The following is a 72,089-nucleotide window of genomic DNA, read 5'->3' as shown; positions in this document are numbered from 1 at the left end:
CTAGGTTTCACAACTCCGCTGGCCCCTCTCCAGCCCACACTGCTCTGTGCATGATGACAAGCCTAAGCTTCAGGCCTGGCCCACCCTCCAGCCTCCAGCATGCCTAATGTGCCATGGTCACATTCTTCCTTTGTCAGGCATGAGGGCCCTTTGCGTGACTTAACCCTGGCCTTGCTGTGCCTGAATCACGGCAGACTCCACTGAGGAGTGGGAGAAGGGAGTGTCAGCAAGTGCCCATCTACTCTCGGATGCAGAATTTATCTTTAGTCTCAGGCTTTGGTCCCACATCTCACTCACAAACTTTCCCAGGCTCCTCCTCAGTGGGTCCTCCTGCTCCCACCCTTGCTCTGTCCCTGAGCAAAGCCATACGCGTGATGATACACTCCTCTGTGAATACCTGACATTAGAAGTCAATTTCTGAAAAAAACCTCACCTTGCATGGTTGTACACTAGCCCCTATATGAGCTACCACATGCAGTAATATTGTGGCTCTACTGGTTTTACCACCCCACTATGACATGCTCTTGAAACCTGATAAAAAGCTTTTGATGGTAGGCTATAGCTGGCTTCAAGGAGGCAATCCAACAAGCAGTGGAGATTTTGCATATAAAGCTATTAAAACACAAGGTAACATGAAGGGTCAACTTCCTTCCGTGCTGCTATAGCAAGCAGTGAGAAGATAAAGACAGAACTCATTTCTGTAATGAGCTAATTACACTTAATCCAAAAGAGTGTGGGATGCCTACTCAGAGAGGTTGTATTCAACACTGCTGGATCTAGGAATGCTGGACACTGTAGTTTGCATTCCTTACAACACCTGAGCATCTGTTTTAAACCATTTCCTGACAATCTCATTTCCCCCTCAAAATTTCAGAAGATGTACGCACAGTTTTGTCTCCCCTCACTACCCTCAGAAAGTGAAGCACAGCTATTTTTACTAGTGTTACAAAACACCTTCCATTTAGACCAAACTTGTATAAACAATGGAAGACTTACACTGCTTTTATACATTATGCTGAGCATTGTTATTTCCCTTTTTGAGAAAACACCCTCTATGAATATATAGTTAGAATTCATCCCACAAACTGATGAACTGATTGCAATTACAGAATTACTAGAAAACTAACAAATTATAAATAATTCTTTCAAAAGGTAAATATACCTGGTTTTTTACTAATGATGTACTAGCAGCTTCCTATAAAGAATAGCTATCATTTTGAAAAGACCAGATCCTCAAAATGCCAAGAAAATATATACCAGTTCAATGTCCTTACTTGTACCAAGTGGAAGGTTTCAGGAATGTAATGGGAGAGATTGTGCTAACTGTTGCAAATAATTAAGCAATCAGAATTTGCTTTTGCATAGGGTTCTTCATCTATAAAGTGCAAAGAACTTCTCAGAAGCAGGCTATGAGTTTTCCCTGCTTCTTAAACAGAGATGAGAAAGGCTCAAAACAAATCCAGTCTCAGCAACAGAGATAGACACTGAACCCAGCAGCATGCTGACTCCCAGCACCCTGCTGTAAGCATTACAAAGTTTCCCTCAGATAAAGAGGCAGAAATGTGCTAACTCCTGCCCTCTGTAACACCAGTGGAGTCCTAGCATTATAATTAAAGTAACGATACAACCTAGTCAGTCAACCGTCTCGTGTCCGCCCAGGTAATTATATTTCAACTGTTAAAGGGCAGTCACATGAATGCTTGGTTGGTGCAGCACATACGTTTGCCATCTTAAGGTGATTAATGTAATTCCCAGCCCAGGAGAGGCAAGATGATGAGTTCAGTGCAAGCCCTGGTATTTAAAAGCAACTGACCAAGAGAAATAATTGAGGACATACCCACACCACTCTTCATTTGTGACAGATAGATAAAGGAGTTTAGAGAAGAACCTGTATAACTTCCACTACAGATAGTGCTTAGATTTGACTGAATGGACTGAGGCTGTTTTATTCCCAAGGCCTCCATAGGACATTAACATTGTACCTAAATAATTTAGCTGGACAGTGAATCAAGAACAAATGCTTTTCAGGACTTACATGAAGGACCAGGAGAGGAAGTGACATGTGCTGGCTGGGGATTTTATATGCAGCTTAGCACCTGACTTAGCATGTGATGTTGAGCAAGCTGAACAGTGTTTCTGGTCTCCGTTTCCCTGTTTTTAAAAGGAACAGGGTACCTAGTTCCTAGATATGAGCTCCTCCTACTGAGGCTGTAAGGCTCAGTGTTTGTAGAATAGCTTGGGATCTTTGGAAGAAAGATGTACAAAATCATTATTGATCCCAAATGTTTTGTATGCTCTGTTGCACTCAATAAAACAATCAAATATAGAACATGTTTCTGCAAAGCCAGCATGTAGAAAATTCTCTATTGTCTTTTTCTACTTTATCAAGCAGCCCATGGAAATCTTTAGAGTCCCTAGTCAATACTATTTAAAATACCAAGTCTGATTTTACACTCCACATTCTTTGTAATTTCTTTCTCTCAAACAGGTAGTATACTTGTGGGAAGAATGCCTTCCCTTCATAATTACAACACACAAAGCTTCAGACACGCACATTTCAGGCGAAGGCCTAAAATTTTGAAGGCTCTCATTATCCAACACAAAGAGGCTTTCCTGGGGACTACTGCTTTTGCATGAAAGGATGTGTATTTTGTTTCCTTTCAATGTTACAGTGAAAGATAATGTCATGACCACCTCATAGACTTACTGGTAATCCATTTCATGAACAATCAAAGCCCCTATTGTATGAGTGTAGCTTTATTATAATACAAGAACCCATACAGAGTAGCGTAGGAGCAAACTGGTTCCAACTTGTCCCTTCCAATCATTCAGCTTCCACTGAATGTCTCTTGGAGTCATAGGGCCAGCACGTGCATCCTGACAGCCCTGGAAATTATTCTAAATCAGTTAATCGTATTCCAACCCAACACTTCTTCTGATTACAAAGTTAATATCTTGACACGGACATTCTAGAATTAACCCTGTGACCTGCTTAATTGGTACAAGAAGAGCAGCAAAGTGCAGTGCAAGCACCAGGCTGAGAGTGACATCATGTAGTGATGCTTGAGGCTCCACTACTAGAAGCAATGTTGGAAAATTGAGGTAATTGTAGGTTTTTCATTTCTCCTTTTGGTCTGCAAAAGTTTGCTTTCCATAGTTGACTTTCACATGCTACTTATTATGTGTATTTCTCAATAGGAAGATATCAGTGATGAGGCACAATGATGCAGCTTGGTCAGATACTTGGCTAATTCTCTACTGTTTGAATGCAGAAGGGAATTTCTAAGAAAGGAGCGTAGAACTCCTAGGACAGGGCAGGTACTCAGAGCTGCCCAACAACTACTTTTGGTCAGTGACTGAATGATTTACATCCATCCCAGTAAAAGATGACATGAAAGCACTAAGGGTCAGGGAAAAAAGAATTATTTCTTAGATAAAGAGGGGCTTTAAAATTTCCTTCTGAAAACAAACAAATAACCCCAACCCCCGTTTTAACAAAAGGGTTGTACACTCGGCAGGTTTAGCTAGCTTGCCACAGGCTCGAATGAGCAACATTTCTGGCACAGCAAAGGGGGCAGGAACACGCAACTAAGGAGCAGCAAAAGGAAGCGGGACTGTGCTACTGACCCCATGTACCCATTAGATTGCCTTAGTTGTAATGTGAATCTACTCTCTGACTGATATCCAGGCTATCTATAGAAACATGTGAGACAGGAATCAACTGAATGAGTCCCATTCTCCAAGTATAAGACTTGACAGGTCTGAATGTGGGTTTTAAATGCCTGAACAAGGAAGGAAAGAGATTCTGGTGATGAAAACTTTTTGCGGAACAAAAAAAATTCCAACCTGAATCCACACTTTGTGGATTAAGGACGTCTTTTTATCTTTGGAAATTATTTTACAGTTAACTGAATAACAACTCTGAAAATAAAGCCTCTTTTTGTTCTCTCTCCTTGGATTTGCAATGGGAAGGATTTAAACAGCTATATTTGATCCATTAGGTTGAGGAACTCACAGTACTGTACATTGTTTTAGTGTACTAAATTTAGTTGACTTCTGTCTCTTTCAATTACCCTTCTAAAAAGGACAGATGAAAAATAATGTCTCTCTTTATATAATTTGTTTTGCTGTTGATTAATTCTTGTCTTCTAGGGCTTGCTTATGTTTTGTAGGGTAGGGAGGACAGAACAGTTTAAGGGGGGGAAAAGCCTTAATAAAAAGCTCTTTTTCTGAGTTTGATCTTGTAGAGCCTTCCCTTTCATATTTATATCTCATTAATAAAATGTCAGCCATTGTTGATAAGGGACACAAAAGTCAGACGGAGAATGGAAGTGAATCTTAACTTTGGTAAAATAAGCCAACTGTAAGAAATCCTGAATGTAAAAATAAATTTCTATGCATGCTATGTGGCAGGGGGGTTGGAACTAGATGATCTTTAAGGTCCTTTCCAACCCAAACCATTCTATGATTCTATGATTCTATGATCATTAATGTGAAGCAAAACTAAATACAAGTTTTACATAATTAATCCACTGACTTGTCCGTTTTTGCCACAGCAAAAAGCTGTAGAGGAATAACATGCCCTACTTCTTAAAAGAACTATGCTCTGCATCATAGGTACTCTGAGACATTTCAGAAATAGTTCAGTTCCATTTGGTATCACTTATATGTATGTTCTCTGTAAGCTATGTACAACTCTTAACACCCCTCAACCTTTCAAAAGGAGGTATAAAGTAGTCATGAATTCTGGGGCAGGTCTTGAACTCAGCTGCTTCTTTGCAAAGGATACAACAGTGAGAGGCGCAGGGTTTCTGACTGTGATGTCCTCCAGCCATCAAATGGTAATCAAATACTTTGATGAGGAGGAAGCAAAAAGGTGAATGTATTTAGTGATCCGTGTAAAATTCCAAATAGTAATTGCTGAACTTGACTTCTCTCAAAAACCTTGTTCTGAAAACAGAAAGAAGCAGCAATGATTTGCCCTGAGTTTCTGCAGAGTCTGAATGATCAAAGATATATCAAAGTTTTATTCCCCCACCTTGTTTCGGTGCTCAGACTGAGCTGATACTCCACAAAGACCAAAAAAAAAAAAATAACCCAGGCTTCCGGAGGGAAAGGAAGGGCTCCACTCAGAAATTCACTAATTCTTTTCAACATTTCTGTTGGAAACATTAGAAAAGTCTACCTTACTACATTTGATTGTGCATCATTAATTATCAGGATTAATCTACCACTAAAATCTAATGCAGAAAATTTGGCAGTGATCATGTGTGTTTCATTGATTCCTCCAGAGAAACATGAAGCAAGAAATCTAGATCCTGTAATAAGACCTGGAAAAACTTATGACAGGATTGAAAAAATTTCTAGTGCATCCTACAACAGTGCTGGTGACAGTAAATTGGGTAGTAGACTAGTATCAAAGGCAGAGGTGATGATTATCAAGCCTACACAGAATTGTTGGGAGTTTTGACTTCCGAGAGACAGGTGTCTGTGGAGCAGATATCCTGAAATCTCTTTCTCATCCACCCACCAGATTTTCCCTACCCTTTCTCTTGATAAGTACCTTTGTCAGACATTGGGATGTCACCAGGAACGGATCACATCTGCACCATAGCTGGTACAAACATAACTGGCAATGCCTGTTAATTCTGCTATAAGGTATCCCACAGCATCCTCGCAGCTAAACTGGGGAAGTGTGGTCTGGATGATCGGGTAGTGAGGTGGATTGTAAACTGGCTGAAGGAAAGAAGCCAGAGAGTAGTGGTCAGCGGGACAGAGTCCAGTTGGAGGTCTGTGTCTAGCGGAGTCCCGCAAGGGTCGGTTCTGACCAGTTCTATTCATATATTCATTAATGACTTGGATGAGGGATTAGAGTGCGCTGTCCAGCAAGTTCGCTGATGACACAAAACTGGGAGGAGTGGCTGACACACAGGAAGGCTGCGCAGCCATTCAAGAGACCTGGACAGCTGGAGAGTTGGGCGGGGAGAAATTTAATGAAATATAACAAGGGCAAGTGTAGAGTCCTGCATCTGGGCAAGAACAACCCCATGTACCTGTACAAGTTGGGGAGAGAGCTGTTGGAGAGCAGCGTAGGGGAAAGGGACCTGGGGGTCCTAGTGGACAACAGGATGACCATGAGCCAGCAGTGTGCCCTTGTGGTCAAGAAGGCCAATGGCATCCTGGGGTGTATTAGAAGGGGTGTGGTTAGCAGGTCGAGAGAGGTTCTCCTCCCCCTCTACTCTGCCCTGGTGAGGCCGCATCTGGAGTATTGTGTCCAGTTCTGGGCCCCCTCAGTTCAAGAAGGACAGGGAACTGCTAGAGAGAGTCCAGCGCAGAGCCACGAAGATGATTAAGGGAGTGGAACATCTCCCTTATGAGGAGAGGCTGAGGGAGCTGGGTCTCTTTAGCTTAGAGAAGAGGAGACTGAGGGGTGACCTCATTAATGTTTATAAATATGTAAAGGGCAAGTGTCAAGAGGATGGAGCCAGGCTCTTCTCAGTGACATCCCTTGACAGGACAAGGGGCAATGGTGCAAGCTGGAGCACAGGAGGTTCCACTTAAATTTGAGGAAAAACTTCTTTACTGTAAGGGTGACTGAACACTTGGAACAGGCTGCCCAGAGAGGTTGTGGAGTCTCCTTCTCTGGAGACATTCAAAACCCGCCTGGACGCGTTCCTGTGTGATATGGTCTAGGCAATCCTGCCCCGGCAGGGGGATTGGACTAGATGATCTTTCGAGGTCCCTTCCAATCCCTAACATTCTGTGATTCTGTGATTCTGTGATTCTGTATGTAGGTACACAAGTCTGATAGTCTTTGTGGGCCTGATGGCTTAAATAACTTGCCAGCAGATCATATGCTGAAACATGTCACCACTTGTGATACAATGGCAGGTGTGTTCTTGCCCATAACTGGAATGCACCTATTAGGGCAGAGTTTGAAATTTACCTGTTCAGACAAAGATATCTTCTTTAGGTTGTGACAAAGACAACAAAAGAATGGAAACATCTTAGTAGACATTCATTATGAACAATCTATTTAATGAATTTCATTTCTTAGTTAAAAGCTCCACTTTATGAACAAGCAGTCATTCTTAAGACACAAAATTATGCAAGTCCCTTTTCCACCAGAGATTCAGATTCCTGTTTGGCTGGTGTTCTACTAGACTGATCATCTGTTGGGCACATAATATCCCCTGGCACTTCTCTAAAGAAGTCTTGCAGTTCGAAATAAAACTTGCAATTTTAAGATGCTGGACACTCTTCATTGCTTGCTGCTGACCTACAAGGGCTATCCATGCATTCAGGCAGGTTTCCACAGTAAAGAAGCTCCCAGTGGAAAGCGATATGATACACAAAAATCTTTGTCCGTCTTCCAGTCTAGATACTTGAGAACTCATGAGATAATTAGGGGCTTATAATTTATGCTGTCTCTCCCTTGGGGACAATTAATATATTAAGAAACTCAAACACTCCCAAGAAACCATACCAAGACAATACATATACACAGAAAACTATCATGCCTACCAAGTAAAGGAATACTCTGGTGGTTGAACATCATACATCTGGATAAAATTGCTTTCTAGAAGAAAAAACTACTTTGACAAAATTTTTTCATTCCCAGTTTGATGGTCTTTCAGAAAAACTAATAGGATTGTGGAAGGCAACACCATAATGTGGAAACACAGTGAACTGTAGGCTTCTCTGATGAGTCTCCAGATGTGTCTGTCAGGGAGAAGTAGAGGGAAAATGGATGGAAGGGGAAAAACAGTGTCCATAGATCCTGTAAAGATCTGAGAGATACTATGGTGGAAGAGAGGAATAAAAGGAGAGAATTTAGGGGAGCAAACCCTTCCCCACTATTTGTGTCCCCTTGTGAAGGCTTCCAGCTGTGAAACCCAGCTGGCCTGCAGTGATCTAGTGGGTCCCCCAGTATCCATGCAGGACTCACAGTTCTGGACCCACGGCTTTGAACATTGCAAGCATTGCTCTGGTTAGAATAGTGCATCAAATAGCAATTAAAAGTGTCTGCACTTAAAGGGGGAAGAAATCAGATTGAATAGGACTGAAAGAGACAGATGAAGGAAAGACCCAAGGTAGATGCTCTGCCTTGCTTTTTCCAGGCAGATATGATGAAGAGGAAGGAGCAAGGCAACCACTGCCGTAGGAAAGGCCCACACCTTGAATCTTCAACCCTAGGCAAGAAGCAGAGAGCCTGTCCAGAACAGCAAACCCATTTCCTCAGCTATAAGCACAACAGTCTGTTGTGCCCTGGCCTGCTCCAATGCCTGCCAATGCCTCAGGTCTGCTCTGGCTCCCCTCATTTTCAGTGCTATTCAGGGCAACGTAAATTTCAATAAGGCTAATAATTAGCCTAATGAGGCTAAATAATTAGTCTAATAAAGCTAAATTGTTGGAATAACCCAAAAATTCCCTTGGAAGGCAGAAGGAAGAAGCATAGTGATGTGAAGTAAGAAAAGTAACTAATAAAAGAAAATTAATTTTACCATAGGAACTCAACATCTAACATTCTAGTACGCCAGGTGCTATGCAGATGGGTAAGAAGACAACCACCTTTTGAAAGAGCTTAAAACAAAGCCAACATGCAAAAACTGTGAAGAACACAGCAAAAACACAAACATATTTTAATACGTTTATTTCTCACTCCTGCGGCTCCTTATTACCTCAGTCACAGTACCCTTAGTTAATCAAGAAATGTCAAGTTCAACCATAAGTTCTGTGGGTTAGCTTAACAGCTATTGTGTTGCAGCGTGCAGTTTCACTTATGAATTACTCATTCCCTGTTAGGGCCTCTCTTGCAATTTTGCCTCTACCACTACTCTTAAAGGATAATTCAGCAGTGTGCTAAACAGCCAAAAATATCATTGTCCTTCTTGCAGGCAAGGGGTACATTTTTAGAGGAACATAAACTTGATTTTTAGAGATACTTGATACCTGCAGCTTACTGGCTTCAAATGATATTTTGGGCACTACCACCTCAGAAAAGTCAGGCTTTCAATACAAACAACTGGAATTCACCCCCAAAACAGAACAGTTTCCATGCAAAGAAAAAAAGTATTCTCATCAAATTTAGAGAAAACCTTATGCTGCACTTATACCAGAAATGGATGATGAATTTCAAAATTGTTTTTAGGAGGGCTTTGACTTGTGGAAGGGAAACAAGCAATCAGTGAGAGAACTCATTGCCACACATGGAACCAGCTAATGTCTGAAGATAATGGAGGCAAAAAATGTTGCCAGTCTCTAATGTGGTATATAAAGTGACACCTGATCTGGGTAAGAGGTGAGTTTTAAATTTCACCTTCTTCCACGTTTGACAACACAGATTTAAAAAAACCCAAAGCCTATAAATTACTGATGATCAGCTCTGTCAGTGACAGAAGGAACTAGTTGTTAGACCATGTCCGGATATTTTCAGCACCGTACTGTCTTCTAAATATGGTGCTGTTTACTGTATACCTTCCGCTATGGCTATCGCCGAGCATTATTAGAAGTGAGTCAGGGATTGCACATTTCCTAGTGCAGATCCTCCCTCACCATTCCAAACGAAACAGCTCCATAATGAGAGATTAGTGAGAATGTAAGAATAAAGGCACTTTTCTTTTCCATAGATATATCTGTTTTCAGAAAGGAATTCAGTTTATCAGTAAAACGATTTTTGCTCAGGTTTAGCAGCAGATAGACAAAATTAGCTGGAGGGTTACTTACTTTCAAGTAGATCCAGTGTTCCACTCCTCTCCTGGCAGAAAGGAAAAGGAAAATACCTTTAGGTTTTCAAGGCACAGATCGCGTATTTCGTGTGGTATGAAGTAATTTCTTTTAACATTCAGCTGTGCAATTCACCCATTCCCAGAACTGCATGTTATAGTTTGCATTCTGAACAAAGCTAAGTACCTTCCCTTCCAGGGCTCTTTTGTCTTCTAAATGCATCCTCCTTGGTTGTATTTCATGTTATTGTGTTCTCACTGCCTCTGTATAAATGAACATATTAATCCTTAATTTTCTAGGTTTTTTGCTCTGTTTGCCAAGGAAGCATTTTTCTTCTCTCAGAAGCTGCAGATGCAGACTACCAGTGTGCCAGCTTCTTCCTGTCTGGAGCGGTCTGGCAAAAGGAATTAGTTCAGGAAAGTTCATAAAAATGTATATTTTCTTTTCACTTATACTGTACTTCACACCTGTCTCGTGTTCTCATCACTTTTCTTTTGAGTACACTTATGAAAAAGCTGTCGCAGTAGTTGAGGTCTGCAGGGTTGGAAAGCTGACCTTCCAAGACAAGGGGTAGAAATACGTGAGGCAATCTTTCTCCCATCAAATGGCAGTTCCTCCACAACTCATTTACTCTTTGTGGTAAACGCAGAAAATGCAAAAACCTCAATTTTGGCTTGTTGCAGCATTCACAATGGTGAAGAAAAAGCTGTCAGGATTCACTCGGCAGCAGCTTAGGCCGTTGTGGAACTTGACGTCCATTTGAAAATACTTCAGTGATTTGTATGCAGTAGACCTAAATGCAAGGGCATTAAAAACTGGCATGGAAGCCTACATGGGCAGGATACACTCCAGTCTGAAAGAAAACAGGTTTTGATTGGGATAAGATGAAACACAGACCACTAGAAAGAAGAGCAGTACTGCTGGTGACTTCAAGTTTAAAAATACAGCGTGTCAGTGTAGAGAAAACTAGTCTGTAGCATCCAAATTGTTCCATTTTTCTGAGTTACCTGGCTTACTTTGCATGCAGGCAAAGCTCAGTTCACAGAAACAGTATATTCCCTTTTTAGATATCCCTTGAGAAGAAAATAAAAAAAAATAAAACCAAAACTGTTGCTATAGACATAACATCCACAGAGATAAAGAAGTCCTAAAATGAAGCAAAGAATTCATGGAATCACCTTTCTAAATCTTCAGCTGCTCAATCTTGAAAATATCAGGGAAGAAAACTGAAATGCATGTGAGTTAGCATGTAGTTGAATAAAGCTATCCACAAGATCCCAACTAGGACTCTACGAATTTCGAAAGAAGTTGATCCCAGAACACCTGCTTTCTCCCTGCCTCTGAGAAAGGACATCATGAAAATCAATCCGTGGACAGATAAAATAGATTCCTTCTCCCTTTGAGTGCTGCGTCATTGCAAAAAGCCCAGCGCCCCAAAAGCATGGGAGGTGAAGATATTGGCACTTACTGCCAATAGAGCTTTTCCAGTCAGTTTGATGTTGCAGTGCAGCTACAAACAATGGGATCCGACTCATGTTCAATGAGCACCAGCTCTACACCTTAACAATGGAACTGGTGCACTATGGAAACTCTAATTTAGATGTCCCACTATGTATGCTGATAAAATCATATATATACTGGTTATTCAGACATAATCTGGGGTTGGCCTCACACCTTCTACAATGAAGCTACTGATACTTATCTATGATCACCCATATAGTACACTGCAAACCATCCTTTAAACAACTCACCAGCAACTGGTAGACTCTCTATTAGAACTGTAGCAGTATTAATATCTGATGTCTTCACAACAGTAAAGATTTTTTTTTTAAAAGCAGTAAAGTCTGAGAAAGCCATTATTTGTCACAGGATGATCCAAAGGCTGTTAATCTCCTGTCTACACCTTAAGAAAGAAAAGAGAAGAAAAAACTAATTTAAACAAGTGCTGCTAGGGATAAAAAATTCAGACTGATGCTACGCTAAATTACTGGGGAGGCTGAGGTATCCAGCCATGGTCCTCAGTAAAAAAAGAAAATTATAGGGTCTATCAATTAGAGAAGCAGAGCTCTGAGCCTATGTGCTGGCATGCTTACAGTTTTTTTAATGTCTGGCAGGATGTTTTACAAACTAAACTCAGCAAGATGACAATTCCACCAGAAGGTGCTTCAGATGGTTTTGCTAATAATTTTGATCAGCTGAAATGGAGAAAAACATCACTCGGTTTATTTGTCTTTTCCAGAACCTGTCAAATCTGAGCAGAACCATTAATTGCCCCCTCCTCATCTCCCCCCCATCTCTCCCACCTTCTTTCAGAAAAGACACATTTCAGTTTTATTTTTTTTCTACAAGTATTCTGCATAATCAGCCTGTGTTCCCAAAACAAACTTTGGTCATTCTTTGTGCACTTCCTTTGCTAGAAGGAAGTGCCATTTCTTGCGAATACTCATTGGAGGCTGGTACTACTACTGCTGCAAACACGTAAGTGCTAACCACCATATATTGGCTTTTGTTTTAATAGCCTTTTAACCAACTTTGTTAATGGACTGAATACAATTTAGATATGGAACTTGGCTAAAATGTAGCTTCAATTGGCTATTAAAATTTAAGAGCCAACTAAGATAGCTAATTACAAAAAAGCTCCACTGATAATGCTAAGCAGAATTAGTAATAGCAAATGACAGTCTGTCTAGTCTTATTCCCAAAGGGAAAGAAACTCTTAACTGAGAAGTCAACCAGACAACGTGCAGAAAACCTAATTGCATTACTGGTATTATGGCATCCCAAATCTGGCAGCTCACTGGGACAAAACAGTGAGTAAAGTCTGTCAAAACTACTCAGGAAAGCAACTATAACCCCCCCTCTTAATGCTAGCTGCAACAGATATCGGGAATTATGTTATTATTCTATATTAACTTATTGGGAAATATTCCTGTTAAAATTATCAAATCAGCACCATCTGAAAAATATCTTATACCCATCCTGAATTTGATTCTCTCTCCAGATATTTTAGATTAGGGCAAAAAATACAAACAATCTGTCTGCAAAACGTTCGAGCACTAAAAGCAGCGTTTTGTGCTTCATTATCAATATCCTCATTACACCATCAGCTGAAGTGTCGACTAGTTCTCCTGTTAAGATTTATCATGTATGGTGGCCACTTTGAAACATAGGTAGCAGAGTCTTTAACATTCCCGACTCAAGTGTCTCCCTGCTGTGCCTGTAAATGTCAGTCCAGTTTTTTCACGGCTGTGCGCACAGATTAGAAACAGCAGGAGAGCTTGGGAGTATGACTACAATACCAGTAAGGACACTTGTCTTCATGGCACTGCTCAAGTGATTCTTGGAATGCAGGACCCTGCTGTTTTCTAATATTTACACACACTGGGAGTCATCAAGAGCAGTAAATGCAGTCTAAAGGCAGCTTGCTTCTTTTGTGTGAGGGGCTTTACTTTCAAATGGAGATGCCAACAAAAACCGACTACACCCTCCACCTCCTATAACGTGGTGTATTTCCCCATCGCTGCTTTGCAAAACAGCAAACACACACGTGTGCAAGCACATACTGTAGGTGATACATACCGCAGTACTGCAGGCATTATCACAGCCTTCCACTTGGCTCATCCTGACCGTCCCACACTTTTAAACGTCACTGCAGTTCACAGTGAGACAGAGACATCTTGCCTGTGAATAATGTGGTTTCGTACAGTCTCTTGTGAGCAGAGGCAAGCTCTGAAACAACATTCACCTAGAATGCAAAGCACCCTTTTTCTTCACAGAACATTTGCCAGCACAAATGTTTTCCAGGACATTTTTGGGGTGGGAAGAGGTAGGGTTGGCTTATGAAATCTGCACCTCAAAACATTCTTTTCAAATATATGGAAATATCTCTGTCTGGCTTTGGTATTGTCAAAAGAAAACGCACTCCTTGAAAAATTGAAAAGTCAAGAAAGGAAGTTTATCAGTAAATAATTTGCTAAAAAAATTAAAATGTTAAAAAACTGAAATGCAAAAGAATCATATTAAATATGCAAGACAAGCAAGAGAACACAATACGCTTTCCTGACAGTAGTTCTTCAGAGTCAGTGTACACACTTTTTGAACAAAATTATTAAATGAAGTCATTAAAATGATAGTCTGATTTGAGGAGTTTTAAATATGAGAGAGGCTTTAGCAGTCCTATTTTTACATCTGAAACAAGGAGAATGCTATGCTTAAAGCTGTCAGCCACGCTTTGCTAGTACCCAGGAAAATGAGTCTGTATAGCAGTCAGAACAGAAATAAGAAGGCATTAGATCTTTTAAATATGTTATTCCAGTTTTATTTCAAAACAACGGATTCCCTTGTTTTCAAAACATAACCTCAACATTCATTCAACATTTTATGTTACAACATATTTGTTTCCATGAGTAGCTACTCTGACATTACACAATCAAGCAAGCAGAGCACTGGACATCCACACAAATACACCACCCATTGGCTCATAAGTTTTGGTTTGCCAAACTTCATAAAGCAGTCTCCCTGATAAGAATAATGTTCATGCCCGAGTTATATGTGTTTTTGCAGTATCTAACTGAGAAGTAGTAGTATTTCACACTGAATTAAACACTGCATTTTTTTGACTTACAACTTCTGAAGACTGAAAGCCAAGCAAGGAAATACTTTTAGGAAAGGTTTTGGAAGATCCCGTGCTTCTCAACTATTAAAAAAAATTAAACCATTATTTTGTTATGAGAAGCACATGTGAGTCAAGCTTTCACTGGAACTAGTTTACAAAGTTATTCTCCATAATTATAACTTTTCCAGCCTTTTCACTAATATAAAAAGAAAACCTGAGGGGTGGGGGGGGTTGAGAATGGGCACTGGTTTTTGGTTGGTTCTTTTCTTTGCCCTGGGCCCTATGTCTGAAATTCTGGTCTCTTTCTTTCCAGAGAAACTCTGAAGAATTGGAAAAGTGATATAAACACAAATACTATGCAAAAAAAATAACTAAAATTCACTACCTCCAAAGAATTGTTTAAACACATTTTGTAACAAACTAGAATGGAAGGATGTGATTTTTGTCTTATGTTATCTTTTTTTAATTCAAACACTTGAAATATTTAAAAGATGTCTCTACTACTTCAGATTTCATCTCAGTGTACATCTAAGTGACCTCCAATAAGACTTTACTCAAAATTAGAAGAAATCAGATGCAACACTGCTGTTCCTTATAAAGTACCCATAACAAAAACTAAATAAGGCTTTATTTCTACATTATAAAGCAGAAAAAAAAGCACTTTCTTTTAGTCTGCCTTAAAGACATGAATTTGTGTATATAAAGAATAAAAATGCATCCTCACTTCAAAGTTGGCAAAATTTTGCATTAGTATTAAAGTATGCATAATTATGCAAATATTTTATAAAACATTTCTTCTTCAAAAACAGGTACAAACAGCAGTCCATGTTTTTACAGGATTCATCACTTAAAAATGAAAGAAAAAGATTCCAGTGCTACAGTAACTGAAAAAAACCCCAGAGACGAGCCAAAGAGCAACTTAATTTGTTGTTCCATGTATTATTTACTTCTGGACTCTCTTTCTGGTTGCTGTGCCTTTCTTGGGTTTGGGTGAGGTCATCTTCCGGGTTCTGGTAGCTACTGCATCTGCAATTCAAACAAAAAAAAAGACAAGACATTCTATAAAACAAAATAACAGAAGTGGATCACAAGAAAATACTTGTAGTCTTTAAGAGGACAGATCAACTCAAATCATAAATTTAGCTTTGACTGGGGGGATGGGGGATATATGACATGGACTCAGAATAATTTAACACAGTTTCTGGGCACTGATTTTCTCCTGAAAAACACATGGTACAATTCAACTTCTCAAAACAGCAGTATTACATACAATTGAGCCAATTTAATAGCTCACTTCCACCAAAAGATGAAGAATCAGATCCTTTTCAAATCCTAAACCCCTCCAGCCTCCCCATGCACCAACTTTCAGTTCTATGATCCCTCCCAGCATTAAGCCATTTTTGGTGCTCTTTGGACCTTGTGCTAAGCTGATACAGCTCCATAACTTTGCAAAGAATTTTTTTTCGGTCTAGTATTCTCATAGTTTAGTGAGTTGCAGCAGCTTAGAGAGTTCTGAATGGAGCTTATACAAAGGGAGGTGGAAAGCACACAGGTAAAAAAGGAGATTTTTGTTTGGCAGTGTTGAGCTGTTAAATCAGCTCAGCTATCAGTGCAACTTTACCTACAGATTTCAAGATATTATTTGACAATATTTTATTAACAAACGTAACGAACAGTGCCATCTAAATAAGATTCCTAACAAACCGGGCAGGCAGGTTGTTCAGAGACCACACTTAAATGCAATAATAAAAAACTCCCTGTACTTTGATTCTTTCTTACCCACTAGCAGGGAAAAGGAAAAAAAACACCACCACAGCTCATTTGCGTGAATCACATTCAACTGTAGTCACTTTGAGAAAAAAAATATTACATATAATAAAAATTACTTTCACAAATGCAGTAACAATGAAATGATTTTAATCTCCTAGTCATGGTATTATTTTTTAATCCTGACTTCCTCCTTGAAGTCTAGGCCTAACTATTTAAGTTCTTGCTTGTAAAACTATATATAACTCTACAGTTCCTGTCAACTTCTTAATCTGCATTACTGACAAAGAAGAAAAGGTAAAACTGAGTTTCATGGAAGTCCTTAAGAAAGAAGCCACTTTCATAAGACATCAGCCTTTGAGCAGTATGAGTCACTGATTGTTCAAGCTCAATGAGTAAATTTGGGGGAAAGTAAGGAGGCAGAGAACAATGCAAAATAAACCAAAATAATCTTGAGTCTACCCAAAACCAAAACCACACCAAGAAAAGCAATGAACCATTGCAAACAGTTTTGCTTTCATGTTTGTTTAATTTTACATAACTTAATTTGCTCTTAAAATGTTGATTTGAAATTAATAGCAAAATTAACTTTGAAGAATTTTTCCATTCTTGAAAATGAAATGGAGAATGAAAAATTATTCTTGTTCCTTTTTCGTACAAAAGCATTTGCTGCATTCAACATAAAACTACAAACATTTTTGTTCAGACAATACATCTTTGATTAATAAATCACTTCAAAAAAACCAACAGACAGCTCTGGTGATGGTCTCTTATTGAGCAGAGCAACTTTATCAATGAAAGATCTGTTCTGGCAAAACACCACCACCTCCCCAGCCGCTATGTAAAAATCAGATCTATTCTCATACCCTTATAAGAACTGGTAGCTAAAAGCTATACAAGCAGGTACAATAAACTAAAGTAGTAACTTAACTATGTAAATAATTCCTTCTCCCAGCTAAATTCTGGTTTATCTTTAAGCATTAATTTTGTGACTTTGAAAAGTATAAACATTTCAGCTACTATAATTGTGAATTCTAGCAACAGACATGTCTTCTGAGTTTCAAATTTAGTCTTAGTGGTATGTAGGCCAAGTTATCCTATGAACTGTACCGGTTTTCCTCTCTCCACCCCTCCTGAGATTTTTCCCTGGAATCTTTGTATTGCAACAGAAAGCAGAGAATGACCAAAGTTTTCTCTTCAAGAAAAACCAATAACCCGATCTTTTTCCCCTTCATTAATCTTCACCAGTTTTGACTGAGGCAACTGATTTTTCTTCCCATCGAATCATAGACTGTGTAATCAAATGCTGCAAAGACAGGTCAAACTCATGTTCTATTATCAGAAAGACTGTCAATATGAAAATTATGACCTTAGGTAGGAAAATACTACAGATGTTTGTTTATAGAGAAAAAAGAAATGAGTTATCAGATTTTCATGTTTGTCTTTCAGGAATGTAGTATTTCATGGTCGTCACAGACAATACAAGCAATTGAAGCTTACTAATTCCCAATTCCGTAAGAGCTTACCCATTTCTAGTTGCCCATGCTGGAACACCAAACAGGAGAAGAAAGCTACTCTGTCTCTGATTTTTCCCTTATCTTTATTGCATTAATGAGTTATTTCCAGGCTTTTCTAAACAAACCGTGATCATGGCAAATCTCTAAGTGAATCATAACAAAAAGGAAAAAACTCCTTGTCCTGGTTCTTTTATTCATAATTTCAAACTTAAGCAGCAGAAATATTCTCTTAAATTGATTAAGTTAACTATGTTAAGCTCAGAATGACTGCTCTCAACCCATGTTTAGCTTCAAAGTTTACAGCTATTTCAGAACTGAAGGTCTTCCGCACCAAAAAGCTCCTGTGTATTTTCAAAATTAGTTAGCCTGGTAACATACATTGCCCCCTCCCCACAACCTTTTCTTGTGAGAGAAATGTCAATTTTGTTTATGAAAACAGGAGAAGTCCTGTGTGGGCAGCACCAAATGAGGACACAAACAAAGTTATTACAAGCAAAGAAGAGGGTTTTTATAAAGCAGATTAAACTGAATTAGGTTGAAACAGCAATTTAAATGAGGAAGAATTATACAGGCAAAAATAAACCAGATGGTGTCACTGCACAGCTTGTTTTGAGACTGGAACAAAGTTCAGCAGAGGCATAGAGAGTCCCACAGGCTCTAGCGGAATTATTAGACAAGTTGACTGGGATATCTGATCCTCTCTGTGTAAATGGTATTATAAGGCAACTTTACAAAAGAAACCCAGCAGTACTGTGTATAGTCTTTGGCTCTATCCTTCAAGAAAATTCTGAGAAAAAATGGAAAAAAAAAAATCAGGAGTGGTGATCATTGTTTCTAGTTCTCTAACAAAAAAAAAAAAAAAAAAGGAACTGAATTTAACTAGTTTATTTGAAGAAAAGAAAAAAATGGATGAGAGATGTGATGGTGCAGCCTCTTGTACTCATCAAATGCGCAAAAGGTTACTGCATAAAATGAGAGCCATTTTCATGTCCACAGTGGATAGGACAACTGATAAGCTTAAGGAAAATTCATATTAGGTACTAAAAATATCAAAAGAAAATACTCCACCTTATTAAACCCTTTTTAGTATTAACTATCCTTAAGTATTACAAGTGGTGTTGACTAGGGATGTTTTAGAATCTTAATCATAGAGGTTTTAAGAGAAAACATTGATATGTATCAAGATTAACACAGATTTAGATAGATAAGCCTTTCCTTAGGCTGGTGTATAGAGCAGATCACCTCTTGATGTCTCTTCTCATCTTGTTTTCCGATTCTACATACACCATTTTAGAAACACACATAAGTCTTATGAGTAAGAGAAATAAAACTGTACTTGAGTCAAAAAATGAAACTTTCTATAAAATGACAGGTTCCTTGGTAAAAATAAGTAGACACCAGAGTCCCAAGTTTCCCACTTAATTGCCTGCTTTGATGGAAATGAGGATAGTGAGAGATTCTGAGCATGAAAACACAGCTACCGAGTAGATGAAATCAGGTATGATTCAGGTGTTAATGATGACTTTTAGGTTACATCATAGGCTAGGATATTTGAAAAGAGAACCACATATAGACTTTAGACTCTAGGCAAACATCAGGTAAGTGAAAAACATCTAGCAGCAGGCATGCTGGAGGTTAGCAACTGCACCACTTGCCTACGCTGAATTTACACCTGACAAAGACTGAGTACATGCCAGTCTCTGTAAAACGGCTGAAGAGTTTCAGCAATTCTAGTCTACTACAAGTGTAGTTTAAGAGCTTGCATAATCATCATTAAACAACACAGCTAACATCTTTTGCCCTCAAAAGAAGCACATGCATTCAAATACATTGATCAGACACTGCAAGGTTTCCTTTCTTAAAAAAAAAATTCTAATGTGTGTGCACACATGTGCATAATCTCACACACACACACTTTGCTATATGTTTATCTCTTTATGAAACAAAGGTCAATAAATCTGGAGTGCTGGTCCATGTGGTGGAGAGTTCTCAAGTGGTTTCTGGAAGAGATGTTCTCAGACTAGCTTCCACATAGATGGAGCTTAATCATAATTTTTGTATAGACACCCAGTGTGCCACAGCAGGACAGTCTTATGACATTTCTTTAATACTGGCAACTTCATGTCACATATACTGAATTGCCACAGTTGAGCTGAGGAGTGATCAAGTAGGAATGAGAGGGCCACTGACCTAACACAACTCTCCCTAGCCAACTAAATATGATCTTGCATATGCCACTATATCAGATCTCAGTGCAATAAATTAAACCAAGAATATGGTTTTTTTTACTAATTTAAGCAACTAATTGTGGACTTGTAATTTCCAAAGGAAACAAATTTAGGACTGTCAGTTCTTCAAAATTCTTCCACTGACCATAGTATCACTTTTGTCTTGCAAAATGTGCTTCAGTCATAGTTCAGCTGTCTTTGATCATATCAAATAACCAAGTCATTTTGCTCGATGGCTGCCTAGGAGACCTTTTTCCTTCAACTGCTCCTTAAAAGGGTCCTACATTCATCAAACCAAAAAGGGAAAACAAGAGAATGGAACCCATAAAATCTCTATTTACATATGGAAGGAATAAGAAAAAAAAAAAAGCATTAGAAGCTGAGACTACACTCAGCATCCATCTGCAAACATTAAATGGGAACTGAAGCCAGACTGTGTAGCATTTAATGAGAGTTAAGCATCACACTAGTCTACTGGTCTCAAATTAGTTTGGGTAGTTTGAATATGGTGCCAAGGAAGATCTGCTTTTCTGTTAAGATGAATTAAGGAAGAGTCTGTAGTCCCCTGACAAGCCCTTTCCCAACTCGGCCAGGGAACCCTGCATAGCTGATAAAACCTTGTAGTGTAACACTTCTCAAGAATTCTTCAGTAATTGGAGGGCTGTTGAAGCAACTGCAAGGGTGAAAAATAGTAGTTTTGGCTAATTGGCTCATTCTCTTTTTCTCAGCAGTTCTTTTCTCTACAAAAAAATCAGAAATGAGATTCAGACAAAAGAACAGAGAGACCAGAAGAATGCAAATATGGACTTGAATTCCATGAAATATATGATTGTGGGGTGGCGATAAGAGAAAGTAAGTTTGTAGAGTTATGGGTGGGGTTTGGCTTTAGGTACTCTGTTCTTCCAAGTCCCGTTTCCTGCAATAAATGAAGCTGATACATTTCCATATGATAATACAGAAAAACATCAGGACACAAGAATGTATTAATTGATGACTCTATGCCTGCGAATTTCTTAAAGATAACATTGAATCTATGAGTGTTCTTTTAAAAATTTTATATTAAAATTGTTCCAGATAAAACTGAAACTGATTTACTTCTATTTGTAAAAATTGCTTTACTGAAGACACTCCAAAACACAATTGTACACACACACATACAAATCAGTAGTCCCATGCAGCATGTTTTTAAAAATAGCCCTCCTCTCCACCACACAGCGATTTGCAGGTGGAACAAAGCTTAATTCAAATATATTACTTGCAATCTTGAAAAAGTTTAGTTCCTTGTAAAAATCTGAGTCACTGCAGTACAATTTTTCTTTCTTTCCTGTAGAAAAATTTCACTCGCAAATTTTATATCTGAGTTTGAGTTGCAACACTTGTTCAGCATACTGCAATACATCATGAGAGTGGTGAGACACTGGAACAGGTTGCCCAGAGAAGCTGTGGCTGCCCCCTCCCTGGCAGTGTTCAAGGCCAGGTTGGATGGGGCTTTGAGCAACCTGGTCTTATGGAAGGTGTCCCTGCGCATGCCAGGGGGGTTGGAACTAGATGATGCAATACACCCCTGCAGAAGCATTGGTGTATATGTACAGTGTATGCCAAAATTTGCTATTCTGCTTTAACAGTATCATCACTTATAAGCCTGTATATTTTACTATCATACATGAAGGCAGCTAATACTGAAAACAGAGCTGTAACAGAGTGTGGAAAAAAAACTTCATTTAAATAGAAATTATCTATTCTGATAGCATTTTTCCTGGTGGAGAGACATTGACTAACATAATACTTCAACATCATCCATATTACCTTAAAAAGGATACCTCTCAAAATTCAAGCTTTTAGGAAAGCATATGGGTTCCAGTTATCACAGGAAAAAAAAAAAGAGGAAACTGATAACATGCTAATTTAAAAAAAGAACAATTTAAGAATTCCACAAAATTTTGTGCATCTTGTTTTGAAAGTACAACACAAGTTGTTTCTCGAGGGCTTTCTCAAATTCTTTTTCTAAAAAGAAGAGTCTAACACTCTTGCTTGACAGCTCCAGAAACACTGATGGCTGACATGATTGAAGGAGATGGCCTTTCCTGAAGGCCATCTGAAGTGGCCACTCTTACGCTAAGAACAACCAGGGGGAGCAGACAGAAGCAGCAAGAATTTCAAGATGCCCATCCTTTCTCAGTGCCATTCTTTCTTCCTCCTCCACCAAGCCTGGGGGCTTCTCAGCCTCAGCAGTAGCAGATTTCATTACTACCAGAGCCCCTGTAGCCACTGAGCACCCTGGTGTACTCAAACTGCTGCACAGCTGATCAGGATCTGTTTGGGCCGACTGATCTTTTGGACTGGATTAGACAAACTGCATAGTCAGATGCAGTTAATGCTGATTAGCTGAACAGCAAGAGGCTGCATGGCCCTTCTTGCCACTGTTTTAAGTCCATATATTCATGAGTTGTTTGAACACCTGAAGAGTAACCCCAGTCTGGCCACATTTATCACTCTTTAGACATTAATAAAATAGCATTTCAAGAACTTCTAAAATTTTCCTGTATGACTAAACTTCAATTTCTACATTTAAGATGTATCAAGAAATTATCCATTTTACTGGACAGTAAACTTTAAGATTTTTTTTTTAGTCACCGGACTAATCCCATAACAGAGAAACAAGACCATGGTAACATAAAACTAGTCAGATTTGGAAACACAGTTTTAAGTATTTCTATAATAATCAGCTATTTTCAACTTATCAAAAGCATCATAATCATAAGATTATGAAACAGTTGCCCTTTCCTTCACCACAGATTTATGAATCATGTAATAAGTGGCAAAGTTTTTAATTCCAAATTTGGAGAGAACAAAATGAGTAAGCACATGTATCACTTTTCACCTGAAAATCATTTGATATACTCCCCCCACCTTGGTACGCATTAAATTGGGTAGTATAAAAAGGTGAAATTAGAACCATTTCACTTGTAACTATTGAATTGGCAAGAGGAGGTTTCAATTTAAGCATATGTCCATCACTCATTTTAACCACTGGATGCTAGAAATTATATATAGCCTCCCTCTTTTAGTCTGAAGAAAATTAGCATTTACAAAAAGCTGATGCTACCACTTGGATTGCAATTCCTCAAGTTCTTTTTCATCTCTGTCTGTAAGAATGTCAATCTACAATCCCAGAAAAATAGTAGTATAATATATAATATTAAATGAAAGTATATTCTGCTCATGTGTGTCAAATCACAACCAGAAAATAGTCAGCTGTATTAAATATTTTGTTATGTCTTAAATAAAATCTAAAATGATAAAACTATGAATAAATGTCAGCATCATATCAAATAATTGTATTTCCTCCAAAGAAAGTATAATCTAATTCAAATTTTTTTCAACCACTGACAGACTAGAAAATTAATAATAAATTGAAGTCAACAATTAAAAAGGCATTCAAGTAAGAGAAATAGTCACTGATTTTAATGATCAGAATTCTATAATGTGAACAGCTGAAAATGAACAGAGCAGTGTCACCTTCTGGAATAACATTAGCTTAATTACTTATACTTTGTAAGATACTGTTTGAGTAAATATTCTAGGGTAAATCCATAACTTACCAATAATATTACTGTCTTTGAAATGTTACATTTTCCTATCCTGCCACACTCCTTCATCAAACCTTTGTTAAACAAGTGGATTTGTTTTGGAGTAGACTCTAGTGCTACTGCTTTATTACTTTTTGACTACTTGACCACGGTCAACATCTGGTCTTTTTAAGTAAAAAGTCTGAAGCAAAAATTCTTTAGGAAAAATATATTTGTAATTACCTGAATTCAGTTCACATTTACATGAAGGAGTTAGAAGGTTAGATCCAGAAAACAGTTTGACTGGACACTCACCATAAGCTTACCCCATACAGATCTACTGAAGATTTCTTATCTTGGACTTAAAATAATCCTACTTTATCTGTCCATGACTTTTTCCAGACAACACTGCAACTATGGCAAATTATCTGAAATGTAGCTTCAGCATTTTCTGTCCTTATAGCTGATCCTTTCCTCAACTTTAAATACACCCACTTTTGGAAGCTGCTGCTGCTAGCCCCTGGCTTTAACGTACTGTGATGAAGAAGTCCTGAGGAGTCACCATAATCTGACAGTGAGCTGGACAAGACGGGAGGACAAAAATGAGAATGGAGGAGCGAATGAATGATGGCGAAAGAACAGGGTGCAACCACCAATTTTTATCACCTAGAATTTCTACCAGTTTTAGGCAGCATATAATTGGAAAGTATACCTTTCTTACACAGAAAGTTTAAATATTTCAATTTTATTGGAGTTGATCTAAAAAGAAATTATGAAAGATAAAAAGCACTTGAACTGCTAAAAGTAAACTGTTGTATTGGGTATATGTGGCCATGCGGCAGGGCTTTGGTAAGCTGGGGTTGGCTACAGGGGTGACTTCTGTGGGAAGAGGCCAGGTGTTGTCCTCTGCCCAACGCAGCCCATTCCAGCTGGCTCCAAAACAAACCCACCACAGGCCAAAGCTGAACCCAACTTGTTTGTGGCACCTCTGTGAAAACATTTAAGAAAGGGCGAAAAACACTGGACAGAGGTGGTGCTCCACAGCACCTGAGCAGATATTCCCTGTAGCTCATGGGAGAGTTCACACTGGAGCACATTTTTTCCGTGAAGGACTGCAGCCCATAAGAGAGAGCCCACACTAGAGTAGGGGAAAAATGTGAGGAAGAAGGAGCAGCAGAGAGAAAATGCTATGTACTGGCCATAACACACTTCCATACCCCTTGCACCAGTCAGAGTGGGGTAGAGGAGTCTAGAATTGAAGCTAAGTTGAGCTTGGGAGAAGGGGAAGGAAAGGTGGTGTTTTAATGTTTGTCTTTGTCGCTAACCAAATTTATTTTAATTGGCAATAAATTAAAGTAATTTTCCCCAAGTTTAGTCTGTTTTGCCCACAACAGCAAATGGTAAGCAATCTCCCCATCTTTGTATCAGCCCATGAGTTTTCTCATACTATTTTCTCCTTCTGTTCCACTGAGGAGGGGAGTGAGTGGTTGGGTGGGAGTCTGGCCCTTAGCCAGGGTTAACCTACCACAGCAGTACACATGACGGTGAGAACGATCTTTCAACTTACTAGAAGAAGGAGGTTTCTTTTTTTCTGGACTTCCTGTATCTTCCATTTCTGCTTCAGTGCTCTCACTGGATGCAGCTGCTGCCTTTCTTTTTTTCTGGGAGAAAAGAAAAGAAAAAAAAAAAGGGGGTCCAACTGAACTCAAGAGCAGAAAAGACCAAAAACAAAGTAGAAAATATCTTATCCTGACAAGATATTCCCCAATTTTAAGCATTATTTCTTCACATATTATAAAAAGTCTCCAGTTGTAAAGAAAATTTATTCATATATTAATGCAAGAATACTAGTACTAGGCGATAGACAATTTAAAAGTTCAGTTCTCCTATCTGCAGATCACATTAGGAGTTGAAATTTTGATGTATGAAAACACAAGTTTTTATGATCAAAACCTGTTTTTTTAATTTACATCGAATAACTGTTACAAAAGGAGCAATCTGAAAAATCTTAAAGAACACAGAAAAACATTTTACTTAAAGTTGATGTTAATTGCTTTTTTAAAAGCAATTACACCTCATTAAATTCAAGTTTATCTGGATCCTTGCTTCTTAAGGCTTTCTTTGCACAGCTTAAAAGTAGTTAACACCCACTGACAGTACATTATTATTTTTTTCTAATAGCAACTATGGGTTCTGTTCCAAAGAGAAGTACTTGGGAAATCTGAACTCTATTCAATGTATATTATCTTAAAACCTCTAAATGGATAGAACTGTTATTATCTGTGTATTACAATCAATCTTACTGTTGCAAAGTATTCTTAAGGTGGTTATGGAAAGATTATTTTTTTAAAGCCACGTGATTTTTGCAAAGGATGAGTTGACTTGTATCTGTATCAGACATAGACTATAGTTGATGAACACTGGAAGAGTTTACCTTTTCTTTTTCTAATTTTTTTTTTTAACTGTGTGAGACTAGAGCTTTACTAACACAGCTTTAAAAGTGGCCACAACTTCACACAGCTCATGAGAGAAGGGGAGAGTGCATTACATCTTTCCTTTCCAAAGTGTTGCTTCATGATTACCATCTAAACCCTGCTGGGCTGAACAGATTGGTTCGATAATTACATACAATAACTGCAGTGGGCAGGTAACCCTCAGCTGGCACAGGGCAGCTCCCCTGTGAGAACTTCCATATGCAAACTGCACTGATGGAGTGCATTAGGTACATCTTTCCTGCCGGTGCACAGGCCTGATTACCGCCAGCCAAGACTCCAAGGTTAGCATGTCAGCAGATTTGTGATGCATTACGCAGGAATAAACACAGACACTTTTGTTCATTCTGACCAAAATTAAGGAGGACTATTTCAGTGCTGTACTGCTTTTATATGAGAGATAATGCATTCCTCCCAATTGTACTAGAAAACATTTTAAACGCTCATCAGAAAAACAGATATCCAATACATGCTACACAAAAGCAAAATACATTTATCTTGTTTCCAAGCTTATTTAATAAAAAGTGGTTTCTTAATCTTGATGCAGGTGAATTACATAGCAGTAGAAATCAGGCAGCATTCATCTGACAAAAGCAACACCTGCACATCTGAAGCTGAACATCAGAAGGAACCACAAATCACTAAGTTCCATATTTTTCCAGTTTAGTTTACTCCCAATATTTCCCAGCAACTCTTCAGCACTAAACAAAAGTAAGATGTGGTCCTTGCCCTAAGTAATTTAGTCAAGAGCTCCAGATACTTCCTTCAATACATGGTACTGTTAGCTTCTTGTTTTGCTATAACTATTATAAAATACCACACACACAAACCAACATGCATTTACTATACAGGAAAAAAAAAAAAACAAACTAAACACAAACCAAAAAAAACACACCAAAAAAACCCTCCAGCAGAACCGTGGACTGTGTTTCATTTACTCATACATCTGGGGAAACTTGAGTCATGATATAGAAAATAAAATGTAAACTTTTAATATAGCAGGCATCTGAGTTTTAGCCAGAAACCAATACTGGAGAATGACTGAGATTCCAGAACGACCATGCTTATATGCAACATATAATGCACATCATGGCTCAATTAGCTATATGAGCTGAAAGCACAGGAGAATCCTACATTCTAAGCATTTATTTACACAGAAGCTAGAAATACTGTCTCCTAGCTATGAAATAGCATAACTTCAGAACGCCACACTGTTTTAAGAAAGTATTATGGTAGATTGCCCCAAAGGAACCGAAGAGTAGGTGTCTCAAGACCTGTTGTGATTAAAAGATCAATACAGCCAAGATGCCATAAATACTCTATATTAGAGGTCACCATCTTCTCAAGGGTGGATGCCAGACTGCATTTTTCTTTTCCAAATTATACATTCAGCATGCCAAAAGAAATTCAGCATGTGCTAGAAGACACTGGCTTTCAGAGGCAAGATGCTAGTGATCAATGGTAAATTATCTTTATGGAAAGCAGTTTCTAAAAGAATTTGGAATTTGGAGCTTATCTTTAAAACACTCAGTCAAGTTGAGCTTCCTGTCACAGCTGAAAATACATAAAATTTTAGTTAGCATTCTACGTTCTTCGTTTCTTCCACTCTGTATCTAAGTGTCCAGCTATTCTCAACCAGCACAAATAGTCTTCTTGTTCTCTTGCCTCTCAATGTCCGAGACCCCCTGAAAGAAAAACCTAGTAGCGTGAGTTCCCAAACATATATTCAGGGAAGGCAGACATCCTGCTGAAGACCCTCTTTCCATTCATTCTTGAAGAAAAGTGCAAAATACGCCCTTGGAAGGAGGACTGACACAATCTATTCTTCAACCCTAGCCTATACAACAGCTGTTACAAGGCCTAGAAAATCCAACATAGAAGGAAGAGTCATCTGTCCTGGTATTTGGTCAAGAGCAAGAAGGCTACATCAACCTGATTTCAAGCAAACAATCTTATTCTCTTTGGACACTCTAGCAGTAGCTGGCATGAAGTAGCTAGCAGGAAGTCCACTTCAAAATCAAGCAGACATCTGAAAACACTTATTCAAATGGGCCAGTAACGCTCATTGTTTTATATAAGTGTTTGAACATATGCTGACCTTGCATATGGTTCCTCAAAGTTAAAAAGAAAACAACAAACCCACAACACGCACCCCAATGTAAAAACTAACTCCTAATTGATGTTATTAGGTAAGAACCTATGGAAAAGTATTATCCCACCTTTTGGGAATGATCTTGACTGATACTGACTAAAGAAATAAGATTTTTGAAGTTTTATTCCATTGGAAATATGCACCAGCCATCTCTGCTGGACAAGGACATTAAAGGTCACAGATGTTGGCTCTGCGGCAGGCTAACTTATTCAGCAAAGAAACCAGTCAACCATTAAAAACAGATTTTATTTTTTTTTACCCCCCCAAAACACAGGTCTCAAGCCATGTCAAACCACAGGGGGAACAGAAGAATTTATGCTAATAAACTCTCCTTTTGGACAGATCTTTACACTCAGTTCAGCAGATAATATTAGTATAAAGACCATGGCTGTACGATTTTAAGCAAAGTACTATTTACTGGGTAAAAAGACGTAAGAAAAGCTGGACATATATCCCCAGAAGACTTTTAAAATCCTACAACTTTTTTCTTTTGTGCTTTTTTACCCATCTTTAACACACTGCTGATCATGTCAGTAAGCAGGCAGAATTCTGGTACTATTATGCTGTATTACAATTCTCAGTTCCCTGGTTCATGCTAAAGGAACCAATAAACTGCCCACTTGTTATTAGCAAATGAAAACAAACAAGTAATAAATGCAGTTTGAAGTACAGGATAATATTTATTATTACATTGAGTTGGACTCAGTGATCTTAAAGGTCTTTACCAACCTAGATGATTCTACGATTCTATGATTATTTGACCATTTTTTATTGCTATTATAAACCGTTTTAATATATGATTTCCCTAAGACTTAAAAAGTTCTTACGCTGTATTCAAACGGGAGTCCAAACTAGAGTTTAAGGCTTCTTAAATGCAAAGAATAAAATACCTCTAGCCTACCACTATAGTTAAGACTCATAAATAATATATTAGATCACAGTGAATTCAACATGTGAATTCCAGAATCAAATACTTGGCATAAAGATGTATACTTAAAACTAACCTTTGAACTAGTCACGGAAAAGAAACTAATCTGAAACAAAAAATATGTATTTTACCTTAAATGTATTTTGACCCACCTGGAGTTTTACCAGTTTAAGGAAAATAAGTAAATTAACTGAATGTTCATCTGTTCAAATGTCATTACAACTATATATACAAGTTCTGTTATCCAAGATATTATCTATTGTAAAAATACACCTACAAACATCATTCTGTATTAAGTTTTAATAACAATTACTGAAGTTAAATTAGAGAAATAATGCGTAAGAGTAGGATTTAAATCAAAGAAACATTTCACTATTTGCTTATTTCCTACTGGATGCAGTTATGACACCTACTTCCAATGCCACTTTAACTCTTACTTAGCTCAAAAAAATGCATTAAAATCTGACATAAATCTTAAGAGTAAAAACCTTTTGCACAGGATTCATTTGCAAGTCTCCATTCTCTGACAAGCCAAAGTCAAGTACTCCATCATCTTTTTGCCCAACGGCCTTGAGACCTTGCAGAAGTATTTCTCGGAAATGCTGATACACAGGTTTCTCTTCATAGCCCAGTAGCTTCACCTTTTCCATATATTTGGCTATTTCATCTAAAGAAATGGTATCTCCGATTAATTTCTATTTGAAAACATTTTAATCATTCACTTTTAGCACAAGAGAGTCAGAAATTATGCATGCACTACTTATGCCATTTTTTGAAATGGTTATTTATAAACTCATAATTATGACTTTTCTACACCATGTTTTAGAAAAAAATTATACCAAGGTTCCTTACCCAGTGATGACAGCATCACTGTTTTTAACACGTTCCTTGCAATGAAGAAAAGTCAGTCGTAAAAAATGTAATAGGCCAATCTGCACCAATGAATGCTTGTTTACACGATATTTCTTATGTCAATATTTAAAAATGTTGAAAAGGAAACTCAACGTTATCTCAGAACTTCATCAGTTCAAGACTGAAACATGTATTAAAAAACACATGAGACATTTGACCACTGAAAAACCAGACAAGTCACACTTGACAGAGTAAACTTTCTTCTGATCACCAGGAATAGCCAGAAATAACTAAATATTTAAGTTTAAGATCCCAAGAAAGTGTATTTCTAATAAGAGTCAGGTTTAAAAAAAAAAATCTACTCAACAAATCGCCAATGCCAAATAGAAACAATCTAGACTTCAAGTTTGTATTACTTTATATTTTGCATCTCTAAAATTCAGTTGTGAAAAATCAATTTACACATTTCACAGTTGCAAATACTCATCAACAATCTAATTCATGCTGCTTTGTTGTTGCTGATAAAAAGCAGGAAGAAAAATAGGTACAAACTTCAGTAAACAAGGAGGACTTAAAAAAGCAACAGATTATAGTACAATGCCTGAGACACACCTCTCAGGAAAAAAGATGCTGACAATCTGACAACTCCTCACCTTTTGCAGCACCTGAATTGATCTGGTTTTATTTGAATACAGAGTAGCACTGCCTTCTCTTGTACGCACTCGACGTGCCCCTTGTAAATACGAATTTCAGAGCTTCTACCCACTGTCTAAAGTTGTGTACAGTTTGGTGACAGCACCCAAACAGATTGATGGATTTTATTTTTTTTTTTTAAAGAAAAAGGACATTAAAACAAATTATTAGAGAATGCTTACCACATGGTACAAACCAAAGTATTTTAATTTAAAATAGCTCCTCCTACCTGGTTTATTTTTCCCAGGAAAGCATTTGTCCATCAAAACTGAAATATTTTCTCTACATCTGAAAAACAAAATTATTCAAAACTATTGTTTCTTTCAAAGTTTGAATCTTGCCCTGATCTGATAAACTTCCTAAGTGCCTAGCTTGGGCCACTGTCAGAGACAGGAAACACTACCAGATAAACCTTTGGTATGACTTAGTACAGCCATTTTTAGGAAAGCAGTACCTTTGAGAACCTGACGAATGCCAAACAGGCTATCTGAAATATGGTTTTCCTTCAACAGTTTTTGATTCTTATAAAAGCAAGCAAGTAGAAGACTGAAGGAAAAGAACTGGTCCATTTTAAACCCTCACATACCAATGCTCTCATCTGTTCCTGCTAGACGACTCTTTCTCTAGCTGATATTATTCAGAGCAGAACCCCTGCCAAAATAACAACTAGGGGGAAGAGGGGGTGGGGCTTCACTAACACTGATGGAGGCAAAAGTGTTAAAAGTAGACATAACGAAGCCAGATAACAAATACTTGTTCATGATACAGAAACAGCTGTGCTGGGACAGCTTTCATCATATTAACTACCTGACAAGAGAGGGTTGAGCGAGGGTGGGAGGAAGACAAAGCAATGTAACAGTGAGGGAGAGGGACAAAAAAAAAAAATTCAAAAATCCCACACTAGGAGCCCTCTAACTGGAATGATGCTCAAAGACATTTAAGATCTGTCTTTAGCTGTCATCTCTGCCACTGACTTCACAGCATGGTGTCATAAAGGCTACTCATACTCCATGCTTCTCTTCCTGTAAAACAGCGTTAATGGTTACCTGTATACTGATAAGAGTGCTTTTTGGCTTAACCATGGAGTATTCTAAAGCAACAGTACTGTGGTGGATAAATAAGCATTTCATATATGCAAAAGACAACAGTAGAACGTTACAAGTAAAGTGTAATTAATTAAGCCAGGGACACATGAGGAACAATGAAGGGAAACTGGGGGGGGTATACAAAACAATAGCCTACTCACCAAAAGGGAACATACTAAAAGTACAAAGCATTTCTACACTAAGATCTTTTCATTCCTGTTTTCAATTTCAAAAGAGAAAGTACATAAGTAGTTTCTCACCTGATTTTTGAGTCTCTGACAAAATTTGGATCTTTCAAATTATCCTCCCATGGTAGATGACCACTAAGCCAATGAATCATACAGTAACCCAAGATCTCCAGATCACCACGTCTCGACGGTGCTAAATATATATGCACACATGAAAAAACAGAATCACAAGAACAGATAATAAAGCACACACAGTTTAACAACAGTTAAAATTTGTAAATATGTTAAGACATTAGAAATCCAATGCTAACAACTAGGACTACTGTATCTGTTACTTATTTCTTTATTTTAGCATGAAAGCAAGGAAGGAAAAAATACGGTTCCTACATCTGGAAGGATAACTTCATTTTCAAGCCCTTTATCAATCTCCTTCTTCTACTCAAAGACATGACATGCTGCAGTTATCCCAATTTGGGAAGCTTTTTAAGTACTCAGATTGTAGAAAAAACAGAGCAAGTTAGAGAAGTGATTGACTTTCTGTTCAAAACAATTTTTACTTCCCTTCTTTTGTAAAAAGGTAGTAGTGCTGAAACCCCAGCTCCTGAAAAAAAAATTCCACAATGCTGAAATATTTTACATGACCTGAAAACTGAACAGACAACAATAATAGATCAGATCCCTAAGCCTTGCCAAAAAAAAAAAAAAACCCACAAAAAAACACCCCGAAGAAAAAACACGAAAAAACAATCCACATGTATATTTTATATTTCCCACAGACTACACTAGAAGTATAAATGGTTCAGTTTCAAGCAGAGATGCAACAGTTCATCCTGAAGTAAATAATAATTTTCAACAACTTATATCTTTGCAGGACACACTTTTATGCTAATAAAACAAAATTTAAGGATGAAGAAAATAAAATGGTGTTCACTATAAATCCTCAATGTCCTTTTCATGTTCAACCTTTTCTCACTCCTGGCCTTTTGATGTTGAGGGACTATAGGCATAATTATGAAATAATTAAAAATCTTCTAAATATCAAGCTATAAATAAGGTAAAGAATATTGTGCATCTTTGCCAAATATGAAGGAACAACGTTCATATTGATAACAAAAACTATTTATCTCCTGAAAACAGTGCCTGTTTTTCTATCAAGATCTCATAGCACTATTCCATTTCTACTTAGTTAATAACAAGCAATACACTAAACATCTTAGCAATCTATAAATTAAGAAATTCTATTTAAGAAAGTTACATTAAAAATACAGTAAATTAGTATCAAAGTAAAAGTTAGTAACTGGAAAAAAAAAAGAAAAATGACAGCATACTCCATAGAGAAGAAAAAAATATATTTATAGATTCAGAAACCTGGCTGTTTACAAAACTCAATGCAGCAAATAAAGTCTTTTGTATTTATAAAAAGGATGCACAAATGCCTATTGATGAGAAAAAAGTTTTTCGTCCTTACCCACACCCTTGTGTGCATCGATACTGGTATATTCAATAGTTCCATCATGACACTTTTTAGGATCTTCTTTATATACTTTGTGAACTCCTTCAGGGCAGTATCGGTAGGCAAGTCCATAATCCACCAAGTACACCTAGTAATTTCCACAAAGAATTCTAAGATTCAAGAACTATAAATACAAAAAATAAATGTAAGTCCCAACCACTCCCATAACTTCTTAAAAAGTATTTTAAATGGTGAGATTTTTTACTTTAAATGATCCTTTCTCAGTGCTTTATTGAGATTACTATATATGATTTGAAAACGTGTCAGACAGATAGGTTTTGTTATTTGCCATATAGCAGTCTGATGTGGAAGTAATTCCTTGCTGATGTAGAGGACAAGTACAGTAAAATAGTCAGTTATTACCAGTAAGATTAAATGCACAAAAAAAACCCAAAAACATAATGTTCACAGAGTTATAAATATACTTACTGTCCTACCCTCTTTAAAGTCAGATATCCATTTGAACACTACTACACACTATTACTTCTCACTAACATCACAGTTACTTTAAGAGAACTGAGATTAATTTTACTTATTTCATGAGCTGAAAAATTTGGGCAAGACGACATACATAATTCTGAAACTCTAATATGCATTGTTTGAATAGTAAAGAGAGTTAAAAATGCAGAAAAATGAAAGACTTCCGTAAATCAAGCGGAACAATCAACACTTTAAAGACCAATTTTTCCAAGTAATAGAACACTTATCTGATGGATTTCTTGAACAAAGGAATGAGGTAACAATGCAGACAGGCAAACATAATTTACCAGTGTGCTATATAATTTTAAGCTTCCACCTGCAAATACCTATTTGTGAGTTAATTTTTTTTTAATCTTGAGAATTTCTCTGAATATTATTTAGGCCAAATAGTCAATTTGATAACTGTCCAGCCAAATGCATAAAAAAATCGTAGAATATTAACTAGATATAAATGTCAAGCAGAAATAATGTTACCATATACATTCTTAAAAATGAGCTTCTGCTAGATTTCACAGGTTCAAAGCACTTCCATGTGTTGTCAAATAGAAGGTTTAACATTGAGGAATAAAATGCATCAGAAATACCTGATTAGGGTTCTTGTAACTCAGAAGAAGATTTGAGCCCTTGATGTCTCCATGCACATATTCATGCTCATGGATGTATTCCAGAATATCAAGCTAACAAAACAAAATAGTCATATAAATGCAGTACCCAGCTCCACCCAGCAGAGGACCTGTACTCAGCACAAACGTGTGATTTAACCGAAAGACTTACACCAGGAAGCCAGACTGTAAAAATATATTTTTTAAACTTACTATTCTCAAGCCTAATTGTAGTACAGTTTTATGGGAAAATCGCTTTGCATTCTCTTCATACATCTTCTGAAGATCTCTGCCAAATCGGTCCATTATCATAAATCGATAACTAAATTCAAGGAAAAAAAATAACAGCAAAGTTACTGAATTGTACTTAGAAAAGTATTTTATCTGTGTGTTAACTGTACAAATGACTGATGGAAAACATCTCTCTCAAAAGATAAACTGCAGGTACACAGAAAACAATTATACGGGAAATACTTGACTTTTTTTGAAGTTGTACATCATTTCTTAACTTTTTTACATCAGCTAGCCAAAAGTTCATCCATCAAAAGAACTGTTCTTTATTCCTGGCTAGTGATGCAATACAATAACAAGTACCCACAGAGGAAAATATCTGTATTTTAATTCACTATAGGTAAAACCAAGCATCGATTACTTACATAAATAATTTTTTTTGCTTTATAAATGACAACTAAGTGACTTAATATGGTTACTTTAAAAAGTTTGTTTCTTGAAATCTATTTTAACCTTTATTTTAACCTATTATTAAAAACAAAAATCTCTCACTTGCCAAAGGTGTTCTCATATTCATTGCTATAGCCAAACTGGTTCTATTACTGTAAAAGCTCATAGTGGATATATTAAAGAAAATCATGCATTAAACACTGAACACAAAGAAAAGTTTATATGGGAAAAAACATATCATTTTGTTACATTTACTTTTGCCTCTCAAAGTTAATGTTGTTTTTACATTAGAGTAGTTATAAAGTTGAGGACCTACTGAAACAACGATATTTCTGACATACTAGTGCATACATACCAACTGCCCAATGTATTGGTCCACACAAAGAAGCCTACCTACTATAAGCTGCCAGAGAACTAGTAAAACTACTTTGCAGCACAGCCGTTTAGAGAAATCCCACTAGGAAACAAGGACTGTTACATAAACAGGCATACCGCTCAAGACCAAGTAGCAAAAACCCTTCATGACATGGAACAATACTAAAAACTATCCCTAGACTTCAGACAAATCTAACATGACACTAGCAATTATTCTAGCTCATGGATTAAGTAAAAAAAAACCAAAAACTTATCCCTAAGGAAAATAAAACAGATTTAGAGAGTGCACTAAGTCCTTTATACGTGTGAGTGAAAATATTCTTAAAGAGCCCACCATACCAGAAGAAAAACTTTAAAGGTAGTCACATTAGTCAAGGACTTACACATTAGAAGTCAACTTTATTTTAATTCAAATACGAAAAGCTTCTAAACCACATATATATAGCATCACTGTATTACAGCAATGTTCGAGACAAATGAAAACTAAATCACAAAGAATATAATAAACACAAATACAAGTAACAACCAGAGTACAAATAAAATGTATCTATTAATCTATTCCTTAAACACATCCTATTATGAACATGAAACTTTGTAGCAGAAATGAACAACAGGAAGATAGGTGGAAAATATATCTTATAAAGTAAGTTAGGTTAACAGAGATAGTGGCTGTGGATGAAATAAATCCCAGTATATGCCAACAAAAGATATATTCACCTGTTTCCATTTTTTTCATGCAAGCCAGAACCCCAATATCTTGGTACACCTAAATATTTCAGTTTATGGGACTTAGTCCACTTCTGAACTGAAAATACAAATAAAGATAAGTTCATGAATCTGCATCAGTAGAGACTTACATAACAAGGGAGTAGTCACATTGCTTACAGTTTCTGCATACATGTGAGCTGCTTATTTCATGGAAACTTGTATGCAAAGTATACTGGAAAGTTAATGAGGCATCCGTTGTAAGGACAGAGATGCAACTAAAGCTTCAATTTAGACAATACCATCAACACAACCATAAAGAATAAATATCTTAACAAAAAACCCTTATTTTACTATATGTCTGAATTAGATTTCAATCATTTAAAAAGAATTTTGAAAATGACCTAAAAAGATTCTCTTAAAGTTCAACCTTACTCCTGTAGGCTGTATTTTCCTAAGTGCTTGCAGTTCATTAAAAACATTTTAATAGACTGCTTACTTTCATCTGGCTTAGCAGCTCGCATGTAGAACTTTAACTCAGTAAAAAGAGGTCCATTCTGGCTGGGTTCCTTTAAGACAATTTAAAATTAGTTAAAAACTGCCACATTAGTGCCTAATAATTATTAAACACTCACAAAATTTAACAGTCACTCTATAAAAACACATTCTCCCTCAAATGCTCTACCCAGTGCTGACAAAGTCAATAGAATATGGTTTTTTTTTATTAAAGAAAGTTGGCTCCAAAAAGTTATTTTTATTATAAATTGCTTAACATTAAGAGTATCAAAGAATCTTTTCCCGACTAAAGAATAACAAATTAACTGAAATGTACAGAAATATAACCAATAATTTGCAGCAAAAGTTTAGCAGAGACATTCATTATCTCAGATTTTCCAGATTAAAGCTGGATTGCATCAGTTGCAATAGCCACTAGCGAGCTTAAAATAACACCTGAAATGATTTGATGGAAAAATCTTAACAAAAGTTAAATTCTTGCTGAGCATAAGGTATTTTGTTCCCTTCTTACATTAGCTAATCAAGGTAAAAATTACAGAGGATTTCACAATTTCTCTTAAACTAAATTATAAGAACTACACCTATTTTTACTTCAGTCTACCTTGTATATAAGCTAACATAAGGTATTTATTTCAGTTCCATTTTCTAGGGACAAATCTATGGTAACCACATATTATAAGTGCAAGAGAGAAGTTGCTTTGAAAACACCAAACCTTTGAAATCCTGCAATAATTGCAAATGGGCAAGTATCTTGACTCCACATTTCCAGAACTTAGCGCAGAAAAAAAAAAAAGTTATTTCAACTCTTGCAATTTCTAAGTGATTGATTTTGAGATAAGCTTAAGCAATATATTAGTCTAGTTACTCATATATGTCCAAATTCATTCTATCTCAGTGAAAATACCTGTTTTGGAATATCTTACACTTTAAAAACATATGCAATTACTGGCAAGGAAACCCAGAAAGAATACAATCACATGACATTAGCAAAAGTTCCAAGATATATAGCATCACTCTTAAATGGTTTTAATTGTAACTTTTAAATGCAGACATAGTGATCCAGAAAATTGCTAAAGGCCAGACTGTACCGCTCAGCTAACAGAAGTTTACTGCGGTCAGACATTAACAAAGCAATGTAAAGAGATGTGGTGGGCTTTCGTGTGCACCTGATGTATTGGCTCAGAGGCAGAGCAGGAAGACCAGTCAGAATGAGAGCAGACACCAGCTTAGGCACCACTCCTAAACCCGGACACTTGATTGCAAAGCTACTGCCTATCTCCACCTCACTTGCTCCAGCAGCACTACCCTGATAAACAATGGAGCCAAGACAACAGTTTTCTGGCCCCTCCTTGTGGGACCAACGTTCAAACTTAAGCCATGAACCTGAAAAAAACACAACTAGACCAACTGATCAATGCACATAAACTTTGGTACATGCATATTTACTTTCAGTTTATTTATCCACTGTGGACAACAATTTAGTGATATAGAGACTATACATACAGAGGAGAAGGGTTAAATAGCTGAATTCTTACACTGCAGTTATCTCAAGCAAATGTTACTTGACCTTTTCAGTTGTTTCTGTGTAGCATAATCCATTAATACTCTAACTTAATTAGAATATAAATTATACATATTATTTTGATTCAATTTACATAGGTTTGAAGAATGTTATTTTCTTACTAAAATACAGTGAAAAACTACAGGTGTTAAAAATTCTTAAAATATTTATCTTTAAATAAATTATTCCACAAAAATTATGTCTCAGTGCTGAAAAAGATATATCTTCCTCTAGTCAGAGCAAATGCTGAAAATTTGGTATCTTTTCATACTTGTGGGGATGGATAAATGATTTAACCACAAAACAGATCTTCATGTTGACTATGAAGCTGTTTCCCCATAATACCATTAATTCTACATACAGATAAATAAATGCATATGCTATGTTAAAAAGGCTCATGTAATGATGTCCAATATTTACCATCTTATAACACTCTAAAACTAGAAAGACTTCAAAAACAAATTTCTACAACTTTCTGCCCAGGGTCATTCTAAACACATGATTTGCAAAACTGAAATTAAAGCCTACTTAGAAAAGATATCATAATGAAAGAGATTATGGAGTATGTGTTGAAACCCAACGAATTTCTTCAAGTAGTATTTTAAGAATTCTGATCTTTTTCAGTCAGCAATTTAATGAAGTGTTATTAAACTCTGCATCCACTCCTGAACAATGACATCTGAAAGGTCCACATGTTGAAAAGCATTTCTTTTTTTAATAAAAACTGTGACTCATTTTGTACTGCTCAGACATCAATACTATGAGGCTATGTCAAAGACTAAGCCAATTTCCATCCCACTTTAATAGCTTAATTTGAAGAACATTTATTATAGAAGCACATATTTTGCTAAACACTAATAATTGTTCAAAGCTGCTAACCACTTTGCTTCAGCTGACGGATCAACTAGGAATCACCCAGGCATCAGAAAACAGGCCCTTATCCATAGTTGTGTTACACTAGACTGTAGAGGCATAATATGTTATGGGTCATTTGTGAGGGAAGCACAAAGACTGGGGCTACTCTTTATTGTCATAAAGACAAAATTATAAAAGATAAATTAAAAGTGAGCAGTCATCTGGGAGGCTAGCAAATTGCTGCTACAAAGTGAATCTCGTATAAAAAACAACCCAAAAGCTATGACAACTCTTCTTATATTCAGAGCCCAAAGTGGAGGGGAAGATAAGCAGATGGACAGGTTTCAACCTCAGGGAAAGAGGATAGCAATAACGCATAGCATAAAATAACGCATATCTGACGATTTTCCAAGCAAGTCAAACTGGATTCTTCCATGAAAGTTAAATGGCTCTCTGCTTCCTGATCAGTCCAAACTCATCAAGCACCAGGAATTAGGAGCCACTGCCTCTCATAGGCAAGCCACTACTGACAACTTGAAGGTCTGTTATCTGCCTCTAAAACAATGCACAGCTCCTGCATGATGGACACCCCCTGCCCTCGATGGCACAGGTTGGACATACAAAAGCAGATTGCACCATGCAACAGCTGCAGGCTGGGGCTCCTGGTCCATGTGGAATTCCTGCCCACAAACAGCTAAGGCAGCAGCAGTACGCTGGTAGTTTGACATCTACATCGTAAGCAGTGCTTTTTTCAGCAAGTGACAACATTTCAGAAAGAGGGTCATCACCAACAGTATCTTTGGGTGTCTGAACAGTATCAAAACGAGTACTCTAGAATTTCCCTGTAGTCAGCAAATATAAATATCAAGATTAAAGGCACATACTAACTAAAATGTATTTTATTCTAAATTAACCTGATCTTTTAGTTTCAGGAACAAACGTTAAAAGTATTAGCATATTTACATAAGCGGCCAGCTATTGTGGTAAAGCATTTCAGTATCGCCATATAGTTTAATAAATAAAAGATTAAAACATTGCAGTTCTGAGCTGTGCTGAAGAACTAATTTTTTACATCGTGAAGGTCTTGTACTGTTTTCTGGTATTTGCGTTTGCCACAGGACCAGAAGTACCACCAAGATAATGAATGGTCTGGATCTACTATGGCTATTCCCATATTCCCAGATTTTCTACTAAGACTTGACCAGGGAATCATATATGATATTAGGATCTATACAAAATAATCAGCAAAATTTAAGAAAAAATATGTTATACCTTAGGAAGAGAACATCGTAGCCAAATCAAGTTAAATAAATCTTTTTTTAAGATTAAAAAGAAAAAAAAATAATAAAAAAATTGCAACTAATAAAAAGAATTTGCTAATTTGCTACAATGGGCTAAAAATGAGCTATCAAAAATGCTTTTTCTTCTCTCTAATCATTAGGTTAAAAAAATTATGCGTCAATGCCATTTTAATTCAATAGAAATTAGAATACATATGTGTTTTATGATAAAACATTTAAAGGACTTTATATCTGTGGGGACCTCGGGAATCAAAGTTTTGCTGTTTCTACTCCCAAGCCATCTGTCAGCTTACCAACATCCAGTGGTGAGCAACAGTTCACACAGACTCACTGTTGAATCACAGAAATTCTCCAAAAGCTAGCCAGATTTCATTCATTTTGTAATATTTGGGCTGTTTACAGGAAGCAGCAAATGAAACAGAATCTGATCCACTTCATGAACCTTTTTCGACTCTGCTGATATTCCATTATCCACCCTCATACATAGGAGTCCCAATTCTCAGCAGCGTTCCTCTATATCACCACACTTTTATTTTAAACAGCACTATGCAATTGTATTAATTTCAGTCAGAAGATGTTTTAAATTACACATGCTGTTTTAGAACAAACATTTTCAAGTTGTGAAGTAAAGATTCAAATGCTCTCTTACCACTTTTGCAACATAAGGTGCATCACTGCCAACTGACTTTGAAGAATTAACATCAGCTGTTAAAAAGGAAGCGTTTATTAGTAGTAGGAGAAGAAACTGTCACAAAACATACACTTATACGCTATGCAGCACAGACAAACAAATGACAAAGCAATTAAGTACTGACGTGAACATATATCAGTACCTTAGACTTCGGTAAGAGAACTACTCTATATGGATATGGTCTTGCATTCTCCCTTCTGTTTGAGGAGAACAGGCAGTTTACTAAATAAAGAAGTTCTTTTTTATTATTCATCACCTCTTTCTAGTCTGTAACATTTCTTCCCTTTGCAGGACTGTGATGAACATACACAGTTGTGGACATAAAGATGAAAAACACATTCTCTCTACTATTTTGCCATGTCACATATCTGAAAGTCACTTTCTGTTGCTACTAAGCTGTTGATACTTGTGACAGAAAGAGATACAGGTATGAAGGACATCAAGTTATGCAAGTACAAAGTACAGGAACAGTCAGGGGCACAGCTTTGTGCAAATGATGGGGAAGCAAACAGAGGGCAAGCTTTGGCATGAACAAAGCAGGAATTCTTAACATGAAGAACTACACAATTTGAGTGAGCTGTAACTCCAGTCTCTGTAAATTTAGTAGCTCATTGAGCAAGGCTGAGTAATAGAGAGCTTCTTTGGCAAGAAGCCACTCCCTGGTCCTGTTTTTCTTCCTAATCTACTTATGCCACAGTCTGTTCATTTTGAAAGCAGGATGGATTATTAAATTTTTTTTTCAACTCAGTATGAATTCAGTGCAACTTTTTCACCAAGAGGAGGAAGACAATAAATACATAGCAAAAGTAAACCTTATTATCATGATGACATTAGCTTTCATCCCTTCAAAATTGTTTGGAAAATGACTAGGGGCAATCAAGTTTTTTTAATTCCCTGAGGTATCCTCAATACCCCTCTTATCTGCTCATCTGTTCAAATAACAGAGACACTAAGTATGGAATGCTATCCACTAAAAGAAGTTTTCCTTGAATTCAATAAAGAGCGTTGCAAAACAAGATCTGCTCTGATGCTTTAAACTGTAACATCCAAGATTTCCATTTGTTTAGAGCATAGTTTACATAAAAAAGTATATGACTTTTGTCAGAAATTCACAAGGCAATGAAAAAGCCAAAAGCAGCAAAGTCAAAACCAGCCAAAATACTGGCTAATCAGTAGCCTCCACAGAATATGCTTAGACATTTTCAGTTCACAATTTGTGACAGTCATGCAAAAATCCCTTCTTTCAGCCAGACCAAAAATCAAATTTAAATAAATACTAAACTATCACTACTAAAAAGTAATAAAGATTTTGGTTTTAAAAAATCAATGAACTACCACCAGAATCTTATACAACCACAGTTCTTACAGTGACCATTTGTCCACTCTTGCCATTTTTTTCCCAACAGCACGAACCAAGCTATGGTTCTAGTAAAAAAGATCACTTGAAGACACTCTGCTTTTCTAACTTAGGGTCAATTTTTCATTGCTTTGAATAAGGATAAACATCTCACTCTCCATTTTAAAGTATTATCAAAGATAACTACGCTTACCAAGATACAGGCGTCCAAAGCCTCCTTGCCCTATAGGGACACCCAATTTCCATTCTTTTCTTGATGTATCTGCTAGAACCTCCCCCAGAGCAAACACTTCAGCAAGTTTCCTTTTTGCAGGGGCTCTTTTTCCAGCAGTCTTCTTATTATATGGCATTTTCACTGGAGGGAGAGGAGGGACGGGAAGAAAAATTTTAAAAAAGCAGAGGTTACATGCTGACCAGACTTATTTTATGTAGGAATCTGTTAGAAGCATGAAAAAGTATGGATTGTTTAAGTTTAAATTTGTTACTACAATGATAGTTTAAAAGAAATAAAGTAAGTAGCTTCATTGGCATGACTTTAAGGGAAAAACAACTAATTTTTCCAAGCATCACAAAAATATTTGACAGCAAAAATCTTCACAAGAGGAACCCATGTGTAATAGATTAGATTGTATAGTGTAACCTATGTATAAAACCTATGTATAATAGACCTTGTATAATACATGCTAGAAAAATCTCAGAATCTATTGTACTCAATCAATCACAACCAATCATAGGTCTAAACTTAGAAAAAATTAAACTAATGAAATGAAGCTCATCAGTTTTCCTGGAGTGAAACCTGCTTATTGAAGAAGTGTCATATAGCCCAAGTCTTCAGTAATAATATGAGGAATTTGTCTTAGCTGTAAAAAATACCTGAAAAATATTAAGCCACTCAAACAGTTGTTTCTTCTATATAACTGCAAGGAACACAAACGAAAGTCTGCTTATTGTTCACAGGGCAGGATTTAGTTGATCATCAACAACCTAGTACATAACTATTTATTTTGAGATCATAAATAGGTATGATAAGTATCATAAGTATTACTGCTGCCTTCTCCCAACCTCCAGCCTCAGATAAGCTAATGTTTCCAGAGGTAATGTAACGGACCACTGGAACCAAACACATGCATCTTTCTGCAGAACAAGCCTCATTTTGAGCAAATATGTTTTGAGCTTTTAGCAGGGCCAGATTTTGATTCAGTAAATGATACGGCAAAGAGTGCACTAGATCTCTTTACATAAAAGGTCTTCATGATTTGTTTTACAAAGAACTGATCTTTCCCTCTAGCTTATGAAGAGAAAATGCATACAAACAGAGCCACAGTTATTTCTAAAAGATACCATCCTGACTGGTGGAATTTTATTATTATTATTTTGCTTGGAGAAGCAGGAGGGAATATTAATACACAATTCAGGAAGTTTCTGAATAGCAAAATATCTTTTTCCCATTAGTCTAGCTACTCAATACAATAACCCTAACCCAAATGCAGTTACTTCACATCAGTTTTCTTTTTAGTTCTAATGTTCCTCTAGGACTTTAATTTCCCAAATAGAAAACTACATACCTATGACAGCTGTTCCAAAAGCGCCTCCGCCTCTACAAGCCTCTTTTCTGACTGGGTAGTATCTTCAGGAAATTTTCTTCCCCAAATGTCTGTCACCCAACTAAAATCTGAAGAGAGAAGCCCATACCCATTTCTCTACATTTCTCCCATTACTAAATGCAAGAATAACTGTCAAGTTTCCTGAAAATGTTATTCTGTCCACTAATACTCACGTCTGCAGCTGTGACTGACCAAACACCTAGGGGTGGAATGTGGCTGAATAAAGTCCGACAATGGATGAAACACTCCGTGGAGATGGGAAGCAGTAATGTGCCCAAGGAGCTCAGGCAATAATGCAAAGGAGCTCACTTTAGCTCAACACAAAAGGGACCGGTGGGTGGCCTTTGTTTTAGGTAAACAGCTAAACAACAGTTGAGTGGAGCTCAAAATTGTTGAGTGGATCAAACAGTGGCATAAATGTCTCCTCGAGTTCGCCAGGCCAGCGTGGGGGGTGTGAATAGGAGGCTCAGCCCAACATAAGAGTATAAAAACTAAACAACTAGCAAAAGAATTTCGAAGACAGCAATTAGGCTTGAGCTGGTTTCAGCCCAGGTATTCCTTCCCGGTGGCTGGGGACGCCAGCATCATGACAGGAAGCTTATTATAGAGACTGGTAACAGGAATCACATTGGTATTGTGACTGAACTGTGTACTGCAATTGCTGCATTTTGCTAAGTGTAACTTACATTTGTATTGTTTTCAGTGTATCTTGTGCCACTCTCCTAAATCAGAAATCCCATATAACATCAACTATCTTCAAATAAGTAAATTTGATATTAAAATATTACGCCCTCCACGCGTGGAAGATCTCAAAGAACCTAGTCAGAGAGTATTGGACTCTGGCAGCAAGAAGTCTGCAGACACCACAGTCTTTCAATACAGGAATAAACACAGAAGAGAAGGTATGTGATTCCATGCCAAAGAAAGTTCTTTTTCAGGGTCCTTATTAATGTGAGAACTGTCTCTGTGTCATAGAACCACATCTAAATACCTACTGCAGTTAAACGAATAACTTCAATAAAACACTATTATGAAATATCTGCACCAGGGGAAGAGATTGGTATTTATCAATACCTACATTGCACAAGCTTCCTCACTATCACAAAACAGGATGTTTTAATTCTGCATTATTTTCCCACATTTCCACTTACTTCTATACACTAACATTCTTCCCTATAATCAAGATAGTTTTGACATTTTACACTTATATTTTAAGACTAACTTTACCCACAGCTTTTTCCATACCCTGTCTTCAAGAAACTCCTCTCTTTATACTGCTTCATCTTTTTTTCTTTTTTTTTTTTATCTTCAAGGTGATACACACCGTACTGTCTTAGAGGAAGGTTCTTCCTCCAGATTTTCTACAGAAGAAAAATGAGACGTCTAAGCACCAAATGCTATTCCAGCTAGCTGAGCTAAGACCATACCAATGAGAACTTAACAGTGTCAAAGCGCCAAAGACGACTTTTATGCAGCTTCCCAGGACATTTTGTTTTAAAGGATTAAAACAAAGGACAGACTTGAAACCACTAGAGGTGGTAATGGGAAAATAAACCAGAAGTCTGGAGCCCCAAGACTGACTCAGATAAGGAGAAAAAGAAAGCACAAAAATGAGCAGTGTTGCCTAATGACTCAGATGTGGGACAAGATCACACTCACTGAAGGGTACAAAAAATGTATACAAAATGAGCATACTGTCCTCAATCTAAGAACTATATGAGAGACATGAAGAGGGCTTGAAGGACTGCATCTGTGACCTCTGAGTTACTACAAATAATTCCAGAGAGACTTGGAGAGATGCACTTAGGTGCCCGAATGCTGGACAGACTGCTGTCCAGTATAAGAAAAATTTGTAGCCTCTTTTTCAATAAAGCTAGCAAGCCAGTGAAATAAAACTATTGATATGCTTCACATCTTTGACATTTGCAGTGAGTCTCTTGATAGCAGACCCACTTAAAAGGGAATTAACTTTACTTAAAATAGCTCCTCAAGAGTATTAATGAAGGAGCTGGTGTTTTCCTCTTTTTTTTTCCTTTTTTTGTTTAACATGGTCAATTATTGTATGCCTGAAGGTATTTAGTTACAAAAAAATAAATTAATGACAACGTCCCTTTATCCATAAAAGCAAAAATTCAAAATGGACATAAGTTTGAACGTCCCCAGCTGGGAACCCTGCCCTTAACAAATACGCTAGATACACATACGTGGTTTCTTGGCTGTCTATATTCATATCCATCTGTTAAGATGGCACTGTGCCTACTTACAAGTTGGTCAAACTATCAGTAGGCCATAGGTGCCAAACACTGATCGCTTTCAATGGGCAGCATGCACAATATTAAGCACTGACTCTTTTGCAAAAAAAAAAGCTGTTATCCATGGAAATATTTAAGCAATGGCTGCACATGCTTTCACATTTATTTGGATAAATCCATTCAAGGATTTTCTGTTGATTGAAACCAAAAAACACCTGGAGAATGCAAAAATTTTCTACATGAAAATATAGAACTGGGAAAAAAAAAGACAAAAATAAAGAAAAAAGATAATGACATTTTAGTGCAAATTCTATCATTCTAAGTGCTTTTCAACTCATGATATAGCAAAAACGAGGGGTTTGTCAGGAAATTTATGAACCAGCAAACATGATGTAGAGCTGCCTATTATACATTGCACAACTGGAATAGTCATCTACTTCTCCCTAAAATCACCTTTAAAAATTCACATACACAACAAAAAGAAAATTACCTTTAACTTTCTTGCATCCCAATTACCTCTCCCCATCAGTAAATGGAAATATTTTCTGTCCCACAGGTATTGTGAAGCTTAATTCATTAGCGCCTGCAACCATGCTGAAGTCCTTGGAAATGCAGTGCCATAGATGTCAAGTACTGTACTATCATTCAAGTATCAAACAGATCTGACCCTACTTAGCTAAGGTATCTGACAAGAACAATTTTCAAGGTGCATGATTGTAAACAGCAGCATTTTATGTGGCTACAATATGCTCAAAACAAAGATTTTGCTTCTAACAAGCGTGAATAACAGAAGTCTACTTGTCTAAACTCTCTCCAAAAGCCTCTTAGTACTATAAAGGCTATTTCTCCCGCTCCCTAATAAAACATCGTGGAAGAAACTGAATACGCTGTACTTGAGATATGCAGACAATTTTGCATCAATAGTGCTATCAGTGGTGTTATCTTTACAAATGTTGTCTGCAATGGTTGCTACTCTAGCGATACTTGAACTCTTACAATAAATATGAATAGCCACTTCTCAATTTGTGTTGGCATCCATTCTCAATAAAACTCTGAAATTAATATAAATCAAATTTATTTTGAAAGAAGTATTTCTGCTGTGTGGCAAGTCAGACTAGTTACTTCCTGAACCTCCTCTTTTATTGTCTGGAAATTGTCATTTTTATGGTTGTTTATCCCAGTAGGACCTATTTTCATTCTCAACACATAGAAGGCATGCTGGTGATCTGTGCTCCTCCCTCTTCAGGAATAGGTAGTCCCAGCAAGACCCAAAATCTATGTCATTAATGCTGTTCATCAGTCATAGCAAGACATCAAAGTCTGCCTGCAAAAAAGAAAATAAAGACAAGCAAAAACCAAAACCAAGTTTTTGCTCAAGGAGTGGGAGGGAAAGAACATGACACTTTTAAGACTTCTGAATACCGTAGAACTGTTTCACAGGATGGATCACCAGAAAAAAAAAAAAAAAAAAGTACCTGAAGTATCAGTGACTTGTAATAGCAGGTGAGGTAAAGAGTGAACAAAGAGTTTCTTGCATAAATTGGACATTTAATGATCGGTCTATCATTGTGTTACATTTTTGAGTACCACTATAATCTCATTTCCTGGCAGTTAAGACATCTGACAAATAATGGTACTTATGGAAGAAGAGACACTAGGGCTCTTTCCCCAAGAAACAAGAAAACATCTTTTTAGACAAAATGAATATATGTACATTGGTGGACCACAATTAATCACAATAGAACCATACTGGGCAAACTGAACACTTTTTTTTTTTTTTTTAAAAAACACACTGCTACATAGCAAACTTTAAAATTTCAGAATGCAGCTTGTTCAGAGATAGGAAACAGTCTGAAAATGCTGGAATTACTGTGTTGCTAACTAATTTTTAATTGCCTTCTCAAGAAATAATTTCCCTATTTTGAACAGCATTTAAGGTTCTCCTGAAAATCCTGAGCATCAGATAGTTATTGTGATAAAGAACACAGTGAGCTTTATAAGGTGCCAAATCGTCTGTCACTCCAAATCACCTCACCACCATACCAACAGCAAGTACCTATGCATGTGAGTGAGACACTTAAAGGCTTTTTGATAGTTTAGCACACTGTATAAAAATCAACAGCTCTGAAATTCATCAGGAATCCTACCTCATTTGGTGATTATCCCCAAGAATTAAGTGGACAGCTTATTCCTACAGATGAAGGCACAAGTCTTCTGACACAGTAATAAACACAGGAAGCTTCACAACAGCTTTTATATTTTTGCTAATGATAAAGAGGGGCTATGGATTCCCTATGAAGTAATAAATGCCCTAAGCACAAATTGAAAACTAAAGAAAACAACAGGATTCACCCTGTCTGCAATCGCACAAGGCAGGCAAACGGCAAGAAATAGGAAGTGAAGAAAAACCACAACCACCGACAGACAGAAACCAGCTTAGCCCAGTTCTTGCACAACAGGCCTGTCCTGATCCTAAAACTGGAGATTTTTATTTGTGATTTGTATGTTTGTATTTAAAAAAAAAAACAAAAAAAAATCATGTTTACTTTAAAGCACAACTCAGGAATGCCTCCCAATCAAGGTGATATTTTGTTAGCCATGCCGGAAGTTCCTGAAGGTGACATAGCTCTAACTGGCACTGAGGATGGCTTTTACTCCGCCTCTCCCACCTCGCCTTAGTGCTAAAAAAAAAAACAAAGCAAAATAAAACAAAATAAAACAAAACAAAACAAAAAAAAAAGAAGAAAAGCAACTTAGGCCGCTGCCACCAAAGGAAGCTTTAGAGCCAACAGCCCATGAAGGCGGGGAGGAGGGGTGCAGCAGTCCCCAGGAGTGAAACTGAGGGAGCTCTTACCCACCTGCCCCCATTCTCTCCCTCCGTGCTGGCCCAGGGCGACGCCTCCGGCGCCACGGTCTGGGACAGGGCGGGGAGCAGGGAAGGTGCCTTCCCTACCGGCGGTAGCAGACGAGAGTGAGGAACAGGGCCCGAGCGGGCCCCAGCGGTACCACCAAGTCTCCTCAGCGAGGGAAGCGGGAAAACCCGGCCGCAAGCCGCCAGCAGGGCGAGGGACGCACGGCAGGCCGAAGGGGAGGCGAAACAGCGCCCCAAAAACCGCCTCCTAAAAAAAAAATCACTACACCCCAAAAGCAGACGCCGGCTTCAAATACCTCCTCCGTCCCCAGGCCCGGCCGCCGCTCCTTCCACCCCGTCCGAAATTCCCGCACTGCGAGGGGCACTGAGGCGGCCCGCCCGCCCCGGCGCTCACCTCCCACCATCGCCCGCGCCCATTGGGCCGTGGCGCCACGGTCGCCCGCCCCCGCCCCGCCTTGGGCGCGGTGCATGCTGGGAAGTGTAGTCCGTGACCTCCGCGGGCGGCCCGCACTTCCCAGCATGCACCGCGCCCGCGATGGGGCAGGGGCCTAAGTATTTTACAGGGTAGATGTACGAAATCTCTGCGCTTTAAACCAAAATAAGTTTGGAAACGCCTCTGTCAGGCTGATGTCGTGTGGTGACAACCCGTGTCTGGGAAACAGGGCAAGACACAGGCCTCTGGGTGTTCAGGGGGACAAGGTAATGCAGCAGTTCTCCATGTTGCATGACTGAGGCCCAGGCCAAAACCCACCCCTCAAGCCACCCCAGCACCAGAGCCTGCACTTGCACATTACCTCATTACATACCTCATGATTTTACCTACCTCCCTACTTATCTGTTGGTCTGTTTCTGATTTTACCTACTACAGCCTCACACGGTTGTGAAATGAAGCTTCTCCTTACTTCGAAGCAGCTTTTTATCTACACTTTGACAAACCTGTCTTTGTTTAGTCCTGACTGATTTTTTTTTAACAGGTCCTGTGATACTTAAATTGTTTTCAGCGCACAAGAACGTTTTGCAAAATTGATGATTGCAAAGTTCTATGAAAAAGAACCCATGCCTTCAAAGGGTCAGCATGGATTCGGACTCTTTCCTGTTCTGATTCTCTTTCCTCTTTTGTTTCTCTTTCCTCTTCTGGTTCTCTTTCATCCCCATCCCAATCTCCTTTTCTTTAGGTCCAAGTCAAATCATACAGTGTTGGTTCACCTAGCAGGTCTTGTCCATTTGTCATCCAATATCACTACATCTCCTTTTGTGGTCAGGTACAAATGCATTCACACCAACACTTGCTTCTGCCGAGCTGTGAAGTGGGAGACAGGCATGGAAGATTAAAGATATGCCAAAACAGGATTTAGGGGATGAGGCAGGAAAATAAAAAGACAATGTTTTTGTGTTGTTAATTTGCTGGGGGTTTTAAACCTTTAAAAAAAAGCATTTTTTCATAGCCACCGTCTTCACATGCTGAAATTTTAGAGGTACTAAATAGCTTAAAACAAAAAAATATCCTTCCATAGTATGTTCATCATGACAGTACTTACATAGAAGATTTCCTTGAAAACTTGGACTACATTAGGAATAATAGATATGTATACTAGAAATCCGAGGTGCTCCAACAGAAGTTCAAGAATCTGAACTGCTCTGAATGTTCTAGGTTATTGCTGCTCATAGGAAAGACCAAAAGATTGTTTGAAAGAAGTGGAGCACACTACCACACGTGATAGCATTTCACTTGAAGTACCATCATCTTTAATATCGAATTACTGGAATCATGAAAACATTTTAAGATGCTGATATAGAAAATAAAATGCAAAATTTAATAAATATTCCATTCATTCCTCTAGTGAAAAGCTGATCTTCAGGCTGTCAGTCTGAAAACAGTTTTAACAATGAGGCCATAGAAATCTAAAGTAAATTTTGCTATCCCATCTAAAAATTTGGCCTAAAAATATTATCTTTCTTACATGAAGAGAGAAACCCGGACCTCATTCTGCCTCTGATTTTTCTCTGTTGAGCGGGAATAATCAGTTCTGTTTTAAGCAAAAGGTACAATTTCAATATACCTGTCCTACTTCTTATTAACAAAAACATAATGTTCTGCCTATAAAGTATCAGAGCACAGACTTTTATATATTATGTTTCCATACACTAAAGGGCTGGATTTTTGTTTAGCCTGTCTGGATGCTTTTGCTTTAATAGTACTACAGCTGGAGATTCTTCAAGTATTAACCAAATCCAAAGTGTCCACAACTTTTCTCAGATGTTCCCTATATACTGTCAATTGTTTGACTAGATCTCAGAAAAGCAAGTATTGACCAAACAACCAAAAGCATAGGATGGGTTTCTCATTACCATCCTTCACTGTAGGAGCATTCCTGGAATGTGCTGACTACAACTTTCAAATATGCTTGAAGAACTATTTTAGTTTTGATAATTGTGTTTGATCTTTTCCTTAAAGATTTTTTCTTTTCCTTAAAAGTTCTCTAATCTTAAATGAAATGGGCAATCTAATCTACATGTGCACTACAGATACAGCTGTTAGGAAGAGTTCAAACGCTACTTTTAAATAGTAGTAAATATGCAATATATATTGTACTGTAGTATATAAGCAGTTACATACTTTCAGTTCAGCAATGGGAATAAGAAGTATGATATTTTGAACGTGGCTTGACAAGAAGTCCTGAAAAGACAGTGATCAAACTACAGTATGAATTCTTCTAAACCAGCATCTCATAAAATAACCTTGAAATTTTTCAGATGACTGGTGAATCTCCAGAGTAAATGGAGATTAGCTATTTCATGAATGGCTGTTCTTTTGGGAGAGCTACATGTACTCACCTGTTCCAGAAGACATGCAAGTTACATCCTCATTACTAGGAGAATATGAAGAATGTTCCTCAAAAGGCTCAAAATAGCACAAAGAACATTTGAATCCTCCTGCTTCTCAAAAAAAAAAAGAAAGAAAAGTGAAATATTCCACATGATTGAGCCTCACAATTTCATTCTATGGTAAGAAAACTGAGGCATAGATTGATTAAAATATTTGCTTAAGGTCTTCAGGGATTATTAGGCAAGGTCAGAAATGTAGCACAAATCTGTTAAGTGGATTCTGAGCTTTCTCACAAAGCTGGGTAGAATGCAACACAGGAATGCATGAATGTGAGGGTTCCAGTAAAAATACCAATTAAGAGAATGCCAAATGTCTGCAGGTAGTGAGAATATGTTATACCTCAGTTAGGCTCATTTCTGCTTTAGCATAGTGCTTTTCAGGCTCTGATTCATGGTCTGCAAGATATCAGAAGGGAATATTGGAGCAAAAGATGCACACATGCTTTTCCACATACAGATGCAAGTAAGCAAGCAACAATCTAGAAATGTAAAAGTAATAGAACATTTCCCTTAAGTTTTGTTCTTGAAAATTATATCCATAAAACCTCACAAGATTGTTGTTTATTTCTTTATAAAAAGATTAAATGACCTTTGGATTTAAAAAGTTTGTGTTTAAATGACGCAGTGGTATTTTTACATGGTGTTCTTCACATTTCCACTGTTTCAAAAATTATAGAATTCAATGGCTCAGAACTCCAGCATGTATTCCCTTCCTGCTGTCTTTTTTATTTTTCTACTTTGCAAAATGAGAAAAGTCCTTACATATGTCACAAACACCCTGCCATACTACACACAATGCTTTAAAAAAGCAAAAAGTTTTAAAAAAAGTTTAAAAAAATAATCAACAGGCAATTCCAAAATGAATGGAGAGACTGTGCCACCACAAACGCTTGATAAAAGAGTACATATGCACTGCACCCAGCTGTCCTAACTGGGGTTTGAGGACCACAGATAGGAGTAGAGATTACTGTTCCTAAAAATCACCACAGTATTTGCTTCAAATTACAGTCCTCTTGAAGTGCTAGACCAAGAATGTTTTGCTAAAAACCTGGTGGTCAGAGGCCATAAACAATTTGAGAAGGAACAGTGGTATGATCACGTTCCAAGAAGCAGTTCTTGACTCAGTAGCCTTGTGTTACCATCCGCCCACAGTGTACCTACTGTGGCATACAAAGAATTATGCTTCCCATTATGTCTATGTCATCCTGCAGTGTGACTATACTGACACTAGGGAGAAAATGTGGTTACTGCAAACTTTCTTTCTTTTTTTTCTCTCATTCACATTTCACACTATTTTCCTCAGTGGAAAGATGTGTATAAATTAAATGAAGGGTGTGGGGTTTTTTTCCTCTAATGTACTTTTATTAAACTTTAAAAGGGTAATCACTATTCTCTAAGAATAGCAGTATGGTGCTCTGGAGCTATCTTTGTTCATCCATTAATATACATTCTAAGAGTATTTAAGATGATCTGCCTGGTAACCTCAGAGTTTGTGTGTATTTTAGGAGACCAGTAAAACATCCTATTGTGTCTGAGTGCTGTTAAAAGGTAGCTAGGAACAAAACTGGTTTTGCCACGTGTTTAAGATCTTTCCAGGTGTCTTTACAAGTTAGACTAATTTTTGTATTTGATTAGATAAGAATTTGAATTTTTCTTTATTAATTCCTTCAGAATGCAGTGAATAAGAAACCAGAGAGAATCAACCCTTATTTTGAATATTCAATCCATTTGATGAGAGAACTTTTTTTGCTCAAAAAAGTTTTTACACGTCTGTCTAGAAAATTACACATGGGATAAGGCTGTCACCTAAGTTCCCCTCACCAAAGGAAGGCGCAATATTGTTTCATAATAGGATCAAGTTTTAAAGAGCTTAATAAAAAATCACTTCAGCAAATAAATATTTACCCCTTTTTACAGATGAAGAATCAAACACAGAGATGTTAAGTGAAGTTTGTTTAGCTTGATGTGATGAAAGAAGTTTGTAATAAATGTCAAAGTGAGACCTGGATTTCTTGACTCCTTGTTCTATATTATGAATTACAAAACCATTATTAATTGTACTGTTCAAAACATTAAATTAAAAATTAAGATGCTGAGGCAGGAACAGTCTTCGTAAATCTTGCAGGTCTTTGAAAATATCCTCTGTATTCATTCCCCAAGTCAAGCAGTTAAATAGATGAAGGAACAGAATATGGGGAAGAAGAGGCCCAAACTCCACAGAGCACCCAATGATTTAACGGAAAGGGGATGGAGTGTTAGAAGGATTAACAAGAATGCTGTGGAAGAAAAGCTACAGAGTCAGATCCATTGGAAGTTTCACTTTTTCTGGAGGTTTTGTGATGCTAACAGGCATGTGATTTGAAGCTGTTAAAGGGAATCATTTTAAATAACTTGAAGCTTCTAAGACTAGCGTTTGTTTGAAGTGCATTAAATTAATCCAAATTAAAGGACTTTCATGAGTTTCTAAAGGGTTTGTATGTTTTCTTTGGTCAAGGTCCAAACTCATATCATGGGCAGTTTTTTCTACTTAAAAATAAGTGAGTGGACTGTCTTGGATGTGAAGTGTCTTCACCCATCTTAGTTAGAAGCTATATTTATAGGTACATATACATTTAATTTGGGGAGCACAGTTTATCCTACACTGTAGATACATTCACATGAACACAAAAACCAGTACATGGAGTCTAACTATAACGACATAAAGAACTTCTGTTTATCATCACACATTTCATATATCCCATTACATGTGAAAGAATTATTATCTGTCCTGTTGCAGTGCAATGCTTTTTCCTATAATGGAATTTTACTCTGCAAATTTATTTTGGTATTAAAAGGTTCCACTTTATAATGTCTATTTTTCAATCAGTGATCTAAAAGGCACTTAAATGCTTTGAACAAGATACATAAAACGCTTTTATTGCAAAAGCTTTGCTGTATCTACCAATTTTACCACTGATCTGTTTCCATGTAAGGCAGTTCTGGAAGCTGCCCATGCTGTATAAAATCACATGGTGGCTTTTGATCTCCAGCTGGTGATTAAAGTACATTATGGAGGTTTGAAATTTTCTTGTGGTCATTAGCATACCTCCAAACACTTCTCTGCTAAATAGTCATGGTGTTCTCACTACACAGTATTTAAATAAGAAACCAGGAATCTCTAAACTTATTTGCTATCCTTTCTAGCTCAGAGGATGCAGATCTCTTGAATGAGGTGACGTTACCCTTAGCAATAGACTTACTGATCAAATAGTGATTTCTTAAGGTGATTAGGCTCTGTCAAAATGCAAGGAAGAATGAGGTTATATATTTTTAATCCCCCTTTTGATACAAACAGACGGAGCTCCATGCTTTGCAAGACCTTGTATAGTTACTCCCTATCTGCAATTCCACATTTCCGACTGCTAAAACATGTGACCGTCATTTCCAAGGTCACCAGGCTACTGTAAGTTTTCCACAGTGGATTTTTAAACCATGCAGCATTAGCTTTGTTGCTTGTAAATAGCAGAAAAAAAGCATCTTTCTTCCCACTTTGAAACTGTATTTATGTGGTGGGGAAAATAAAGAATCACCATGTGTTTGTTACTTTCTCTAGCAATCTCTTTGGGGTTTCCTTTCGCAGAAAATAAATGAGCAAGTCTGCTTTATATATTTACGTTTCACGTTATTGTATTACGTTGCATTTTATTTATATATTTTTACCGTCTATATCTTGCCAGCAAGCAAAGTTTACTGAGCGTTACTCAGATACAGAGGAACACATAACACTTGATGACGGAGATTACAGTCAGTAAATACCAAATAAATTCCAAAGCTTTGGTTTGTTGTTCTACCCTGTCCCCTCACTCCCAAAAATAGAACGAATATAGGTAACCTGGTTTCTGATAAGTCAGCGGTTACAGGGCTTTTAAAAGGGAATAAAATCTGTGTCAGGAGAAAAGTATTGGGCTGGAATGGATGTTCCAGTTGTAAGGGAGACATTTGAGAGGACACCAAGACTTCTGGAAGAGGTGGACAGGCAGAATATCAAAGTTAGCAGATATTGGCAGACCAGTGAAGGAGCACAGTTTTGAGTGAAATATATTGTGTGGCAAAGCACCTTGAATTATTTGAATCGAGGAAATAACGGATTCCCAGCTCTGCTTTTACCGAGCAGTTTGAGTAACACTTGGAGGAAGAGCAGAACTACAGAGAGAGAGCACTAAAAATTTATCATATAGGTAACATTTTTCTTTTCCTTCCAAGCAACACCCTAAAATACCTAAGATTTTTATAAGATTGGACACAGCAGTTTTTATCCAAGGAGCTTATTGTTCAGAGAAAAAAAAAATAATGAGAACCAGCACACGTTGCATCCTTTTTCATATCAAAAGTGAATCTGTGTTCATATCAATAGGTATTTGGTGGATTAGTTGTGTCATACAAACTTTGAGGAAGTAGAAGGGGCAGCAGTCATTGACTGTTTCCTCGGGAGTAGATATAATATAATGAAAATTAAAAATAAACCATTGCATTTCCTTATAGTCCACACTTTTCGTTCTTCTGGCAAGCTTTATTATCCAGAACTAGCTGTCTGGAGAACTAAAAATAGTTACTGCTGCTCTTCTGTACTTGAGCATAGCATGGAATCCTTCCCATCATGCTGCTCTACCGCATAGTTTTGGTGTTCATGACCATGCTAATCTACATAAAATTTATATGACAGGTAACAAAATATATTATTTGCATGAGAACTGGTTTTCTCCAAGTCCCAAATGGCACTAAGAAACTCTAAAAGAATGTTACCACTAGGTGTCTCATTAATTTCAATGTACCCCGACCTAAGAGCAAGAAATGCTCAACAAAATTTAACAAAAATACAGTTAATTACCACTGACATTACCTCCTTCGTTACATTGGTATACCCTGAATTTAATCACATGCATTATTGTAATCAAGCTGTCAATCAGATTTTGAAATATTTCATTTTTTGACATAATTACAGCAGAATCCCTACAGCCCATCTAGAACATGGATATGGCAAGATTGATATTGTGTTACAAAATGTGATCTGACAAAAAAAAATAGAAGGTTCGGTGCAAAAATTAAAGAAACGCTTAACTGCTAATGCATTTACCCTGCAAATATGTTACATCAGGTAGAATGTCAAGAATTAATACAACTGCTTGCCCATTCACTGAATAATATACTCATTCTTGTCGTGCTTTAAATGCTTAAATGTTGTCCATGTCATTTTTATTTTTGTTTAAAAATCTATAGCTTTATTTTTCTTAATTGCAACCTACTGTATGGAGGACATTTTTGCTTCTAGGCTTACAGCAAAAGATTGAGAGAAACAATCAGCAGAGAAATGGGATGCCAAGGAGAGAGTTGGGCTCATGTTGAAACTCCTCTGAGACAATCCCATCTATGGAAAGCCACAAAACTAGTGGGCTGTTTGATTAGCATTTGCAAACAGCTCGTGATGATACACCCATGGTACATATTGGTATCTTTTTCAAAAATTTCATGTTCCTGCTTTTTGATGCATGGTGGGGAGCATATTTTTTATGTTAACACTTCAAAACACTCAAGATGCATGTAGAGGTGGAAGGCTCTTAAGATGGAGACCCATCTGTCAGCAGTTACAGGGGTTCCCCCAAATACATATAACACAAACTTCAGCCTGGTTCAGGTGAGTGTTAGTCAGATATGGACTCTCTCATTTTTGGGACCCTAGTTTGTCTTTTAACCAAGAAGGTAATTTTTACCATCTGATGACTATTTCATGGCCTCTGTGAATGAGTTTGCAGACCCCAGCCTGATACTATGTAGACAGATGTCCCCCTTCACAAAAAACAACTGTCACAATTGGCAATAGTTGTCACACGTGCTGGCAGCAGCCCAGGCTCAGGATGAATGGATGGGAGGCAGGAGAGTGTCCTCCTCACTACCAGGAGGCAGGTGAAGACGGAAGATATTTGCAATACCACTGACAGCGCTGCATTTTCAGTGGGCGATATCGTTAATTCAGGCATCTTTTATGTGACTAGTGCTCTGTGCTTTAAAAGCCACTTGTTTGGATATTTCTAGACAGGTATTCCACTAGAATAACTTGATCTATATGTGTCTGGATAGCTTAAGACAATCTCTTGTCCAATAGCAAATTAATAGTTAATTTCTTCCTTTCCATTGGTGGGTGAGGAAAACTGCAAACACATTTTTCACTGGAAAGATATGCAAGGCTTTTCAGAAGTTACAGAAACACACATGTAGCTTCACACACAATCCCAGCACTTTTCCTCCCTCAACCTGAGGAGATGCACTGTAACTGTGCTCCTTCTCTCCCTCTTCATTCTGTCCTCAGGGTCTCATTTGCTTATTTTCCATATAACTGGCACTGGCCCTGTTATTCAGAGAACTACTCTTTTACTTGAGGATTATCTCAGGTCCTAAGACCTCTGTTTATAAGATCTGTTTTTTCTAGTTGAGTTGCCATATTTTCATGCAGACATCTGTTGAAAGCATTGAATTAATTAATATAGTAGCAGCAACTAAGAAAACATGATTAATCAGCTTTGTCCTCTGCCACCGTGAACTTACCAGGGCACTGAGAGAAGATGTATAGAATCTGATGGGCTCTCTGTTTTGTGATTTGTTCTTGGTGAATAGGTTAATTTTTTTCCTTTTCCTTTCATGCCACTACGTCCCACTTTCCCTTCACAGACTTGAACCCATCTCCATCCACACATATGAAGGATGGCCTTGCATATCTCATGGTGGAGGCAATAAGTTCTACATTCCCTGCAGACCGGCTGCTTTTTGACAAGAGATGCCAAACTTTGTCCCTCCCCAGCTGCCTATAGCTCATAATCAGTTGAAACATGCTGTGAGGAAAGTGTTTACCATCTATTGTTGAAACACCTAATTTTTTCAGTAAAGACATGGCTTTGAAGATATTCAAATGGCATTAAACCTACCTCAATGATATAAATAAAGAAGTGAGTTCAGCAGTTTTTATGATACCATATACTGACAATATTCTAAACTGTCCACTAAACATTTTTCATTCTCCATGGGATATCAACACACTGACTACAATATTTCTATCTGTGTTCTTTTACTTGCTAATAATCAAATTGCAGCCATCAACCTTTTCATTTAGAACTACTGCTGCAAAAAGTAAGCACAGCCATTTGAAACAATTTCGTAGCTATCTCAGATGGAATGTAAGTTTTAAATTGTTGAATTGTAAGACTGCCACCTTGTAAGCATATTATAATGTGTATTGGTCTATTTTGGGGAACAGCTGAATAATAATGTACTTTAAAAACAGTTTGAAATGCTGCTTCTAAGATACAAAGCAGGGAGGATGACTAATGTGAGAATATGGCATTTCACGGCAAACCTAATGAAAGCTTGTGAAAACTACAGTATCGCATCACCACACTGGCTACCTTGGCTGCAATACAGTCAGCACTATATTGACTACTAGAAAGGCTCTAAGTACAAAGCATTCCATCTCTCCTGATGAAAGTAGCTGAGCTGGGCCAAAACTGATGGGTAAAAGAGTAAATCTTCCAGTGTCATGAATTTTGTATAACTTATTCTTGAATATTTCTTAGAATTGTGTCCAATCTCCTTGACCAATGTAAACTTTGCTTTTCCTTCATTTTCAGAGAGTCTTTTGAGAATGATCATTAATGTAATAGCATATTTTAATACATAATTTATCTGCAGAACCCCAAAATAGACCCTGCTTTGCCTGCGTTTCTAGATCAGAAAACTCGAGAGGGTACAACTACTTTTAAAAGGACTAGATTGCCTGATCAGGTGTTTTACACTTTTTATTGAGTTATTTCTTTAAAGTAGAAAATGTTTCCTAAGTGTTTGCTGTTTATTTGGATTTACATTGTTTGGGTATGAGACAGCCTTCTAAGCAGAGTACGGGTCTGCCTGGCTCAGGCATGAAATCATCGGTCCCATTTGCTCCACTCTGCCTGCAAAGAGAGATGAAGTAGCTCAGCGTCCACACGCCATTGCTCTCTCCTGCTTGTATAGACTGCTATTCAAGCATTCGTTCTGGGATGAAAAGCTCCTTCCCTGTAGTCAGTGATCACTGCGTGCTTATTCAACATAGATGCTACATTGCCTTTAATTCTTAATCAAGGTACTCAGCACAGAGGACTGACACACACCCCCCAGGCCCCCAAAAAACAAACACACCTGTTCCAGAAAGCAAAAAAAAAAACACACTAAAATGAAAATATAACCTATATAACCAGCTAAAGATACACTTTCTTCCACTTCAGTACTGATATCTTTGTGCTGTAGTGTGGATTAAGCTCAAAATGGAATTGTTTAGTGACCACTTTATGTGTCATATGAAAGAGGGAAAGGCTACGTTTGGGAATGCTCAGAACGAGGTGCAAGGAAATTTTCTCATATAAAAAGAATCAAAAGAGAAATTCAGATGCATGGAAGTTTGACATTTCTGTGTTCAATTGGAATTGAATACAACATTCTGCAAATGTTGTTTGTCACATCTCTAGATTGCCAGAGCTTCTGTTGGAAATATTAAATCTATTATACATCCCAGAATGATAAAAGTGCAAAGAAGGAAGAAGTATGTACACCTAGGTGTGTACCTTCCCAGGGATATCCTGAACAACATTTGTACCTGGTCTTTCAAACAAGCCAGAAGTTGTAAGCAATTAATCCACCTAACAGGTAGGCTATACTTTGGTAGAAATATTTGAATTTTTATTAGTTATGAAGATCCTAATTTATTAGGTATAATAATGTTTAGTTACTAAAACCTCAAAAGATGGAAAGCATAAAAGACAGAAAGGACATATGGAGAATTTTCTTATTAAAATGACATATTTAACTCATAGCCTCAAGGTTGTTTATTTTTTCCCCCAATGGAAAGCCAAGCATAAGATAAGGGATGCAGGTAATTAAAAACATCTGAAAAGTTCCTTGCACAACACCATTTTTAGATGAAGTTTTTTTCAAATTAACAACATTACATAACAAAAGTCAACCTGTCTGCCCTAATGTGGTCATTTTTACCAAGGCAATGTGAGCCTGGAGTGAATATGAATCATTAAAGTTGTGATCTAATAGTGTTTTATTCAACTTTGATTTATTGTGAATTTCTATCTCACATCAATAATAAGCTGCAAAAACCTTCACCATACTAATAAACACAATAGTCAGAACATTAATATAGTCTCACTTCCTACTGTATACAAACAGAGGAAATAACACAAAAAAAATCAAAACCATAATGAAGAATATACAGACAGAAGCGCTCACAAAACCAATAGAAGAGGTTCCAAGAAAGAACCAGAAGGGACATTTGCCTAGGAATAAAGGAAGCCTGGGGATTTAACAGATGAGTGACAGAGATGACAGCAGGTAGGAGTGGGCAGCTGAGCGGTTTGGTCTGGTAGCAGGGAGAAAAGAATTGCACCTGGTGTTTCTGGGCACAGAAGTTGTTGGGAAGCAGGTAAAGCAGACAGAGGGCAGAGGGTCCAGACAGAACAGGGCAAGGAGAACCGAGCTGGAGTTACCGGAGAGAAGACCTGGCCAACTGGAAAGCCTTTTCAAATCAGCACTGATTAGAAAAGAAAAGGACAAGCAGGGGGAGGAGGAGGAAAAGGAAGACATATCTCTCCCAAAGGTCTTCCACTACTCTAGTAAGTCAGCATTTTCCAGCTGAGGAAGGAGGGAAGCTGAAGCAGACAAGGCAGCAGGTAGAAGATACTTGCCAACTTCAAGTTCCCAGCCAAGTTTGTTTAGCATGGCCACACATGCTACACTTGGCACCTGCCAAGTTGACCATTTGCAATGGTTCAGAATTTTACTTGTTCCCTTTTCACTGCATGAAATGATCCTGGGACACTTGCACACAATATGTAGTTTAGAAGGTTATATGATGAAGATGTGTGTCTGGAGGAAAGTGAATTGTACAAGTAAAATTAGGTACGTACTGAAGAGCAGCTTTTTGCCTGCTACCGTGCAGCTCTGACAATGTGCTTCAGGCTTGACGTGCAATACTCTGTATGAAATTTCAGTGCCACCTCTCTTCAGATCAGTGACTCAGTCATGCTGAACTATGCCATCTCTGTGGCAGAACACAGTCTATTGTATCTGTTTTATAACCTTTGTGACTCAGAATCCAACACAGTAATCAACACAAAACAGAGCAACTTCAAAAGCATATTTATAATGCAAATGATTTGATATATCACCATTCAATGAGTAGGTAGAAATTTCAGGCTGGTACACATAACTACGTCTTAAATAAAGGGCTGCATTATTGACAAGCTCCATCATGTTTTTCAAGATCCACGGGGGAGGACAGGAGGGGGTGAAGCTTCGTGGCTTTTTACTGTCATCGTTACTGTCCAAAACACATAGGACTGGACAGCTCAGGGACCCGAAACATGGATAGTTCTCCTTTGTAATCATAGGATGAATTTGAACTATTGACTTATATCAAGACTGGTAAGAAACCAATGGTTGCCAACTTATGTAAGAGACTGCAAATAGTTTGGTTGTCTCAATACAATTCCTACTGAAAAAAGGGTACAGACAACAGCCCTATCAGTTTTCGCATCATCATTGCAGACTGAATAGCAGCAAAGGGTTAGAGCTTATCTAAGCAGGGAACTATTCTGAAGCATCTACCTACTTTCAGGTTTAATTTCATGGAGACACATGCTCTAGCGTACACCTACCTTGGTCCTGATCTGTTTAAGTCAATGGTAAGGAGTAGCCACAACAACATGTAACTGTTTCTTAACAAGTCAATGAGCAAATTTTCAGTTGGCAATGACCAAGCTGGTGTTTCCCTATTGTTCTTGATTTCTCAGTATCAAGAATTAAGGTCTGCTGCCCAAAGCTATTTCTGCTCTTCACAGAGAAGAATTTATTTCCATCTTGTACAGGAGTCTTTGAAAGTGGTGTTAGAGAATTGTAGCCAGAGAAAACTTGGAAGTTCTCAGTAACATGACCATCATGGCCTCTCTGATCTTCATACCTATAGCAGAATATATTCAGATCCTCCTTGAGGAACAGTTTCTTACAAGCTGAAATTAATTTAGAGAGAGAAATAACAGAGATTTCTTTTATGAAAGAAATAACAGAGGTTTCTTTTATGACACATTGAGCCATCCAGTGGCATAGCCTGAAACAAACTACTACATGTACTTGTTAATGCATTTCTCCAGTCCTTTCCTTAGATGAGATATATATTAGTGACTACAAAAAAAAAGCAATAAAACATCTGTTTAGTGATTATTGCAAACAGAACTGAAGTTGATGAACATTTCTAATCATTTAAGGTCAGAGAGAAGTGCTCTCGACATTGATTTAATAAAGAAGAGGGGTGGGGAAAAAAGAATGGAAACAATGGAAAACTCCAAAAAGTCAGAGTTTCAAATTCAGTGTTTAGGCTGCACATCTGCCCTTAAGTCACATAAGTCTTTGCACATACATACTTTTCTACATGCAGTGGTTAATATCAGACCTCAGTCTTTAACCCCCTGCAAATTCTCGTCATAATAGTTTGAGTTAATTTATCCCAGATCACCTCACATTTGTCAATGCTGAAGTCTTGTGACTGCAAAACAATACTTTAGTATTTGAAATAGGAAGAGTTAAGTATCTGCACACAGAAGCAGATATCCAGCCACTGAGGTCTTAAATGAGCCAATAATTAAGTATAGTGTGAGTGGGTTTTTTGTTTTAAAAGATTGTGAGCAAATTAAATGCTGAATAATGGTGCTGTAGCAGTAGTGGGTAGAGCTTGGCTTAGCATGGGCAGAGAAGAAAGATCATTAACAAATAAAACAGGGAGCACCTCAGGGGACATGCCTACAGACAGTCTGTCACCCACTGGTTTAACATTTCATTTCAAAATTTCACAGAATCACAGAATCACAGAATGTTAGGGATTGGAAGGGACCTCGAAAGATCATCTAGTCCAATCCCCCTGCCGGGGCAGGATTGCCTAGACCATATCACACAGGAATGCGTCCAGGCGGGTTTTGAATGTCTCCAGAGAAGGAGACTCCACAACCTCTCTGGGCAGCCTGTTCCAGTGTTCAGTCACCCTTACAGTAAAGAAGTTTTTCCTCAAATTTATGCGGAACCTCCTGTGCTCCAGCTTGCACCCATTGCCCCTTGTCCTGTCAAGGGATGTCACTGAGAAGAGCCTGGCTCCATCCTCTTGACACTTGCCCTTTACATATTTATAAACATTAATGAGGTCACCCCTCAGTCTCCTCTTCTCCAAGCTAAAGAGACCCAGCTCCCTCAGCCTCTCCTCATAAGGGAGATGTTCCACTCCCTTAATCATCTTTGTGGCTCTGCGCTGGACTCTCTCTAGCAGTTCCCTGTCCTTCTTGAACTGAGGGGCCCAGAACTGGACACAATACTCCAGATGCGGCCTCACCAGGGCAGAGTAGAGGGGGAGGAGAACCTCTCTCGACCTGCTGACCACACCCCTTCTAATACACCCCAGGATGCCATTGGCCTTCTTGGCCACAAGGGCACACTGCTGGCTCATGGTCATCCTGTTGTCCACTAGGACCCCCAGGTCCCTTTCCCCTACGCTGCTCTCCAACAGCTCTGTCCCCAACTTGTACTGGTACATGGGGTTGTTCTTGCCCAGATGCAGGACTCTACACTTGCCCTTGTTATATTTCATTAAATTTCTCCCCGCCCAACTCTCCAGCCTGTCCAGGTCTCTCTGAATGGCTGCGCAGCCTTCCGGCATCTCAGCCACTCCTCCCAGTTTTGTGTCATCAGCGAACTTACTGACAGCGCACTCTAATCCCTCATCCAAGTCATTAATGAATATATTGAATAGAACTGGTCCCAGAACCGACCCTTGCGGAACTCCGCTAGACACAGACCTCCAACTGGACTCTGTCCCATTGACCACTACTCTCTGGCTTCTTTCCTTCAGCCAGTTCACAATCCACCTCACTACCCGATCATCCAGACCACACTTCCCCAGTTTAGCTGCAAGGATGCTGTGGGAGACTGTGTCAAACGCTTTACTGAAATCGAGATAGACCACATCCACAGCTTTACCATCATCTATCCACCGGGTAACATCCTCATAAAAGGCTATCAAGTTGGTTGAGCAAGACTTCCCGTTGGTGAAGCCATGCTGAGTGCCCCTAATGATCCCCCTATCCTTGATGTGCCTAGAGACAGCACCAAGAACAAGTTGCTCCATCACCTTTCCAGGAATGTAGGTGAGGCTGACCGGTCTATAGTTACCCGGGTCCTCCTTCTTGCCCTTTTTGAAGACTGGAGTGACATTCGCTTTCCTCCAGTCCTCAGGCACCTCTCCCGTTGCCCACGACTTAGCAAAGATGATGGAGAGTGGCCTAGCAATGACTTCCGCCAGCTCCCTCAGCACCCGCGGGTGCATCCCATCAGGGCCCATGGATTTATGGACGTCCAGGTTGCTTAATTGGTCCCTGACCCAGCCCTCATCAACCAAGACAGATTCCTCCTCTATCCTGACTTCTTCTGAGGCCGCAGGGGTCCAGGGCTCCTCAGGACAGCCTCCAACAGTATAGACAGAGGCAAAGAAGGCATTCAGTAACTCCGCCTTCTTTTTATCCTCTGTCTCCAGGACCCCCACCTCATTCATCAGTGGGCCTACATTGCCTCTAGTGTTGGCTTTACCTGCAATGTATTTGAAGAAGCCCTTTCTGTTGTCCTTGACCTCTCTTGCAAGGTTTAATTCCAAGGAGGCCTTAGCTTTCCTAGTTGCCTCCCTACATCCTCTGACAACAGACTTATATTCCTCCCAAGTGGCCAGCCCCTCCTTCCACGATCTGTACACCTTCTTCTTCCACTTGAGTTTGCCCAGCAGTTCCCTGTTCAACCATGCAGGTCTCCTGGTACCCTTCCTTGACTTCCTACCTGTTGGGATGCTCTGATCTTGAGCTCGGAAGAAGCAGTCCTTGAACGCTAACCAACTATCTTGGGCCCCCTTACCTTCTAGTACCCTGTCCCATGGGATTTCCCCTAGCAATTGCTTGAAAAGGCCAAAGTTGGCCCTCCTGAAGTTCAGGGTTGTGATTCTGCTAGCTATTCTGTTCCTGCCACATGAGATCCTGAACTCTACCATCTCATGGTCGCTACAACCAAGGCTGCCCTCAACCTTCACCTCTTCAACCAGACCCTCCTTGTTAGTGAGGATCAGATCCAGCAGCGCTCCTCTCCTAGTTGGCTCATCCACCATTTGCATCAGAAAGTTATCATCAATGCACTGGAGGAACCTCCTGGACTGAGGATGGCTGGCTGAGCAGGCCTCCCAGCAAATATCAGGGTAGTTGAAATCCCCCACAACAACCAGGCCCTGTAATTGTGAGACTGCTCTCAGCTGCCTGTAGAAGGCCTCATCACCCTCCTCATCCTGATCCGGTGGCCTGTAATAGACACCCACAACAGTATCACCCCTGCCAGCCTGCCCCTTAATTCGCACCCACAAACTCTCAACTCGCTCCTGATCTGCCTCTGGACAGAACTCAATACATTCTAGCTGCTCACTCACATAAAGAGCAACTCCACCACCTCTCCTGAGTGACCTGTCTTTCCTGAACAAGACATAGCCATCCATGACCACATTCCAGTCATGCGAGGTGTCCCACCAAGTCTCTGTAATTGCCACTAGATCATAGCCCCCCGACCGAACACGGATTTCTAACTCCTCCTGCTTATTCCCCATGCTGCGTGCATTGGTGTACAGGCATTTCAGGGAGCGAGCTGGGCACACCGATTTCATCCCAGATTCACCCCCTGATTTCACCCCAGGGGGATGGGGGGCCTCCTGGTCTACCTCAACACTAGAGCATTGCCCCAGTGGTGCAAGCCCAGCTACCACCCCATCCCCCTTCGAATCTAGTTTAAAGCTCTCCGAATGAGCCCTGCTAATTCCTGTCCCAGAACCCTTTTGCCCCTACGACATAAACCTTTCCCATGTATCACTGTCACGCCTGTTGTCTTATAAAACCAGCCATTATCAAAGAACCCAAAGCCCTGCCTGTAGCACCAGTCTCGTAGCCAGGCGTTAATAGAGAGAATCCTACTATTCCATCCCACGTCATCACCTGAAAATGGAAGGAGGGAGGAGAAAACAACTTGTGCCCCAGACTCTTTCACCAACCGTCCTAGGGCCTTGTAGTCTTTCTTCATCCCCCTCAGACTACGGGATGCAGCTTCTTCCCCACCTGTCTGGAAGATCAGCAGGGGGTAGTAGTCTGTGGCCTTCACCAGGTTGGGGAGTTGCCTGGTGATATCCCTGATTCGGGCTCCAGGCAGGCTGCAGACCTCCCTTTGATGGGGGTCAGCTCTGCATATTGGGCCCTCAGATCCCTTTAGAAAGGAGTCTCCAACCACTAAAACTCTTCTCTTCTTCCTTGTGGAGGAGGTAGCTATACGCCCGTCAGGTTTTTCTGACTGTGGTGGGACCTCTGATATAGGTTGCCTCTCCACCACATCCCCGTTGGACCGGCTGTATTCCACTAGGGCTTCATATCTATTGCTCAGAGGCACCTGTGGAGGCAAGGTAGGCAAGGAGGGCACTCGCCTTTTGCCACGGCCATAGACTTGTCTCCACTCACTCTTCTCCTCTAGGTTATTGTTTTCCACCTGAGAGGGGCAGAGTACAGGGGTCCCTCGATCCTGGGAGCTCTCCGGCAGGTGCTCCCATTTTTGTTGCAGGGAGGGCAGAGCCTGGCTCCACCAGTCTATCTCCATTTCAGCCTCCCGAATGCTCCTAAGCCTTTCTACTTCAGCTTGAAGCCTTTCAACCTGGCTTTGCAGCTGTGCCGCTCGGCCAAGCAGATCATCTACTTGCTCACAGCGCACACAGCCCCCTGACACCACAGAGACGGTGTAGCATTCCCTGCAGCCGGCAACCTGCACCATCGCCTCCTTCCGTGGGAGCTCTGTCTGGGTTCCCACATCCATTTTGGTCTTCTTCCACCGGGTAGATACCATTGTTCTTTCACTGAACTGGGAAATACCTGTTGGTGGCACCCCTGGTTCACAGCTCCTTGGCACCTTCCTCGCCTTGTGCACTGGGAGGGAGTCAGTGCCCTCCCCAACGAGTTGCAAACAACTGCAGCCTCTCCTGCCCTGGGACACACACAGTCACTGCAGATTCACACAGGCACTGCAGAGTCTCCCTCACCCTCTCCCCTCTGGGCAGGGACTAGTCCCTGTCCTCCAGGAGGCTCTTTATCCAAGTTTATTTAGTTAGATATCAGTTTCTGAATGCCTAAATAAAATCAGCCCCTTTGCATAGCATCAACATGCAACAGCTTTCACTGAGAAATTTGAGGCTGTAACAACATTCCTCATCCTAAATTTTGAGGGGAAAGCATAACAACAGAAGAATAACCAGAAATGGCATTCCTAGTTCCAGCAACCCAACAAACCATCTAACACAATATTTAACTCATCACTCATCAACTGCAAGCAATAGCAAGGCTTTATAAAAAGTATATACGAAGCAACAATATTTTGCACTAGCCTGGCAAAGGACAGGGCTGAAAGTCTGGTATCCCTGGTTAATAAGGAAATGCTTCATTGATCACAAAAGCAATGAATGTGTTCTATCATTCTAGTAAAATTTCTCTAAAAGAAGATAAAGCTCTGGTTACAGAATAGCTTGTCCACCCTTAATGACAAGTGTTGCTTGTCTACCCATTCATATAAGGGAGTATCAAGCTTTGGCTTAACCCAAAACACAAGTAGGCTTATTTGTTCTGGAGAGACATTATTCAAAGGAGGTAGAACTGTGTCTTCCCAAGACTTGCTTTTTCAAAAAATTAAAGGTATACTTAATCTCAGAATAATGAAAGGAGACATTCTTCAGTAAAACACGGTGATCAGTAATTTTAGGGAAAACTTTTACCTTAAAAAGCTAATTTTGAATAACATTAGGGTCAAATTAATCTGACCAAATTTTGTAGCTGATCTAGGGAACCACTATAAGCACTATATACAACACTCTAAACCCCAAACATATAAGTCAGTAAGAACCATTTTAGACTTTATGAGACTCCCTGCTGACGCAGTGTTGTCAAACGGATCATTGCAGAATCTGGGTATAAATAGATAATTTAGGGCGTCATAAAGAATGAAAAGTGCAAAAGAAAAGCATAGTTCTGTTCTGGGGACAAACTAAGCTCTAATCAATGTTTCCCTTTCTAAAGTAATTGCAGCAAGTCAATTCAGCGTCCAGATGATGGAGCAGGTGTACTCCGTGTCACAATGTACAATTCTGATGTCTGTTAATATTTTTCTTACCAAGGCAACCAGGGTTTGGAGGAGACCAGTGGCATAGAGCACATCAGGGCTTCAAGTTTTTATCTACCAAAAAATAAACATAGCTACAGCTTTTTGAAGTAATTGGTAGCTACTTGGAAATATGAACTGTTGTGCAAATGTGTGAGCTACCTTCATTACTGGTATAGGTGCATTTTTCAGTAGGGGTTTATTGGACCTGCAGTTTCTATACTTTGCAAATAATTCAACACAGCTGTAGTAGGCTTAGCTGTGTTCTGCAGCTGGTGGGCAGGATGAGACTATAAACCATCTGTCCATTCATCTATCTTAGAAAGATATCCCCCTATTTCAATAATATTCAGAAATCATATCATTAGACAACTGATAAAATCATCTCCATTTTATACATGGGGAATGAAATGAGGCCTGGGGTCCTCCTTCAGGTTGGGGCTCAAGCCTGTAGTATCCGTTCCTTTTGTGATAGTGCCTGACTCACTGGACAATTTTCCTTCATCCTCTAAGTATCTCTCCCTACCTGAGGCTCCCTACCTACCCCTTTGTGTGGGGTGTACACAGAGTGAGACAGTTTATAGAGAGAGTGAGTGGTGTGGTTTTCCATCTTCATGTTAATTCAGTTTATTCAGGCTATTTAGCATGTGAGGTATTCAGAAATACCTTAATGTAAATGGACTGAGTCAGTCTCTTGAGTTTCATAACTGCACTTCACACTTTAGTGTAATCCAACCATTACCCATGGTATTGCAATGAATTACACTGAAATAGCATGCAGGGTGCTGGGGAAATGTTAACTGTGGACTGTGTCAATCTAAAGTGAAACATCAGCGGGGTTTCATGTTCCCTCCAGCACAGGAAAGGACAATTTTGCAAAAGGTTATTGAGTATTTGCTCATGTCAAAGAGCAGCTACTAGTGCCAGCAGTGGGAAGGGTGGCTGCACAGAGGAGATTCCTGGGTAGACAACTGCTCCCTGGGGCTGCAGCACCTGACGTCAGGGCTGAAGCACCCTCCTTCTGCAAGGGCTCGTGAAGCTGCCTTGGGGCTGCTGGCACAAATAACCCTGAAGGCTACGACTGTGCAGAGGAGTTGTCCTCCTGTGCCTCTGCAGGAGAGGGCTTCTAAGGGCTGAGATGAGAAAGTTGCTTTCAAATGAAGCTTCTGGCTGTATTGTGAACCAGAGGAAAGTTTGTAACAGGAGTTTCCAGGGGGTAGAAGGGGCTGCATGTTTCCAAATTGACAGTGGGCAGCGATAGCTTGCTCACGCTCTGTGACAGCAATTGCTGTTGAAGGTTGCATTGATTTCTGAATTGTGAGACACCCCATGGGTGCAAAGCTTAATGCTGGCAGCACCAGGGACCCGTTTCAAGGCCTCTGTTTTACTTAAACCTGCGCACATTGCTAACACACAGTAAAACATGTCTCCTGGCCCCAGACTGTTACTAGTGTTTTCAATCATCATTGCCCAGACCCCCCACTATGTATGCAGGAGTCCGGGCAAGTTCACACAGTGCAAAACACCTTTGTTTTGGCACAAGAATAGCAAAGCTTTGCTGTTCTGAAAGTAGCATAAAAGCACCCTGTTAGCAGAGATGCCAGCCAAGTGATTCCTGGGCCAACAGTGCATCCAGAGCCGCTGGCACTGGCAGCAGGAGCCCCGGTCCCTGGAGAAGGCAGCGTGGCTCACAGCGAGGCGCGAACCACTTGCATCCACACGCACCACAGAAAACGCACTCAAAGAGCGGTAGGAAGAGGGGTGGTGAACACCTCAGCTCTGCCTGCAGCCTTGCCAAGAGCAGCTGGAGAGCAGCCGGAGAGCCAGCACCGGGGCAGCACGCTGCCCGTGCGGGGCCTGCAGGAGCCCACGGCTGCAAACGCTTCATCCTCCTGCCGCGAGCAGGCTGCTTCTGCTGGGAGGCTTGAGACTGAAGTAAAATTAAATTAAAGCTTTCTTCCTAGCGAACAGGAACACGATGCAAACTTTGAACTGGAATGGCCATGAGGCAAAGCCCTGGCTTGCGGGTGTTTTACACGCAGGCAAAGTCACACTCACCTGGGGGTCACGCAGCAGTAACATCGACTCTCCATCTGCTTGCCAACACAGTGTTAAAAAGCACACAGGATGCTCAGACCAGATTGGACTTTAGACAGGAAATTATCTTTTCAAATTTTGGTTGAATGATAAGAAGCTTTTAAAACTAAAGAAATGAATGATGTATGCAAAGCTGTACTTGAAATGATTCTGGTGTTGCAAATTGCCATGCTCTTACTGCGGAGCTGATGAAAATAAATGAAGCTCTGCGTTGCTGGGCTTTTTCCTCCCCCTTCTAATAAATGAAATGAAAAAGCCCCATTATTGTGCCACCTGCTTCAAATTCCTAATTGTGGTAACTGAATTCTGAAATTGTTTGTTAGCTGTGTAATATCACAGGCATTAAAAATACTGAGAGGCTATTAAGTTCTTTAAAACACAGCACCAGATAAAAAGGTGCAGCTATCTTCAAATTTTATTTCCATGAAATAACTTTTCCAGTGGAGAAATGTGTTAAAATCCTACAAGTGCATCCTGAAAACATCCCTGTTAATTTAACAGTTAGTGAAGCTGCAAAGCAAAGACCCAGGAGAGGTCCACTGGCATATTTAAATATTTTTAAAAGAGAGCAGTATGCCATTCTGTTTGTATTTTTCTAGCACAGAAATATAAA

The 72,089-nt window shown here is 38.7% G+C and overlaps 1 protein-coding gene across 1 annotated transcript; it reads right to left on the bottom strand.

Moving 5' to 3' along the window:
• Positions 1 to 15,126: 15,126 nt before the first annotated feature.
• On the bottom strand, positions 15,127 to 49,555 carry VRK1 (VRK serine/threonine kinase 1). The gene is made up of 13 exons (XM_068398981.1): positions 49,474 to 49,555; positions 42,643 to 42,804; positions 41,051 to 41,106; positions 36,668 to 36,737; positions 36,181 to 36,268; positions 34,621 to 34,729; positions 34,390 to 34,482; positions 33,281 to 33,413; positions 31,885 to 32,005; positions 30,769 to 30,827; positions 29,483 to 29,661; positions 24,990 to 25,083; positions 15,127 to 15,367 (listed from the first exon to the last, which is right to left on the bottom strand). Exons 2-13 carry the CDS (start codon positions 42,797 to 42,799, stop codon positions 15,285 to 15,287), a joined length of 1,242 nt encoding a protein of 413 aa, XP_068255082.1. The 5' UTR covers positions 42,800 to 42,804; positions 49,474 to 49,555; the 3' UTR covers positions 15,127 to 15,284.
• Positions 49,556 to 72,089: the final 22,534 nt, after the last annotated feature.

Source organism: Nyctibius grandis, chromosome 4 (assembly GCF_013368605.1).
Source record: "Nyctibius grandis isolate bNycGra1 chromosome 4, bNycGra1.pri, whole genome shotgun sequence".
Lineage (NCBI taxonomy): Eukaryota > Metazoa > Chordata > Aves > Nyctibiiformes > Nyctibiidae > Nyctibius > Nyctibius grandis.
The sequence above is the reverse complement of the archived record's forward strand: the minus strand, read 5'-3'. Positions and strand labels throughout refer to the sequence as shown.

What these genes read in the sequence shown, in the direction of transcription:
- VRK1 (XM_068398981.1), bottom strand. Translation starts at nt 42,799, where the DNA reads ATGCCATATAATAAGAAGACTGCTGGAAAAAGAGCCCCTGCAAAAAGG. An exon ending in CACCTTATGTTGCAAAAGTG is followed by an intron (nt 36,738 to 41,050) that starts GTAAGAGAGCAT and finishes ATTGTCTTAAAG; the next exon opens with GAACCCAGCCAGAATGGACC. An exon ending in AAAGAAACCTCCTTCTTCTA is followed by an intron (nt 15,368 to 24,989) that starts GTAAGTTGAAAG and finishes TTTGAATTGCAG; the next exon opens with ATGCAGTAGCTACCAGAACC.